This window comes from Magnolia sinica, chromosome 1 (assembly GCF_029962835.1).
Source record: "Magnolia sinica isolate HGM2019 chromosome 1, MsV1, whole genome shotgun sequence".
Classification (NCBI taxonomy): Eukaryota; Viridiplantae; Streptophyta; class Magnoliopsida; order Magnoliales; family Magnoliaceae; genus Magnolia; species Magnolia sinica.
In genome coordinates this window covers 50956104-51028192 of record NC_080573.1, presented here as the reverse complement: position 1 = coordinate 51028192, position 72089 = coordinate 50956104, and the positions used below count along the sequence as shown (strand labels likewise).

At 39.3% G+C, this 72089-nt stretch overlaps 1 protein-coding gene across 1 annotated transcript; it reads right to left on the bottom strand.

The window, feature by feature from the left end:
- Positions 1–59210: 59210 nt before the first annotated feature.
- On the bottom strand, positions 59211–63372 carry LOC131249123 (patellin-4). Its single transcript, XM_058249695.1, has 4 exons — positions 61982–63372; positions 60994–61118; positions 60738–60882; positions 59211–59833 (listed from the first exon to the last, which is right to left on the bottom strand). Exons 1-4 carry the CDS (start codon positions 63200–63202, stop codon positions 59579–59581), a joined length of 1746 nt encoding a protein of 581 aa, XP_058105678.1. The 5' UTR covers positions 63203–63372; the 3' UTR covers positions 59211–59578.
- Between the last annotated feature and the right edge of the window lie 8717 nt (positions 63373–72089).

The window sequence follows — 72089 nt, the reverse complement described above, 5'->3', positions numbered from 1 at the left end:
CATGGAGAATGGCCCCATCATGGAACGATCATGATGATCCAAGTGGGCCATTGGCCACACCTTAGGGTCCAAAGTGAGATCCAAACCATTGATCGGTTGGCCTCACTTGGCCCATCTTAAAAACATTAAAATCTACCCTATAAAAACACCCACCGCTTGATCTTCTTGCTCCCTTGGCTTCCTTAGCTCCTTGTGCTCCTCTTTGATGGAGGAAGATGAAAAATGGATGGTTGAGATGAGAGATGAAGGGGTGGGAAAGGTGGGCCTCACAAATGCAATTTTCTCACCATGGGAGGACCATACGTATGAATTTTGCTATGGGAGAGTTTGAATGAGAGAGAGACTTGTAAGGGAGAGAGAGAGAGAGAATGATGGGTGATGGAGTGATGGATGGGAGAGAGGGATGTGGGTGTAAGAACTTTATGACTTTTTGGCAAAATGTGTAAGAGGAGTTATGGGTTGTAAGAAATTTTTTTGACTTTGGGGCTTGCTTGGGAAAGGGTGAAAGTTGATGTGTACTTGACATGATGGGATTGATGGGATTGATTGATTGATGTGACACCTTGTAGAGATTCCCTCGGAATTTGCACGCGCGGCGTTTCCTCGCACCGAATGCTGGCCCACAACTCCCGACCAGAGCATCGCATCAGCGCGCGAGTCACGGCATCGGAACCGCGGCGATGATGCGGTCGCTATGGTATAAGCCCTGGGTTGAGTCGACTCGGGTTGACGGCACGAGAATCCGAGTCACGCGCAAATACCGGTTAAGGGTCGAAGGTTGCCGGAATTCGACTGGAAAGACCGCGGAAGCCTATGGAACGGTACTGTCTAGGATACGGGGCTTACATACTGGGATCCTTGTATTTTTGTGGTACATCTTGCTTGAGGATAACATTCACTTTTTCTATCAAAAAGATTTTCTTTTGTATGTTTTGACGTCTTTTGGTAGTACATAGATCTTTCAGAAATTTGGTATATGAAGGGATTTGTTTAACGATATCCAGTAGAGGGATGTTGACCTTCACTTGCTTAAGCACCTCTAGAATATCCTCTGAGTTAGGTAGAGGTTTTGGTGCGATCAACTGCTGAGGGAATGACACAATTGGCTTAAACACTTTTTCTGGTTCTTCCTCTTGTGGAGCAATGCTAGGTCTATTGTTCTCATCTTCTTACAAGTCCTTAGGCTTTTCAGCCCTTACCGGAATAGATTTTTCAATTGTCTTACCACTCCTAAGAGTGGTGATAGACTTGGCTTGCTCCATTTGATTTAAAGAGCTTGGGTCACTAATATCACATTGTGGTTTTGGATTGGGGAGCGGTTGGGCTGGAAGCATCCCTTTTTCCCTGCTCGCTAAGTGCGACTCAATCCTTTGAATTGACGATGGAAACATTCCCATTGTTGTTTTGAGATCTTGGAATGTTTGCACCGTATTTTGGTTGAATAGCTCTTAGTTTTGCATGAATTTTTGAATCGTATCCTCTTGAGGTCTCTTTTGATTTAAGAATTGGGTAAGGGCCTCTTGTGGGTTAGCCTTTGTCCTTTTCTCCAACTAAAATTTGGATAGTTCCTCCAGTTAGAGTTGTATGTATTTGAGGTGGGTCCTCTGAAAGGTCTTTGGTAGTTGTTTACGGCATTTGATTGCTCATTCAATATCTCTTGAAAAGTAGGAATAATAGGATAATTTTCAGTTGTATGTATGTTACAAGCACAAATACAATAAATAACTTTCGCAGCTTTATCGGGTTTGATAGTTTTTGCCTTCTTAAGTTCCATGGCCTCGACTTTCCTTGTGAGATTGGCCACTCTTACACTCATATCATCTTTCTCCTTTAAAAAATAAATTCCTCCCCTTTCCTTTAATTGAGTAGGCTCAGAAGTGGTGGGTCTTCGGGAGGTATCCCATGATTGCATGTTTTCTGCCAATTGATCAAGGTAATCCCACGCATCATCGACCTCCTTGCTCATGAATTCACCGTTACACATCAACTCTAAGAACTGGCCCATTGGTGAAGTTAATCCATTATAGAAAAAGCTTATTATTTACCTTATTTTGTAGCCATGGTGTAATAGGAATTGGTGAGATCCTTGAACCTTTCTCAGTATTGGAAGAAGGTCTCTTCCTCTTTCTGGGCGAAGTTCATGATTGCCTTCCTTCAAGTGTTAGTTTTATGAAATGGAAAAAACTTTTGGAGAAATTCCCGAGTCATCTCGACCCATGTGCCAATGGATCGTGGTCTTAAGGAATGTAACCATGACTCAGCCTTTTCTTTCAAAGAGAAAGGAAACAATTTCAGTCTCTTGCTGTGTCCTCAGACACGTTTGGAAAGTTTAATGTAGATATGATCTCATCAAACTCTTTCATATAGAAGTATGAACTTTCACATTCTAGTCCATGAAAATTAGGAAGGAGTTGATCACCCCTGGTTTAACATACATAGTTCCTGCATTCAATAGGAATATCAGATAGGAAGGTATACTCACCCCCGCTGGTTGTAAATAATCTCGTAGTGTACGAGGCAGGGGTGCATGATGCATCTCATTCTCATCCTGGGCTTCCTCAACTAGGTGTTGAGGTTGATGTGCAGCCATCACTTCTACTAACTCAGAGGATCTCAAGTGGTGTCTAATCCGGTGATGGATAGGCAACCCTTTAACTAATCCTCTTTCACTCAAGAGACATAGAGTGTTATTACGGACCCACTTGGGCATGAAACACTCACAACCTTCAAACAACTAAACAAAACTAAACTTAAAAAAAAAAGAAAACTAAATAAAGCAAATAAGAAATCTAGAAAAGATAGAGAGAATTGGAAAGATGTTATCAGATTAGAGTTGCTATGTTAAGATCCTACACAAAATAAAAAACAATGTTAATTTCTTAAAACAGAAAATCGTAACCTAAAAACAAAGCAGAAAAATTACCCTAATCTTAACCTACTTCCAAAACAAATTAATCTCAGAAAAACACAGCCGTAGTCCTTGACAACAGTGCCAAAAACTTGTTCACAACCCCAAGTGTAGGGTCACGATGTAGTAATAACTCGGTGAGACCGAGGTCGAATCTATAGGGATTAAACTTGTACGTATTCTGAAAATAGTTAGAATTAGAACTATAAGAAGATCTAAACTTAAATCTGGAATAAAAGAGAGTAATTGTGAATGATGTTGATTAAAACTATCAATTGAAAGGTGAGAACTAGGGTGCCAAGGATCCACTTGTAACTATCAAGATGCTACCTTACTTAATTCAAGAAACATAATTGGAATTGGAGTCCTATCCTATCCAATTGGAAGATAAAGCAATTAAATCAAATATTTGAACTTTTCATTAATCTAGTCCTTAATAAAGGAGTATTGTGATGATTGGAAGGGATTCCATCATCCTACCATGTCTATGAGACAATAGTGAACAACTAGATTTACCAATCTCACAATTTCAAAACAGGAAAGAAGATATTCAAAGCTATCACAACATCTATTGTAATTTGAGTCACAATAAATCATAAAAAACTGAAAATATTTCTTAAATATCAAACTAGAAGTCAATGAGGTTCAACAAGAACAATAATTAAAGCAAGAAAGTTATCCCAATATGCTATAAGCTTCACCTCTTAGCCCTAGCTAAGGGGTTTAGCCAACCATACACATGATTAGATCTAAAACCCTAAAAGCACTAAAAATAAATAAAGAATGAAGAAAAACTCTTGGGAGGTTGCTCCACCCTTTGGCTCTTCTCCTTAAAACCTAATCATGTTTAGAAGTCCTTGGAAAACTCATATTTATAGCCTTTTTCATCTAATTTTGAAAAATCACCTCAAATTTACGTACTTCGTGTAACTTTGCGTAATGCCTTCGATATCATTGAACAACCTTCGATGTCATCGAACGTAACTTGAATCCGGAAGTCGCACCTTTTCGTACAACATAATGCCTTTTACACTGCTAACTTCTCATGTCATTGAACTGCCTTCGATGTCATTGAACTACCTTCGATGTCGTTGAACTGCCTTCGAGTAATCGAGAATGTGTCCAGAGTGTTCTAGCGAGTTGCTCCAGAAATCTCCAAAAATCATGACGTCATCGAACTATCTTCGATGTCATCGAGAAGGTCTTTGAGCAATCGAATATGACTTCGATGTCATCGAGAATTGAATCTAATTTGTCTAGCGACCAAACTCGATTTTTATGTAATTCTTCGATGTCATCTACCCTTGTTCGATGTCATTAAACGGTGGTTGATGACATGGACAGTTAAGTTCAGATTCTATGAATTTTCGCACTTTGTACTTCCAACTTCCTTCCTTCTCCACTTAGTTTCCTTGAATCTTGGTGTCTTGAAATCTTCAATCTTGGTCTCCTAAGATCCATCCCTTACTTTAGTGACTCTTGAGCATCAAATCCATGCTTTTAACATTCTTTTCAATCCAAGCACTCAGATTTACCTTGTAATACAAATATGTATAAAATATACCCATTAAGCATTATCATCTTCATAAAACTACGATATAAATAAGGGGAAATATGCAATATTTGACACTCAACAGTGTTCAAATTGTGGGTTTACGCCTGGGTGATGAGTCTCCTCGTAGTAATCATTGAGCAATGATGAAAGCATAAGTTGCACATACTATCAACTCAAACATTAATCCTAACTTGCACATACTATCATGTGTGATTGATTGGGGTGATGAACCCAAAAACCGATAAAGGGACATGAGTGACTAGTCGTTACGCCTCTATGAGCCTCATGATCCAGATGAGACCTATTATATAATGGTGGTACCCTATCTTCCCCAATATAGTGAATAAATAAGACCTAATTATACATGGCTAATCATGTATATCATTCACACTTATTAGTAAAGTTGGTGACAACCTGCATTACACTAGGATATGTAGTTGTGAATGGAGTCAAAGTCGCGTGATGAGAGAATGTTGACATTTGCGATATAGATATTGAAGTCACTTATTAAGGGAGTACTGGATTGTAAGACTCATGCATTATTTCATTATAACATTCATGCACTTAACAAGATTAGATAGGATGTGTTTGTTTACTTGTTCTATCATTATCTACGTTGTTTGAGTTGATAGTATGTGCAACTTAGGATTAATGAAACCACTGAGTTGATCACTCACTCCCACTCTGGAACGGTATTCTAAAACACCAACCAGACATTGTTGTAGATGCAGGGGTTATTGAGGCGGACACATTGGAGTACAAGTACATGGATCCAAAGGAGTTCTCCTACTTCCAGCTTTTTAATGGGCAGTTGTAGCTAGCTTGCCTCGAGGTTGGACTTGGTGGATATTTTTTGGTTGGATAGATTATAGTTATGACACATTTTATGTTTATTTTGAAATTGTATATTCGGCCCCAACTGTGGATAGGAGTGTACATCGAGTCGAACAGAGTCGAGCTGGCCTCAACTTGGCTCGACTCGGTCACCAAGCACACCCATCTTGAACTTGGCTTGGCTCGGTGACCGAGCCAACATCTCCAGCTCAACTTGGCTTGGTCAACAATCGGACCAGTTCGAGCCGAGTTTGAGCTCAAGCTTTCGAGTCGAGTTAGAGTTTGATTTTTCGAACCGAGTTTGAGTTTGAGTTTAATTTTCTAGTTTAGCTTTCGAATTTTTGAGTTTTCAAATTTGAGTCTGATTTTAGTTTTTTAGATAAGATTAAGTATACGATGTCAGAACTAGGAAGTCGAAAGTATCAAGTTAAAATTATAATTTTACTACATATATTTAATAACACAATAAAGTAGAAAATAAAATATCAAATGCAAACTGAAGGCTAATTACTATTGTAGAGGAGATTTGTTTGCCGGGCTCGAGTTGCTATCAAAATTTTCATATACATACTCGTTCATCTCTCCCGAATCAGCAGGTGGAGATAGCTTTTTATCATCCTTTTGTATAATTTGAATTAGATTTATATGTAGTTCCCAATGTCCTATAAAATGCACTAAGACTGGAAAGAAACTTAGATGAATTCTTACTCTTCTACTTTTTAGTTGTGCAACTTGAACCTGATTTGACATCATGTTGTCTTGGAGGACATCGCTGATGTGTAAAAGCCTTTTCCATACTGTGTTTTAAGGCAAGTTAGAATTGTTCTTCTTCTAATGCTAATAATTTAGCTTTCTCCTCTACCTTAGAAAGTTTGGATGAGGGAGCGGAATGTTTTTTATTCGAATCATAAGTGTTTGGAAAATAAGTTGGACTTCCTTTAAGGCTTTAGGACACGACTTTGCATCTCCACCTTGACATGATAAGTGTAACTGAGTCGATTAGTTTTATTAACAAACTTGGTTCCACACAAATGACACAAAATCTTTAACTTTCTAGACTTTGGAGAATGGACTAAGAAACCATAGTCCCAAACGTCGGTCGATGGTTCACTTGAAGACACATCTACATATTGTGTTGGAAAAATTAGTATTTTAGCAATAATGAAATACGACATAAAAAAAAGCAATTTATGGATGGAAAAAAAAACTATTAATGCATTACACGTGTAGCATCCGTCAACATAATATAAAAATAAAAATAAAAGAGTACGCATTACATCATTTTTAAGTTTTAATAAATTAACAAGAAATGTTAACCTAACTCCATTCATGTTGCTGTTGATTTTTGTGTAGCAACTTGAAACATATTCCCCTCCTCTTCCTCATCTATATTAGAACTATTACCTCCTCAACTCGGATGCAACCAATCTTATGTACAAATTAATACTTCCACTGTATCTGATGCAAGGGAGCTCTGAGTCTTGCTCACGACCCTACTCCCTGTGCTAAAAGTAAATTCTGATGCCACCATTGAAATATGAATTGACAATATATCCCGTACCATCGCCGATAGTGTAAGGTATTTTCCTTCATTAACTCTCATTTTTTACCACTCCAAAACATCGAAGTCTGAATCCTGCTGCATTACGACTTACTCTTTGAGATACAAGTCTAAATTTAATTCTTTCGTTTCAGTGTTTGTATTTTCTTTTACTAAGAAAGACATATATTCATTGTCGAGCATAGTGTCAGAGCTTGTAGCAACATGCGATCTAACTTCGTTAACACTTGGTATGGATCCTATGGTTGTGTACGTATTGTGCAATGTTTTGATTGCATCACGAACCTTCAAGGCTTCAGTTACTGCCTTTTCATCAGAATAGATCTTCATAAATATAAACTTAACATAGCTCATCGTGTACCGGGGATCAGGAACAACTGTTAAGGACATTAACAAATGGCATTCATCCCAGTACCTATCGAACTTCATTTATATAACACCTGTCATAAGTTACACAAAATCTAGACCTTCATTGGCACATTTCCTTAGGGCTTCCTTAATCTTCCACATAGCTGGAAGAAATATATTTTTTATAGAAAACGTATTGCCAGAAAATATCTTTATATAGTCATAAAATACTTTTAAAAATTTGTGAACTTCTTTTGCTTTGCTCTAATCTTCTTCAGTAGGCAACCAAGCATACATTCTATCACGCGCTGCATATTTTAAAAATGCAAGTTCCAATTCCACCGCCGAATCCAACATCTCAAAAGTTGAATTCCAACATGTGCATGCATCTAGTTTCAACATTTTTGGAGACTTCATATTCAAACCTTGGAATATGTCATTCTATATATTAAATCTTGAAGGTAAGCCCCTTATGTACTTTATTCCCTCCCTCACATTCTCCATAGTTTGGTCAATTGTTTTCAACCTTCTTGTATAACTAGGTTCAATATGTGTGCACAACACCAAACTTGAAATATTTTTTCCTCTAAAAATAAATTATTGGTTGCCTTGAACTGTTTACGTTAGAATGATATTATATTATCATTTATTGAAGCATTATCTAAAATTAATGAAGAGACTTTATTTTCAATGCCCAATCTTGTAAACAGTTGTAAATGCAATATGAAATAACCAAAATAGTATGAGGAGGTGGAAGGTGCAGAAAGTTCAATATTCTCTTATAAAGTTTCTAATTTTCATCGATATAGTGTGTAGTTAATGAAATGTATCCCTTTCTTTGATTAGATGCCATCCACATATCAGAAGTCAAATTTATCCTTGAAACCGATGCCAAAACTGCTTTCAACTTCATTTTCTTACTTACGTACATCTTCATGCACTTCCTCTTCATAGTAACATAGGAAACATTCTCAACATGAGGATTAAAGAATTTACTGTATCCCATGAACACTTTACTCTCTATCATTTTAAATGGTTGCTCATCAACGATCATAACTTTTACATATCATTCCTTCAATTTCTCTTTTTCAAACTTATGAGTGGTAAGTTTACCTTCAGAAGTATCTCCTTCAGACTTTGTAAACGACATCAATTGTTGGCCTAAAAGTGGAATTCTAGGTCTCCTTGAACAACTCTGCCTGTGTCTGTTTAAATGAGAAGTTGACCCCCCGATATTTTTGTTATACAGAGCTTTCTAGTGCAACATCTGATCTTAGCGACATTATTAACTAATATTTCTTCAAAATCATCTTACACTGCTGACCGTTTCTTTCTTTTACTTGCAGCTGAAGACCACTCTCCCTCAACAATAAGAGGAGATGTGGCTGACGCACCAGCACCAGGGGTAGTTGGGACTTCATCCTTACTAGCCATCTTTAAATGATTAAATATAAAAATATGAAATAATTTCCTCTAACATTTCAAGAATTTTCTAAGTGGTGTGTCATGTGTGTATAAATGTCCTTTAAAATTTCAACAATTTTCTAAGTGTTTAAATTAGTCACTCATTCAATGTTTAATAGATTATAATACTTTCATTATTCAATTTAAATGACACTCCAAAATTTCGGTAGCATCTCCCCTTATGTCTCTAAAATATATTAATCTTGTATTTGATTCACATGTCAACTATCCACATAAAGAGTTAATATTTGATAAGGAAATAAATGTAAGAAATATATCCAGAGAGAATTAGGAGAGACGAACCGAAATCAATATGTGCATTTAAATTAGAATAAATGAAACCATTATTATCTAACCAATATTAAACTGTCCAAAAAGGGACAATTTGAGAATTTCTATGTAAGACCCCTGTCTTAGTCCGTACCGTTCCGTTGGCTTCCGCGGTCCTTCCGGTCAAATTTCGGCAACCTTCGCAATATATCCGACGTTTGCGTGCGATCCTCAGCCAGGTCCCGCACACCGACGTCGGCTCAATCCGAAACCTATGTCTTGGCGACCGCGTCGTCGCCGCAGTTCCAACGCCGTAACTTGCGCACCGAACCAATACCCAGGCTAGAAGATGTCGATCTGCGTTTATTCTGAAGAAACGCCGCGCGTTGCGAATCTCGAGGGAATCTCTACGATATGTCCAATCAATCAATCAATCAATCAATCAATGTCAAGTACAAGTCAAGTCACACCTTACCCAAGTACAACAACCCATCCCTCTTTCTCCACAAAGTCAACTCTCTCTCTCTTCACCCATCCCTCTTTTACTCATTTTTCAAACCAACCCATGCTTCATTAATTACACCCATCACTCCATCACCTCATATCACCCATCACTTCTCTCTCTCCCTCATTTCTCCCAAGCAACTCAAGCCTCACACGTCCAAGCTTCCCTCTCCCTCCCAAGTGTGGTCCACCTTCTCATCTTCCATCTACACCCTCTCATCTCTCATCCACACCATTAATCTCCCATCATCCACCGTTCAAGGCAAAGGCAAGGAGCATTTGAGGCCAAGGGAGCAAGGAGGAGGCTTAAAGGTGGGTGATCCATCATTGAAATCTTGATCTTTAGGGCCCACTTGTTGTGGTACCCATTTTGATGTATGTGTTGTATCAATGGAGGGCCCATAGTGGCAGGGTCCCTCCTCTCTATCTCACCGTATATTTCTCTCTCTCTCTCTCTCTCTCTCTTTCGTTGTGATGGTGTGGATCCCACCAATATGTGTTATATCTACCCCGTCCATCTACATCAGACGGTGTGGCCCACCCTATTGCAGGTGATGATCCACACCATCCACTGTTTGGATGGGCCCAATGCATTTTTTTTGTATATATATATATATTATATGTATATATGTTGGTGGGCCACATTTACGTGGGACCCACCACAATAACGTGTTTATGTATGCCGTCCAACGTCCCTGGACACTGGACGTTTGCAAACGGTGAAGTGTTAACTGACATGAGAGTGTACTACAAAGCTAGCCAAAGAGAAGGGAGAGGTGGCCACTCATGTAGGCCCCACCTTGATGTTTTTATGCAATCTAAGCCGACCATCCTATTTCACAGATCATTTTAGGCGTTGAGTCGAAAAATGATCTCAATCTGAACTTATGGTGGGCCATAGCATAGCGAACAAGTTTCCTACCTTTGATTTACTCCCTGATGCTCCTGTATATCTGAAACAGCCCAATATTGGACTCTATGGGTTTGTATCGAGCCACAGGGACTAATGGCTAGTGTGGATCTTACTGAAGCGGGCCCCGCCTGGGAAAAATCGCAGAAAAATAACTTTTCAAAAAAAATAAAAATAAAGAAGGCAGCAGCAGCAACCGCTGCCACTGACAGAAGGCGCAGGCAGCGCCTGCGCTGGGCTGCCTGACGGACGGACCGAGCAGGGCCCTCACGGCTCAACTGTGGGCCTCACCTTGATGTGTTTCGTCCATCAGCACCGTGCATTTGATGGGTCCCCACGGACCAACCGTCCACCCCAAAAATCAGCCGTAAAAGGAACTCAGACGGGCCACACCATCTAAAAACGTGAGAAGACATGCCTAAAACACATAAAATCCTTTGTTGGGGCCTACTTGAGTTTTGGATGTTTCTGAAATTTGGTCTGGACCGTTAGTCCAGTGGGACACACATAATGGGTGGGCTGGATCAGTGGATCACATCACAGTGGGCCCCCAAACCATGACCCTATGAACGGTTTAGATGGCAAATGAACATCCCAGCGTGGATGTAAATAAACATTATGGTTGACCCTGGTCCACGTGACCTTATAAACAGATGAATGGCAAATAAACATCACCGTGGGCCCATGGTCCACGTGAACCCTGTCCGTTTGGGTGGCAACAAACATCACTGTGGGCCTTACCCTCCTATGGTCCACGTGACCTTATGAATAGATTGAATTGCAAATGAATATTACAGTGGGCCCTAGCTTGGTCCACGTGGCTTTATGAACAGTTGGGTGGAAAATAAACATTTTGTTGGGCCCTAAGTTGGGTGGAAAATAAACATTATATTGGGCCCTAGGCTGGTGGAAAATAAGCATTAGGGTGGGCCTCACTTATGTATGTATTGTAAACCACACCCTCCATTAGTGTGGGCTCCATCATGATGTATGTGTTTCATCCAACTGTCCAATCATTTTGGAGATAATTTAAGGCCCATTGTGGAGGCCCATCTTCATGTATTAGTGGTCCTTGTTGAGGCCCACCTTGATTTGTATTAGGCCCATATTATGAGGCCCATTTGATGTACTGGAAGCCCATGGGTCAAGGCCCAATAGGAGGTACACAAGGCCCATTGTAGTGTAATTCCACCATGATATATATATTGATTTTATAATGGGCTATACCTTGGGAGCAATGATGGTTTGAGGTCCACATTGTGAGGATGATGTTGGTTAAATGTCCGCATTGTCTCTCTCTCTCCCTAGGGCCCATTAATAGGCCCATACCTGTAGCATATAGTCCGTCTAGGCCCATATTTATTTTGATCAGAGCACATCACCACATAACATGCTTAGTATAGATTCATGATTCATGATCATACGCATCATATGTATGCCTGATGTAAGGATTGATTGATCATTGCACATGCCTTCGGGTAGATGGTTTATGGGCTCCCTGATAGGCGGAGTTGCCCCATATAAGTACATGGTACACGCAGGACTGTTGCATGACTGATAGTGTGACTCATGCACTTGCATTTGTGTGATTGTAGTTACTGTATCCCCTAGCGACATCAGGGCCATAGCCTCCACAGACACATCGTGGATGACAAGATTGGATACCGAAAATATCTGGTTTTAGCATACAGGCGCCATAGACGTCCCTGGGTGAAAATCCCTAAACCCGATGGTACCAGAGGATGACTCCAACGTCGAGACCGAGTGGATATATGAGCGCACGAGGGCCGAATACCAGGAGGCCGCGTCTCCCACTGTGTCGTGGTCGGTTGGAAAGGAGTGTGGCCTTACTCGCCCAAGGGTAGGGGGCAATACTAGGCTGAGTTTGACCAGCTTACGAATGGGTCCGCTATCGACGTGCCGGATAGGTATTGGCAGACTATTGGCCAGGCGGATAGTGAGGTTTATTACGCTCACTTGGACTGTGCGGTTAGGAGAGTGACAGTGTCATTTGGAGTGTATTGAACCCCGGTGATTATCCAGAATGAGAACTGTACTGATATATGATGAGGATTGGCATACTTGAGTTGCATCTCGCATCGCATGGCCGTGTTATGGCCGATGATATTCATATCTTGCACCGCATAACCTTGGTACGGCTGATTGCATTCATGTACTCATCACCATGATTCCGCATTACTCTGACCTTGTGTCCTAAGCACGCTTATATTATGCACACACTTACACCACCCTCTAAGCTTCCTGTAAGCTTATGCACGATTGATGCGTGCAGGTGACGCCAGGACGCAGCTGTAGCCTTGTCAGAGTTGGAGCGTGCAGTCGAGCTTTGGAGTTTCTATCTTTTGCATTATCTTGTATTTTTCCCTTTCAGACGCATTGTACTCAAAAGTTTTTGATCATAGTGGATTTTATGGTGGTGTTCTTGTGGTTATTGTTCATGGGTTATGCTTTTGGTTATACTCATTATGAATCAGACTGATGATTATAAATCCTCCTTGTAGTATCCCAGGATCGGAACCTGGTGAATGGGTGCCGGAATCCGAGAATGGGGTTCTATGGAGGCTGTCAGCGCCGGATTCGGCGATTGGGAATTCTGTGAGCCCGGTTTCCGAGTTCGGGGCGTGACATTCTATGTATCCAAAAACATACTTAATCTATGTCTGACAACATAAAAATCCTCAAATGGGCAACTGATTATCTTATACTAAAATAATGAAACATTTACAACACTAAAAATTTAGTAATGATAATTAACAATTAAAGAAATGATGTTAACAAATAAACAATTACCAATAAAATAAGCCATAAGTCATGGATGCTAACTAAAATAATGAAACATTTATAATACTAAGACAATTAGCAATAACAATCAACAATTAAAGAAATGATGCTATCAAATTAACAATTACCAATAAAAATAAGCCTTAAGTCATGAATGCTAACTAAAACAATGAAACATTTATAACACTAAAACAATTAACAATTAAAGAAATGATGTAAATACTCAATGAAATAATTATTACCCATTTACAGGGGATTTACCAATGCATCGAAAAATCAAATAAGCCTTAATTCATACGATTACCTATTTAACATTAATTAAATACATATAATAATATTGATATATTATAATATATTTATTATACATTATTCAACCATCCAACTAAACCAATCATCCATCCATCTAAACATCTAACCAATCATCCATCTATCAGCCCATCCATCCATCCATTGTCACGCCCCAGACTCGGTAACCGGACTCACAAGGAACCTGATGGCCGGTTCTGGCCGCAACAGCCTCCGTAGTACCCCATTCTCGGCTCCTAAGGTAGGTTCCAATCCTGGGATCCTACAAGGAGGATTTTCATAACAGTATAATCATTTTCAATACGAGCATACCCAAGATCACAGTAAGTACATCTGAGAATAACGAAGGCACACATCGCAAAATCCACTAAAAATTTGAACTTTTACATCATCCATAAGGTCCAAAAGGACATACATGAGAATAAAAGGAAAAGAGAGAGAAATTAGCAATACTGGAGTCCTCACTGCTCAACTCTACTCCCCGCTCTGCTGTTACGGCGCCTCCCTAAAATCTCCTGCACGCATCAATCATGCATAAGCTTATAGAAGTTTAGAGGGTGGTGTAAGTGTGTGACAATGGTGCACAGAAGAATAGTAGGACGTATAAGGAGAGAAGCATGATCAATGTGCATATCACTAGCCTTACCAATGCTTACCATGAACGCGATGCAATGAGTAATGGGTGCCATACCAAGGCAATGCATGGAGGGGCTTGTACAGTCAATGCTAATGCGGTGCAAGTAATGTCAGTGCTCATATCCAAACCATAAGTCAAGTACATTCCAATCATAAGGAAATCATCGGGGTCTATTACACTGCTGAATGACTGCCGCTCTGCAGACCCCGCATAGTCAAATGAGCGTAAGAGACCTCACTACCTGCCTGTGGACAACCAATCACCAACAAGGCCTGACGGTAGCGGACCCATTTACGAGCTGATCAGACTCAGCCTAGCAATGCCTCCTCACACCAGGCAGGTAAGGCCCACCCCTATCCAATCGACTATACGACAGTGGGAGCCGCGGCCTAACGGTATAAGGCCCTCGTGCGCTCATATATTCCACCTGGTCACGGCGTTGGAGCAGATCCTTGGTACCATGGAAGTTTTGAAAATTTTACCCATGGGCATCCTATGCACCCAGCATGCTCCACTAATATTTTCGGTGCCCACACACACGGCCATTCACAAATACCCCTGTGGAGGCAAGGCCCTGATGAAGTAAGGGCGGATATCCACAAGCTATGCAATGCCAAATGCATGAATCACACAATCACCCATGCATCAATTCCAAGCATCCATCTCTCGGGGAGATACCAACATGTCCTACACAATGACACAGCCATGGCCAATCATACCTCAACCAAGCATGCATATGATGTGTATGAGAGTGGGTCATGAAGATGAATAGGGGTGCTGATGAGGTGAAGATGAACTCTCTACCTAACCATGAAGGGTTTAGGTACTTAACCAATTCCTCATAAGGAATACAACCTCTAGTGGGGGCCTATATACCTGGGGTAGCCCACGAGACTAAGGAGAACAATGGTATAGGCCTATATAGATGAAACGGGCCTAAAAAGGGTCTATAGTGGGCCTTTAACCACCTATAGAAGCCCATGAGCCTACCTTAGGGCCACCAATGTGGACATCCAACCACAATTGTTCCCCAAGAGGTAGCCCATCTCTAATTGATCATGGATCAAGGCCCAAGGCCCACGCAACATAAAAAATAAGAAACAGGCAGCCATAATCATATCACAAATACTCATGTTGGGCTTTAGAAAGGTGGCCCAAGGCCTATCTAAAACATGGGTCCAAGGGAAACACACATAGCCCAACCCATATATACCACTATGGGCCTATAGGGGAAAGGTTAGGGCCCAACATAAAGGCCACTAATCCCATATATTGTGGTGGCCTAGTGGGCAGCCCATTGCTCAAACCATATGGGTAAATGTCGTGCTCTTAGTCAAGTAAGTTGGGCCTACAACTCGGCCCAAGTATTAAAGTTGATTTGGTGGGCAACCAAGGGCCCATCTACTTGTGTAATCCAGCCCACTAACCTAACACAATAGTGTGGTAAAAATGGCCCAAGAGTTCAATGGGCCTATCTGGAAAGTTCTAGCCCAATTGGGCCTAAAGAGTTCAACAACCAGCTACATTCATGGACCCGATTAAATTCAACTGTGGTGGGCCTCAAAAGTGCATTTATCAAGCCCAACATTTAAGGAAGCAAAGGTATAAATTATTCTCTCTAAGATCTTTACAATGTGGTGGGCCCCACTCCTCAAAATTTCAGCCCAAAGGCCAATCATAATTATAACATGTTGCTGGATTTTTAACCCAACAGGTTTATGGGCTTATTAAAGTTTAGTAATTGTTTCATTTGATTAGGACATCAGCCCAAGTAGTCCAACTATCAAGTCAGAGGGCCCCACCACATAGGGTTACATCATATGACACAAGGGAGTAGGTGGGCCACACTGCTAGACCAAAGTCCAGCAGGTAGCCCACATGGGGCGTCCCATATGGGCCTGGGTATTTGGCCCAAACTGACCCAAATTTGCAGGTCGCGCCACAGTCAACTCGAATGTCCTTTGGGCCTAAAATTTTACAGAGTGATACTTCTATAGGTGGGTCACACCCCCACAAAATTTTAGAATTTTTAGACACTTAAAATTATTTTAATTTATTTAAATGAAACAGATTGTCTAGAAAATTGGACTGATCTGGACACCATATTGTAATGGGCCGGTCCAGCCACCACCGTGGTATGTACAGGTGTCCATTGGCCCTAAAATATTTTGTAGGTGGGTCCTACCATGGGTGAACCACCTCTCTATAAAATTTTATAATTTTTGGATACTCATAAATATTTTAATTAAATTAGGAATTTCAATCTGTCCAGGAAGAGATGTTGCTATCCATGCATTGTTTACCCAATAAGGTGGGCCCAACCTTCATCTAAGAGGGAGAAATTGAAGGTTTAGTATTTTCTTCATAAAATAAAGTAAGGTGGGGTCCATAAATGTGGCCCATCCCTTAGAGAAACCAAGCTGAAGTGTATGTTTTCCCTCCATACATGTGGGCTGGACAGCCCAACAAGGTGGACCGCCCACCCCTATGGGCCTCCTTTTTGGGTACCATTTCATGGGCCATCTGAGGTATGACCCATCACACCTCACGGTGGGGTCCACACCTTCTTATTACACCCCATAATTATAAAGAAAATAATGGCAATCATGATCCAAAAATCCATGCCAAAGATTGAACATGACAGTCCAGGTTTTTGGACAACAATACATGACTGGACACATTAGCCTATATCTCAACAGCCATAAAAAGGGTGTGTGGCCTTCCTCAGTGGGCCCCACATAAGTCCAGATCACATACTAGGACTAGGACACTTGCATGCATTGATTAAGGTGTCCAATGATCATGGAGTTGGGTGGTAAGGGCATCCCACCTTGCTGGATTTTTATTTTTATTTATTTTGGGACATCCAAGGCCCACTAAATGGGCCACACACACATTATCTCCATACATCAGAGAAAAGAGAGTAATCCGGCTATGGGGGTAGGCCCCCGCCACTAATGGGCCCTCCCAAGAGTGAATCATACCCATACAAGTACATTGATTGTACATGCAACATAAAATCACTACATGCATGATTTATAATTGCTATGGATGGTTGGGATGTTATCCCAACATGATCCTTAGGGTCTAGATGACCTTAATATGGAGTGGATCATTAAATACATCATGATGGGGTCCATGGAGAATGGCTCCATCGTGGTTCATGACATGCATGTAGGATGGGCCAAAGGGCCACATCCTTGGGATCAAATGGGATCCCCACCATGGATTGGTGGGTCCCATATGATCCATCTAGGAAGAAAAATAAGATCAAAGGGTAGAAAAGAAGATCAGAAATTATAATCACCCACCTTAATGGATCCCACTCCAAGCTTACATCAATCTTCTCTTCATGCTCCAAGGGACATGTTTCAATGGGTGAGATGGATTGTTGAAGGTTAGATGGGATGAGATTTGAGGGAGAAGGGGCTGGAGAAGAGAGGAAGATGGAAGGGAAGTTGCTAGGGAAGAAGAGAAGAGAGAGAGAGAGAAATGAGAGGGAAAGAGAGAGAGAGAGAGACTTTTAAGACCTGTAATGATGAGCTCTCTCTCTCCTAGGCAATGATGGTGGCCTATGGTGATATTAACAAGGCTTAGGGTCATAGCCTTTCTAGAAATCTTAGCCTAGGGTGAAATGATGGCATGGGAAAATGTGCAACCCATGGTGGGGTCCACCAATCATGCAATCAATGGCCCATATCGATCAATGATCATAACTTGAGATGTACATATCGGATTAACGCACGGGATGCGGCGTTGTAATCGCAGCGACGAGATAGACGCAATGGCATAGGTCTCAGGTCAACCCAAGTCGGGTTTACATGACCGAACTCAAGGGTAACCACAAACACTATCCGAAGGTTGCGGGTCACCGAAATTTGACCGGTAGGACCGCGAGACCAAAATGAACGAAATGCATACTCACACACACACATGCACACAAGCGAACTCGGGTCGGGTCTTACATCCATTCATCCATTCACATATTTATATGTAATATATAAATATAATATTATAATATAATCTATATAGTATATAAAAATGGGGTTCAATTTGAGTGCTTACCAATGGGCAGGGCAGGGCAGGCGACATCCCGACTGTCCAGTGGTGGTGGGAGGAGGGCAAGCAGTAAGCTGCAGATAGCAGAGCAGGCGAGTCGCTAGTTGAGTAGAGGGCCTCTGCTTTTAGGGTGGGTTGCTGCTGATCGGGCGACGGCGGATGAGTAGAGAGAGGTGGAGGGCCTTTGCTGGTTGAGCAGTGAGACGAGGCAGAGAGAGAGACGTGTAATTGGGTTGCTGGTCGGGCGGGACGAGTAGAGGGAGCTGCTGCGGGGCGGTGGGACGAGTAGAGGGAGTCAGGGAGCTGCTGCGGGATGGTAGGATGAGCAGAGGGAGTCAGGGAGCTGCTGCACTGTGGTGGGACTAGCAGAAGGAAGGAGCAGGGAGGTAGAGCCGCTACTGCTGGCTTGCTGTTGTTGAAACTCGCTGCCAGGAGGGGCGACAGGACGAGAAGTGGGAGGCAGGGAGCTGCTAAGGGAGTAGGGAGGTAGAGGGAGGGGACAGGCTGGTGATTTTTTAAACTAAAGGGAAAGGGGGGTAGATTTAAGGTTTTTAACTTTTTATACCTACCTAACCGAGTCGATCCTAGTCGAGCCAGGTTCGAGCTACATATCGAACCGAGTCGAGTCGAGCTGGGGCCAGCTTGAACTCATTTTCGAGCTCTAAAAACTAGCTCGACTTGGATCGAACTCAACTTCGAACCGAGCCGAGTTGAGCTTTTTCGAGCCAAGTCAAGTGAGTTGACTGAGAGGGCTCGGTTCGTGTACACCCTTAGCTGTGGACCCCATATTCTGGATGGATGTACATTGTATGTTTTGGATTATTGTTTTCTTTAATGCATTAATTTCAAAGTATATTTCACTGTTTAACTTAGTTTAAGGTTAAAAGTAAAGTTAATTCATGCTTCTGCAAAGCATAAGTGACACTTGAAATATCGGGGATCAAGTTCATGCTCAATCCGTGAAATTTGGGACATTACATATCCTGTGCTATAACCTATATGTATCCATATCCCAAGGGTGTATACAATATGCAACAAAGATATAAAAAAAATATTGAGAGCAATGATTCTTTCTCTCTTTGCCTCTTTAATGATTTGAAAATAGCTAGAAATGGCTACTGGAATTAAGAGAAGACCATCACAAATTTAAAGCAATTTTATGTTTAAAAAGCTCATTAAAAACATAATATTTGAGAATATATATATATATATATATATATAAATATGACCATGGCCTAGTTTGATGCACATGCATGTGTAAAAAGTATCACGTGAAATATACACCTTTATACAACTCAAAATATAATATCTAAAAGGGACTCAAATTCCTATGTGAGAAAGTTAAGGGTTAAACTTCTCTTCTCTAACCAATTGTAATGCTCGAAGATTTTAGCTCTCATGGATAATATGATAGACTGAATTCCCAGTTGTTAACTTGAATATGTCAAGGATATTATCTTGCGTATTCCTTTCATTTACATCAATTTACATTCTCATATCTTTCATAACATAATCGACAAAAATTAAAATATTATTCTATTAATGTTTCTAATGTAGACATCAATATAAAATTAATAATTAATCAAATATAAGTCCAATATTTGTCCTTTTATTGAGGGCATTATTACATCTTTAACAAAACAAAATCAAATTAAACCTAGAAAATACGAAAATAAACAACGGTCTCTCTCAAGCCGCTTCAGCTTCATCAGCCACTATCTATTGCCATGAGCCTTTATAGCCTCATCTGGAGGTTCACTATCTTTTACTAGATCGTCACATGTGTCACCTAGAATTATTTTTTCAACAAGAGGTATGAATTTCCTAGGTTCAGCTTAGTGAAGGCATCCCTACAAGATTAACACAATAATAGCACAATCATGATAATAATAATTCAAAAAAAAAACATTCATGAGGAAAATTTTATTTAATGCAATGCATGTATGCATGCTTTTGTTAAGGTACTCTAACTAAATGATGTGGAAAGCCTAAGTTAGGACACCCCATACATACCAACTAACCACTAGTCATTAGAGTTCATTGTGAAACGAGCTCATGATAAAGACCCACCTAGAAGAAGCGGGATCCCACATACACTTCCAACTAGCTAGTGTAGAACAAGAAGCGAGAAGCCACATATGTGAACACCCCATACACCACTGTCATGACACACAAGGGGCTGACCCACCAATTTAGGTCGTAGTGAATGCATGATTAGTTTCACCATTAATTAGGACAGTTTAGCATCCAGGCACTTTATCATTCTCCACCATCAATTATTACTCTTTACCCCATCTCATGGTCCACCATACCCTAGAATCCACCATACCCTAGAATAGTTGTTTCTCTCCAACGATGGCCAATTGTGAAGAGGCATACACATCCCAGTTATGATATTACTCATGAATCATTCCCATATCAATTATTTATGAATCCACCAAAGGTAAACACATCCAACACTTGGATCTTCACGGCAATTCACAAAAACCATACACTAGGAATTGCCAACAATGTATAACATAACCCTTATGGGTTCCATCATTTCCAAAACATGATTTCATCACATATGGTGCAAAGGGCTTCCATTAACGTAGCATCTACATACATAATCATGTATCCAACCATACATGACACAATAGATCCATTATGAGCACATGTTATTCATAAAACTAAGCATAGATTCCATATAGGTATGTCCACATACATAATTTCATATCCAAACATCTAATTACACCTCATGATGAATATCCACAAAACATCCACCAATAAAACACCATAATAAATTTATGTAAAACACACTTTCAACATGTACAAACTTCATACACGAAACTCTAAACTAAAACTATGTTGTATAAGGTCCATACACATCGCCCCAGTGGCGCACCATGCTAGAGTTAGCGGGTTAGCTCGGTTTGACAAGTTAACTTGCCGATCTAGATGATTCATGGATTCCCACACCATGAGATATACTTAGGGTGTTCATAGGTTCACATGCCTAGTATAGGTTGGCACAACAACATAGATTTCACATAGTTTGTGCACCCAATACCACATACCCTAGGTTTAGGTATAATTTTGATTCAAAACTTCATCAATTCAAAACCCTGACATGAATTCCTTAATCCACATTAAAAATTATAGCAACAATTCAAGGAAAATAAAAAATAAAATAAAATTCTAAAATCTATAACAAACAATAATCAAACCTAGGTTTCTACACACAATTTCATGAAATCTAGAGCTATAATTGAAACTAAGCTCTAAGGGATCCTCGCCTTCACCTAAACATGAAACCCTACATGTAGAACATTAAGGATGATGGCATCTTCATGAAACACAAATTGCATGAGGTATGAGGATGGCCCACACAATGGATGGCTAGAAAGAAAGATGTGGACGGCTAGATGGGAGGGTCTCTCTCTCTCTCTCTCTCTCTCTCTCTCTCTCTCTCTCTCTTTAAGGGGCATGAGGCATGCATAGGTTTGGGTAGAGAAGGGGTGCACACTCCCTTTTGAAAGAGGGGTGACCCATGGGGTTTGTTTTCCATCCCACTTTGATTGGTTTTCTCATAATCTCCTTTTTTTTTGGTCATCTTTCTTCAAATCCAACTCATTCATAGTGTTTAAGTCATCGAGTAGTACTGTAATACATAATTTTTCTTTTGGTGATCCAAAATATAGATTGGCCGATATTAAAAAATGGCCTACTGGGTGCCATAATGGACTCGATCTCGATTAACGGTCCATGCTTGATGATCGGGATCCAAAATTGGAAAAAAAGGTGTAGTCATGATAGGTAAATAATTGGGTAAATTTTGGTAGTTGATCGATGGTGAGAATAGTCTAAATCTAAAATCTCACTTACTGTATCAAAATGAAGGATCTGACTTTAAAGGTGATCATCATTTAACGGTGTTGGATCATAGGTTAATTTTAAAATTTTACATGATCTTGTAGTCATATGAGACTAAGGTATGATCCAAATTTAAGTTGCGATTGACGGTGGAAACTAGGTAATTTAGGAGGTCCAGATTTGGAAAGAGTTTGTAAAACTTAAAATAAATAACTTAGCGCTTAAGGAAAAACTTATCAAGGTGAGGTTCTAACATGATATATTCAGTCCATATGATGGAAAATTTAAGTCGTTCACATCAAGAAAATTATTTGACTACTACCCACGAACTTTCCTCACTCGATGGACACCAAAATTAATGGTTAAGTGGCTGATTTGTCAATTGAGATACTTTTACTATGATTTAAGAGCTGAAATTTGATGTGTATTATTAATTTTTGATAGATAAGTATGAGATAAAATTTCACATTAATAAGATTACGAGAACGATAAGATCTCAAATCGATGGTCTAAGTTAAGGGCATTCATGTAAAAATTTATTATCCAAGAGTTTTACAAAATCCAACACTTCCGCATGACTCTAAGCATGTTTCTAAGAAATTCTTACAAAAGAAATTGTATCAAATTCATCATAGATAAAGAGTTATTCATCAACCAAGTTTAAATTAGCATTAATTAAGAGAATACACACATAATAAGATATGGGCAGAACTTTGGGTAAACTAGTAACATTCGGGATGTTACACCAATATACGACAAAATGAAAGACCTGTTAAAATACACTTGTTTATTTTAAAATCTCTATAAACACAACAAACTCCCAATTTTTAAATAAAAAAGAATATATAAAATTGAATAATCAAGAAAAAAAATGTTAATAGATATAAGTATTTATGATTTGAACTTTTACCTAGTGACTTAATTTGATTATTATGAGAATATTAGTCAACTAAGTCTTGAATTGATATTCTTTAACTATAAACATAATAGTCAATTCACTTACATTTTCTAATCACCATATTTTGATGAAAATATATATTTTATGGCCATGTGTGAATATATTATTTTATGAGCACTCTAGAAATCTTTCTTTTTATCTTATAGAAATTGCCCCCACTTCTTATAGGTGAGTCCATCAAAGATATTCTTTTGCTCATATTCTACTATAATAACTATGGACTTATCAAAAAAGTTAATCTAACCTTCTCCACATTATAGAAATAGCACAACTATGTTGTTATAACTGATGTCTTAAATTTGTTTGTGTTGCTTGACCAGTCGAGGGACTGTTTCGACTAGTCGAAGGTCCCTTCGATTGGTCGAAGCTTGTTTGACTTGAAGTCTAGCAATAACATATTTAGGATTTTCGAGATGCTCGACCAGTCCAGAGACAAGCTTGACCAGTCGAAGGTTACGCAGATTGCGCACAGACTGCGAAATTTGAGGCGGTTTCCAGACTTTTCCAAAGTCGGTGCGTAAGTAGAGTTTCCTAAACTATAAATAGGGGTCCCTAGGGCCTTTCTAATGGATTCTAAGGCTTCCTAAAGGTATTCCAAGGGTTTCTAAAAGGGTTCTAAGGTTATCAAAGGGTGTAATAAGGGTAAGATTCGAGGTTATTCGAATCAGGTAAGTCCTCTCTCTTTGTAATTTCTATTTTCATAGTGAAGATTTGTCGCTTTGTGCCGTGGTTTTTTCATACAAGGGTTTTCCACATTAAATTTGTGTTTTCTTGTGTGTGCTTGGTGCCATTGGATTGCTATCCTAGATTAAAATCTGTATGATTCTACAGACCAAATCCCAACAAACTACACCTTAAGAATAGAACTTACGTGATTATGAATTTCTCTTTTTAAATTGGTACTCACAATCTTCTAATTTAAATTGGTACTCTTTGAAACTTAATGTTCTATGATCTTTGTTCACAAGGTTGGGATCTTTGATTTGAGATTTATTTTAAAAGCTTCAGTCACATTTCCCTTGTGTATTTTTTAATTTTTCTCGAACAAGATCTTTTGTTAAAAAGTAAACCAAATTCTTACAAGAGCTGACAAAATTAATGGTAATCACCTCATAGTCTAGTAACTGTCTTAAATAGTTGTACTTAATTTAGTTAGTCTTGCCTAGATTTCATATCCTATGTTTGGTTTTGAGCTCTATTTATAGCTAGATTACCATCATAATATAAAACAATAAGAGGAATGAGTTTTACCATCAAAGCACGTTGTTTATCAAAGCGATCACTTTGCCTCTTCCCCAATTATGCTAAGGCAATAGTTTCATGATCCATTGTGAATGAGATACACTGGATTTTTCTTATTTTCATGAAATTACACCTCCACCTAATGTGAAAATATATGTACTTGTGAATATAGAATCAATAATTATCAAAATTCTAGTCTACATCTTAGATATCTTAATACTTTGGACATTTCATTCCAGTATTCTCTACTAGGTTATGTGAATATCTACTTAATTTGCTAACTGCAAATGCTATATCAAGCCTTATGTTGTTCATAAACTACATCAGATTATCTATCTCACTTGCATACTCATGTGGTGATATACCAAAACCTTATTTCTAGTTAGTTTTATATGAGGGTCATATAGAGTGCTTACAAGTTATGTAATAAAAATGTTATATTTTTTAATGAATTTCTCAATATAGAGAGACCAAGATAAAATAATTATTTTTCAATTTTAATAATTTTCATTCCCAATGTTAATATACACAATACGGGTCGAACAACTGTATAGGCCATCTTGACAGTGGACCGAGTCTAACAAATTTTTTTTTTATGTCATTTCTTAGGATTTTAGATTGATTCAATATTTATGTTTAATTACGATTTATATTTAGAAAATAGTTAGAATATTTTCTTTTGTTACTAGAGGTATTTTGTCTTTTAAACTTTGTAATTTATTAATGTAAATTTGGGTGGGGCAGTCTTGATCATGATCCATCTTCTTTTGATTCATTTTCTTCCATCCTCATCTTTTTTTAATATGTTAATATAAATAGCGGGATGAAGTCTTGATCACGATCTATCTTCTCCTTTTCTTCCATCGTCTCCTTTTTAATATATTAATATATATTAATATAAATAGAGAGATGAAGTCTTAATCATGTTCCATTTTCTATTTTTCTTCCATCTTTTCATTTTTTTAATATATTAAGATAAATATAGGGCGACAATCTTGATCATGATCCATCTTCTCTTGATTCATTTTCTTCCATCCTCTCCTTATTTTAAAATAAATTAATATATATTAATATAAATATAGGAATATAGTCTTGATTGTGATCTATCTTCTCTTGATTCATTTTTTTCCATCCACTACTTAAAAATAAATAAAATAAAATAAAATAAAATAAAAAATAAAAAACTTTTCATAAATCTATGCTAAAATTACCTTAAGAAACCTAGGATTTCTTCATGTGTAATGGCTTGTGCATAAGAGGTGTTTGAGATTTATGTGATCACCACCCCTCATGTGGTGTGGAGACGTGTAAGTTAATTTCTCTAAGATGTGGTGTTCACTCCATAGGAAACGTGCAAGTGTTTTAACTCATTATACGTTAGACAATATTTTCATAAGAATTGTGGTACTCATTTCTAGTCTAATATATTAAAATGTTGTTATCATTGTTTAATATATCTTTCCATTCTTCTTAATAAGAGTGATAAGTGATTTGAGATCTAGATTCTTAAATCAATTTAAAATTTAGGGAGTTAAATAGCCTTTATTAAATTGAATTCAACAAATTATCTTCAGTGGTCTAAGTTAATTCAAGTATTTTTAAAAGCCAAAGAAAAATTAGATTATTTGATCATGAAGAAACTAAATAAGAGTGCTAGTACATATATTCAATGAATCCAAGATGATGCTCAAATTATGATTTGGTTATTGAATAGCATGGAATCATCAATAGGTGTAAATATAATATTTCTAGATACAATAAAAGAAATATGGAATACATTACAAGAGATGTACTCATCTAATAAAAACATCCCTCATGCATTCCAACTATACGAAGAGATATTTAAGATTCAATAGGGGAATAAAACCCTAAGTAAATATTACTCAAAACTTAATGGATATGGGAGAAACTGGAAGTCTATCAACCTCTCACTATGGATATGGATAAGCAATATCAGTAACATGAAGAGTTTTTGTAACGCCCTGAAATTCGGGGGTCGAGCATAACTCAGCTCCCGAGTTCCAAAACATCACTTATGCAACATATTTAATGATGAATGTATGTTGACTGTATTAGTGCATAAAACATGGAATAGATTAAGCCAAAACACAGATATGATTCAGGGATAAGTGAATAAAGCAAGCGGAAGACTTATAGTAAAATATGTGTACAAGTGTAAATCCCTGAATTACATATACAACCAGATCGTGTAAAAGTGTTATTTAACAAAATTATAAGTATCAAATTACATCATTTCAGTCCCAAAATAATCCCAGAATCCCGCGCAACAGACGGAGGCTCGCTAGAACCCGTCGAAACTGCATATAAGAGAAGGCGGCCTCGTCGTCATCCGGCTCCGCTCTGCCTCGGGCGTCGCATCCATATCTGCAACATCGGGGCCTAAGACAGTCCGGTGGGTGTGTAACACCGCCCAAGAAACGTGGGAGTGAGTGATCAACTCGGTGGAACAATAAGGCACTAAGGTTAACATGTTATCGATTCAATCAAACAGTAATGATAAAGCAGGATAAGTAATTAAATCCTAAGTACTCTTGTTAATGCAAGGATGAATGCAATATGATGCGTGCCCTCACGCGTACACCCTCAACGTCTTCATCTTACGTTACGCATGACATCGCCTCAAAGTGCGCCACATCTACAAAGCACATGCAAATGCGGTGCATGGATATGATTACCAAGTTGTTATTAGTCCATTTCACACAACAGGATTGGGAAGCTAAGATACCTTCCTCATATCACCATCCAAACAGTGATCCATACTAGGGTCGTCAATCCTAGATATCTCATACGATCATATAGTTGAGGTTGTAGCAAAGGGCTCGTCACCAATCAATGCACGCCTTTCATGCCCTTACTACCACAGATCTGCTCGTCACCTCCTTGCGGTACCCAGGTATGCTCGAGGTCACTACAAAGGGCTCGTCACCAATCAATGTAGGCCGACAGCACGAATATAGTATCCCATACCACCATAATCGGCTCACGAGTTTAGTTGCTCACTGGTCACTACGGGGAGGCTCGTCACCCCAGCGTAGGCCGACAGCTCGACCACGGTGTCCCATACCACCATGTCCGGCTCATGAGTCTTAGCGGATCAGGTACCATGGTTATTAGGATTTCACTGGTAAGTTCGGTACCCTAGATTCAAGCAGTAGCGTCCATACATGGTTAACATACATCGGACAATCAGGTTACTTGACGAACTCGACTAGCACGAGCGCACGTTGAATTGAACGACATAGAGTGCGCAAACACTCCGCGTGGCCAAACCACTGCCGCCAACTCTAATACGGCTCGGGTTCGTCTAATACGTTTTACGTGGCGAAAGCAATCTCAACCACGATTCAAAGGGTCAATTACCGATTTCCTGGACTAAGGCATAGTCCCAAATATCCTACACTACTACAGATATTCATATGGAATGTAAAACAGTAATAGAACAATAACTCAAATCATGGCACAAACGCATCTGAAGAATATCAACTTAATATAAATGTAAGCATAGGAGATGCTTGAATTTAAATAACTTGGAATGTATCTGCATAAAGGAAAACATGCGCATCCAAAGGAGTATTGAGAATCACTTCTCAACGCTCGCATTTAGTGTAATCAGTTACACTTTAGATCATTCATGCATTTCTACAAACACTTAGCATACGTGGAGCAACATACATGACGCATGTTGAAATACATACACTTAAACAATTCCTTTTATCAAGGAGTTGTCATACATGCATCTAGCATACATACACGACAATTAATCATGGCAAGCATAAGTGCATATTTTATACGTATACGGTACTTTATAAATACACATAGAATACACAAATCTCAATATAGCACATGCATATCAGAAAAGCAATGTAAACACGACATTTGGCATGTGAAATCTCATCCATAACAAGAATAAATCACATGGGATTGAAAGCCTTGAAAACCATAACCTATACACTTAAAGTCCGCACCTTAAGCGAAGAAAGAACCGCCGAGCTGATTTAGACGAGTTGTCTTCGTCAACGGCGCTAGAATACCCTAAAATAAGGACAGAAATGAGATACAACAACACCAAGTCTAGTCTAAGCTCTAACACAGGTTAGGGTTAGGTTAACTTACCCCAAAAGAACTCAGAATCGTCAGAAAAACGATTCAAAGTGAAGGTTCGAAGATGAAGAAGAACAAGAAAGAAATCAAGATGATTCACCAACTTATCTCTCTCACTACTCTCTCTTTTCCACTCTCTTTCCAAGCTAGGGTTAGAGAAAATCGTATGGAAATGAGAGCTAGGGTTTAAGGACTATATATAGGCCTTAAAATGATGGAAATAACCCCAGGGTCAAGGTATACTTAGGTTATAACCAAAGTAAGCCTTTCTCGATCCAACGAAGCACTTCTGGTGGGCCTATAACCACGAAAGGTCGGACTTAAGCTCATTGACCATGGATCTAGGTCAAACTGAGATTTCATACCGACCGGCTCTTCAGATCAGCCGTGGCGGACCACACTCAATTCAACGGTCACGGAAACTCGATCAGGTCCACAAGCACTAGGATATGCCTGGGCCAATCATCCTGATCAGAGGGTGAAATTGGGTCAGAATCCAACGGTCAGAATGCTTAAAATCGTCGCGCAAGCGACACGACTCAGATTTCAATAAAAGCTTAATAAATTCCAACCGTTCTCACACTCTTCACTCGAGCTCAATCAAATCGACCCGAACATCGGATCGACTTGATTTTCGAGGTGAAGATCAAGCTCAACTCGGTGACCGCAACAGCCTAAGATCATCGCTATCGGACTTTCGACGCGCGGTCCAGATCCGATCCAGATCTTCCAAAAATTCTCCAGAACAACTGGATTTAGCGATGGATCCCAGATTTCAGAGTAACGTAGCGCTCACTAATCTACACGTTAGAGCCATGCAGATACAATTTAAAGTGATTGATGCGGATTTCACAAGCAATCGAGTAAAGCGCTAATTACCCCAAAACAACTACTTAAGGAAAGATAAGCACAAAAATTCCAAGGTCGTTACAGTTTTGGATAGCTGAATTTTTATCCGAGTTAAAACATGATTATAAACTAGTTCGTGTACGGATCTTAGTTGGTAAGGAGGTGTTATCCCTGTATGATGTATATGCATGTCCTCAATGTGTATCTTTAGGGTCTTCAAGCGGAACCAGTGACTCCATTCTTGCATCTTTATCTGGACGAGGTAGAGGTGGTGGTCGTAATGATAGAGGTAATCAACGAGGCTTTGGTGAAGTGATAGGAGATCACGGACCTCAGAAGCACACATATTATGGTCTTACGAACCATTTAATTGGAAAATGTTGGAATCTTTATGGAAAGCTAATATGGGCAAATCATGCATATAATATTGTAGACAATGGGTGTCAACCAACTAGTTCTACTTCTATAGTGAAACTGCCACGTACATTTAGAAAGATTGTTACTCTTATATAAGAAGAGTATTCATAGTGTAAAAACCTACAGAAGTAGTATACTCATACAACTTTTGTTGTGACTTCTGCCGCGGTAGTCACACCCATGACCTCAAGTATGGCTTACTTATTATCCAAGGGTTATTCTTCCTAGGTCATTGACATTGAAGCATTAGACCATATAATAGGTGACTATAGTGTTTTTTCTTCCATTAATATAATGTTAACTGATTCATCTGTCACATTGACAAATGATACCCAATTCAAAGTGTATGGAATGGGTATTGTTCATTCGAACTCCTCTCTCATTATCATCTTCTTTTATGTCTTTAAATTTTCTATCAGTTAGCAAACTCACCAAATCCTTTAACTTGACTTTCTATCTTTCACATTGTATTTTCAAAATTTTAAAATGGAGGAAAAAATGGTGGAGAGTAGAAATAAGACGAGTTGTACTATCTAGACAATGAAGTTATTAGTGCTACCTCATAGAAGGACATCTCTCTCTCTCTCTCTCTCTCTCTCTCTCTCTCTCTCTCTCTCTCTATCAGTGGCATTGTTGTCTTGGTTATTCATCCTTGAAAGTTCTTAAATTTATTATTCCTAATTATTTATGTAAGTTTTAGAGTGTGAAGTATGTGAGTTTAGTAAACATTATTGTATTACCTTTCCATCACGTTAGGAAACTGTACTCTAGTTACTTTTTTCTCTAGTATGTGTAAATGTTTAGGAACTAGTTAAAATTCCTAATAGGATAGGGTATAAGTATTTTATTACATTCAATGATATTTTTTCATGCATGACTTGAATTTATTTTATAATAGAACAATCTAAATTATTGCCTATTTTTAAGACCTTTCATATAAAGGTACAAAATCAATTTAATTTAAAGGTTCCTATGTTTCATTCTAATAATGCCAGGGAATACATATCATATTACTTTCTTTAGTATTTCTCCTAAAAAAGTATATTACACTAAATTTGACTCACATGTGTCTTACAATAAAATGGTGTAGCAAAACTGAAATTGCGGCTTAACCACTGCAAGCGAATCTTGAAGATATATATAATTGTCCTAGTAGGGGGGGGGGGGTGGATGGGGGTGACTTGCTACTAAACAACAAAGTACATAATTCCAAAAGAGAAGAACTGCATTAGCTAAGTTAAAATAGTAACATACATCATTTATGTATATTGACAAACTTGTTGAGTGCAGAAAATTAATAAAGTGTAGAGTTCAGTCATTCAACACAAATCATAAATTAAAGCATTCAACCCATTGCACAATGATGTATAGTCGTTCGGCTATGTGCCTACTCCACTCTTGATTGACCTACTCTCTCCTAGAGTGTGCCGGATTTCATTACTCAATGATTTTAAATGAGGTTCACCATAAACCTTCACAACCTACACAAGGCCATAACAAGTCTTACCCAAGAACTTGAGATGTCCTACACAAAGACACAACACGTATTCTCCCATCGGAGGCCTATGCAAAGACTTAGCGAGTTTGAGAATACAAAATCTAAAAACTAATCCTACACAAGGAATGGTTTTCAGATAAAAATGGACTCTTGTACTTACCTACAAGTGAGTGAGCCCCATTAAGAACATTTGATGAAGATCTTCAAGGTTGTTGAAGAATCTCCAGCTCCCTTGTACCACAACCATGTGATGATGCCCTAATGTTGATGCCAAGGTTGTTGGGTAAAGGGTTTTGGGTAAATCCTATTTATGTATTATTGGGTCTTTAAGAGTTAAAAGGAATTCCCAAAGCTAAGCATTCAATGCATCCAACATATATATTTTCCATTAAAGAGAGTTACTAGAATATCAATGAATGCCAGAGTTCATAGTTCAATCCAAGCTGTGAATGTCACAATAATTACCTTTAAAACAAGGATTGAATGATGAACTCCATAAGGAAAGAGGACTTGAGAAGATAAGCATTTAATCTTACAATTAACACTATCAAAACTCTCTTCAATACTCACCAAATTTTGAAGAAACAACTCATTTTGATATATAGAATGAAATCCCAATGGTCAAAAAATGGACAGAAAATGTCAGGTTTCGATGTCATTGAATGGTCTTCGATGCCATCGAACCTTTTTCAATTCCATCGAACAATAGCAATAAGATTCTTAAATAATTATTGGATAGTTTTTGTCGATGTCATTGAGAGTCCTTCGATGCCATGGAATGGGACCTTCGATGCTATCGAAGGATGACTCAATGCCATCGAAATTTTTTGAATATATGACCTGAGTTTGTTGGACAATTTGGGTCCATTTACAATACCATTAAACAGACATTTGATGTCATCGAAGGGTCTTTCGATGCCATCGAGTGTGGTTTGATGCCATCGCTAAAATACTAATTTTCTAAGAAAACTCACTAGACTATTTGGGCACTACTTCGATGTCATCAAAGATAAGTTTGATGCCATTGAAGTTTGAATTTCGATGTCATCGAACAGGCTTCGATCCTATCAAATTTATTCAAAATTTCCATGAAAGCTTCCTGGACTAAAATGTGCCTTTTTCGATGTCATCCAACCTAAGTTCAATGTTATCGAAACTTAAGTTTGATGTCATTGAGGATATATTGATTTTCCTTGAAAGGTTGTTGGAGTATTTCAAGCCTATTTTTCAATGTCATAGAACTGGGTTCAATGTCATTGGAAGCTTAAGTTTGATGTCATTCAACTTAATTCGATGTCATTGGCAATTTTCAGAATTTTTGAGTTTGGTTGCTAGATAGATTTGGTTCAATACTCAATGTCATCGAGTTGCCATCGAACATGACTATTCTTTAGATATATCTTTCAACTTAAACATCCAACTACTTAGCCATTTAACATACTTAACAAGGGTTTTTCCTAGATGTTTTTGGTCAAGTATAAGTTATATTTTGAGGGTTTTAAGTGTAGGGTTTGGCTAGGTTTGTGAGGCTAGCTTACCTTATCTTGTACTTGAAGCTTCCAACCCTTTAAGTCTTCAGTCTTGATTCTTCTTTAGGGCTCACTTGACTCTAACGCTCAGACTTCTCACTAATTGACAAACAATGACACTTTCAATTTTTACGTGACAAAAACCTAACAAACCCTAGTGATCAACGTGAGGTTACTGTACATCGAATTCTAAGATACCTTAAAAGGGCACCAGGTTAAGGAATTTTGTGTAGATGAAACAATCATCTTCATGTCATGGGATACTTCAATGCAAATTATGTTAGATCCTCAGAAGACATGCGATTTACTATTGAATATTATACGCTTGCGAGAGAAAATCTAATCACATTGAAGAGTAAGAAGCAGAGTATTGTGGCTAGATCAAGTGTCAAAGCATAATACAGAGTGTTGGCTACTACCTATGGGTTGGTGTGGATCAAGAAATACATTTGAGGTAAATATACCAATGTAGTTGTTTTGCATTAATAAAGTTACTTTCCATATTGCAAATAATCTAGTCTATCATGAAAGAAATAAATATATTGAGATACATTACCACTTTATACATGATAAGGTCTCGAGTGATGAAATCTATACACCTATGTCCAATCATAAGATCAACTTGCAAATATATTCATAAAGGCTCTTCTTTATAGTTGGTCTATATATATATATATATATATATATATATATTGAAAGCTTGACATTGACAATATCTATGCATTAACTTAAATGTAACTATTAATATACACAATATAGGTCATACAACTTTACAACCCATATAAGGATGTGTGGATATGGGTTATATAACTGTACAACTCCTAGGTGGATCTGGGCCTAGGCCTTCTTTTATATCAGTATTTAGGGTTTAAATTAATTAAAAAAATCAACAACTCATCCACATACAACAAAATGATAACTAATGAGCTATTAAAACATTTTAAGTAAATATTTATATTCTTTATTAATTTTAAATCTTTTAGACAGGATCTTGTATTCGAATTTCTCATGCCATTTTAAGTACTTGTGTCCATATAACGACTTTAGTAACTTGCATACTTTATTTCCTTTCTCAGGTACCACAAAACTTTTACATTTTTTGTATAGATTTCTCATTTAGATCATCATTTAATAATGTAATTTTTACATCCATTTGCTGAATCTTCATCTTATCACTACCAGAAAATTGGGAAAAGGCTATAGATAAAAGTCGTAGCTAAAGACCTATGGTTACGGTTAGAGTCCGTAGAACGACCGTAGCCATTGGTACCGTAGCCATAAGTCTTAAAGCTATGGCTATGGATTTTATCCGTAGCCTTAGAAACCATAGCTACGGATTAAATCCGTAGCCATACTTTCCATAGCTCTAAACTATATACAGCTGTGGATTATTGTCACACCCCAGACTTGGTAACCAGACTCACAAGGAACCCAACGGCCGGTTCTGGCTGCAACAGCCTCCGTAGTACCCCATTCTCGGCTCCTAAGGTAGGTTCCGATCCTGGGATCCTACAAGGAGGATTTTCATAACAGTATAATTATTTCCAATACGAGCATACCCAAGATCACAGCAAGTACATCTGAGAATAACGAAGGCACACATCGCAAAATCCACTAAAAATTTGAACTTTTACATCATCCATAAGGTCCAAAAGGACATACATGAGAATAAAAGGAAAAGAGAGAGAAATTAGCAACACTGGAGTCCTTACTGCTCAACTTTACTCCTCGCTCTACTGCTACGGCGCCTCCCTAGAATCTCCTGCACGCATCAATCGTGCATAGGTTTATAGAAGCTTAGAGGGTGGTGTAAGTGTGTGACAATGGTGCACAGAAGAATAGTAGGAGGTATAAGGAGAGAAGCATGATCAATGTGCATATCACTAGTCTTACCAAGGCTTACCATGAACGCAATGCAATGAGTAATGGGTGTCATACCAAGGTAATGCATGGAGGGGCTTGTACAGCTAATGCTAATGTGGTGCAAGTAATGTCAGTGCTCATATCCAAACCATAAGTCAAGTATATTTCTAATCATAAGGAAATCACCGGGGTCCATTACACTGTTGAATAACTGCCGCTCTACAGACTTCGCACAGTCAAACGAGCATAAGAGACCTCACTACCCGCCTGTGGACAGCCAATCACCAACAAGGCCTGACGGTAGCGGACCCATTTACGAGCTAATCAGACTCAGCCTAGCAATGCCTCCTCACACCAGGCAGGTAAGGCCACACCCCTATCCAACCGACTACACGACAGTGGGAGCCGCGGCCTAACTGTATAGGCCCTCGTGCGCTCATATATTCCACTCGGTCACGGCGTTGGAGCAGATCTTTGGTACCATGAAAGTTTTAGGAATTTCACCCATGGGCATCATATGCGCCCGGTTGCTCAAATAATATTTCCGGTGTCCACACATACGGCCATCCATGAATACCCCTATGGAGGCAAGGCCCTGATGAAGTAAGGGCAGATATCCACGAGCTATGCAATGTCAGATGCATGAATCACACAATCACCCATGCATCAATCCCAAGCATCCATCTCTCGGGGAGATACTAACATGTCCTATACAATGACATAGCCATGGCCAATCATACCTCAACTAAGCATGCATATGATGCGTATGGGAGTGGGCCATGAAGATGAATAGGGGTGCCAATGAGGTGAAGATGAACTCTCTACCTAACCATGAAGGGTTTAGGTACTTAACCAATTCCTCATAAGGAATACAACCTCTAGTGGGGGCCCATATACCTGGGGTAGCCCACGAGACTAAGGAGAACAATGGTATAGGCCTAAATAGATGAAACGAGCCTAGCAAGGGTCTAAGGTGGGCCTTTAACCACCTATAGAAGCCCATGGGCCTACCTTAGGGCCACCAATGTGGACATCCAACCACAATTGGTCCCCAAGAGGTAGCCCATCTCTAATTGATCATGGATCAAGGCCCAAGGCCCACGCAACATCAGAAATAAGAAACGGGCAGCCATAATCATACCACAAATACTCATGTTGGGCTTCAGAAAGGTGGCCCAAGGCCTATCTAAAACATGGGTCCAAGGGAAACACACATAGCCCAACCCATATATACCACTATGGGCCCATAGGGGAAAGGTTAGGGCCCAACATAAAGGCTACTAATCCCATATATTGTGGTGGCCTAGTGGGCAACCCATTGCTCAAACCACATGGGCAAATGTCATGCTCTTAGTCAAGTAAGTTGGGCCTACAACCTGGCCCAAGTATTAAAGTTGATTTGGTGGGCAACCAAGGGCCCATCTACTTGTATAATCTGGCCCACTAACCTAACACAATAGCATGGTAAAAATGGCCCAAGAGTTTAATGAGCCTATCTGGAAAGTTCCAGCCCAATTGGGCCTAAAGAGTTCAACAACCAGGTACATTTATGGACCTGATTAAATTCAACTGTGGTGGGCCTCAAAAGTGCATTTATCAAGCCCAACATTTAAGGAAGCAAAGTTGTAATTATTCTCTCTAAGATCTTCACAATGTGGTGGGCCCCACTCCTTAAAATTTCAGCCCAAAGGCCAATCATAATTATAACAAGTTGCTGGATTTTTAACCCCAACAGGTTTATGGGCTTATTGGAGTCCAGTAATTATTTCATTTGATTAGGACATCAGCCCAAGTGGTCCAGCTATCAAGTCAGAGGGCCCCACCACATAGGGTTACATCATATGACACAAGGGAGTAGGTGGGCCACACTACTAGACCAAAGTCCAGCAGGTAGCCCACATGGGGCGTCCCATATGGGCCTGGGTATTTGGCCCAAACTGACCCAAATTTGCAGGCCGCACCACAGTTAGCTCGAATGTCCGTTGGGCCTAAAATTTGCAGAGTAACACTTCTATAGGTGGGTCATACTCCCACAAAATTTCAAAATTTTTAGACACTTAAAAATATTTTAATTTATTTAAATGAAACAAACTGTCTAGAAAATCGGACTGATCTGGACACCCTATTGTAATGGGCCGGTCCAGCCACCACCATGGTGTGTAGAGGTGTCCATTGGCCCCCAAATTTTGTAGGTGGTCCTACCATGAGTGGAAAACCTCTCTGCAAAATTTTATGATTTTTGAATACTCATAAATAATTTGATTAAATTAGGAATTTCAATCTGTCCAGTAAGAGATGTTGCTGTCCATGCATTGTTTACCCAATAAGGTGGGCCCAACCTTCATCCAAGAGGGGGGAAATGGAGGTTTAGTATTTTCTTCATAAAATAAAGTAAGGTGGGGTCCGTAAAATTGGCCCATCCCTCAGAGAAACCAAGCTGAAGTGTATGTTTTCCCTCCATACATGTGGGCTGGACAGCCCAACAAGGTGGACCGCCCACCCCTATTGGCCTCCTTTTTGGGTACCATATCATGGGCCATCTGAGGTATGACCCATCACACCTCACGGTGGGGTCCACACCTTCTCATTACACCCCATACTTATAAAGAAAATAATGGCAATCATGATCCAAAAATCCATGCCAAAGATTGAACATGACAATCCATGCAACAGTCCAGGTTTTTGGACAGCAATACATGGCTGGACACATCAGCCTATATCTCAATAATCTCAGCCATAAAAAGGGTGTGTGGCCTTCCTTAGTGGGCCCCACATAAGTCCAGATCACATCCTAGGACTAGGACACTTGCATGCAATGATTAAGGTGTCCAATGATCATGGAGTTGGGTGGTAAGGGCATCCCACCTTGCTGGATTTTTATTTTTATTTATTTTGGGACATCCAAGGCCCACTAAATGGGCCACACACACATTATCATCCATACATTAGAGAAAAGAGAAGAAGAAAAGAGAGTAATCCGGCCATGGGGGTAGGGCCCCGCCACTAATGGGCCCTCCCAAGAGTGAATCATACCCATACAACTACATTAATTGAACATGCAACATAAAATCACTATATGCATGATCTATAATTGCTATGGATGGTTGGAATGTCATCCCAACATGATCCTTAGGGTCTAGATGACCTTAAGATGGAGTGGATCATTAAATACATCATGATGGGGTCCATGGAGAATGGCCCCATCATGGGTCATGACATGCATGTAGGATGGGCCAAAGGGCCACATCCATGGGATCAAATGGGATCTCCACCATGGATTGGTGGGTTCCATATGATCCATCTAGGAAGAAAAATAAGATCAAAGGGTAGAAAAGAAGATCAGCAATTATAATCACCCACCTTAATGGATCCCACTCCAAGCTTACATCAATCTTCTCTTCATGCTCCAAGGGACATGTTTCAATGGGTGAGATGGATTGTTGAAGGTTAGATGGAAGGGGATTTGAGGGAGAAGGGGCTGGAGAAGAGAGGAAGATGGAAGAGAAGTTGCTAGGGAAGAAGAGAAGGAGAAATGAGAGGGAAAGAGAGAGAGAGAGAGACTTTTAAGGCTTGTAATGATGAGCTCTCTCTCTCCTAGGCAATGATGGTGGCCTATGGTGATATAAACAAGGCTTAGGGTTATAGCCTTTCTAGAAATCTCAGCCTAGGGTGAAATGATGGCATGAAAAAATGTGCAACCCATGGTGGGATCCACCAATCATGCAATCAATGGCCCATATCGATCAATGATCATAACTTGAGATGTACATATCGGATTAACCACGGGACATGGCGTTGGAATCGCGGCGACGAGACGGACGTAATGGCATAGGTCTCGGGTCAACTCGAGTCGGGTTTATATGACGGAACTCAAGGGTAACTGTAAACACTATCCAAAGGTCGTGGGTCACTAAAATTTGACCGGTAGGACCGTGGGACCAAAAAGAACGAAATGCATACTCACACACACACACACAAGCGAACTCGGGTCGGGTCTCACAATTATATCTGTAGCTAAAAGTAGAGCAAGAACCGTAGCAATAGGCTGAAATTAGCAATAGCTATGGTTTGTGGATTAAGGCTACGGTTAAAAGTCGTAGCTACTCCCTATTTTTTTAATTTTTTTAAATTATAGAAAATCTAATAATGGCATCTCTTACCATTGTAGTACATGCCCGGATAGATCAACTCATATAAGCTAATACAAATAAATACTTCATGGTTAAATCATTCATTCATTCAATCAAGGACAATCATTCATTTTAATCCTACAAGTATAACATTGTTAAGGAAATTTTTTTTTTTTTTGTAATGTATTGTTGCAAAATTGGTTAACTGTTTTAGCACAATAATAAAAAGGAAACAACACAAATTGTTGACTGCTTACAAAAATTCAAAAAAGGAAATTGTACTTACGTTATAGGGGTTCTCATCTTTGCAGCTAAATACGGAGAGAACTGCCTCACAGCTAAAGGGCACAAAAGACCTTATTAGCCTCTAAGGTAAAGATCATTTGAAGGTTCACATGCATCATAAAAAATGTAATTTTCTTGTTCTTTTGCTTCTGTTTTTTTTTTTTGGTCAGCCATAGTGCACAATTTCCCAATCATATGTAATGGTGTGTGTTTAGATGTGCTATAAAATTGTATTTCCTTGTAAAATTCTTTAAATTCAGAAAGAAGTTTGAAATCCATGATTTATGTATTTGGTCTTCCAAAGCTGGATTCAGAAAATGGAAATGCTAGAGCTGTGAATTATGAATTCAGAAACTGTTCTGTCAAACCTGCAACGGGCATGCTCAAACATATGTGTGAGCTCCAAAAATGCCAGGGGAGTATGTGACTGGGTGGTTCATGGAGTGAGTGAGGTTACGAGGAATGAGATGAACAAACCGCTATAAAAAAGATAAGTAGTAGACCTTGCTTTTGAGCCAGGGTTTAGGGCAACCACATTTTAAAGGGTGGCCTGGATCTTGCTAGCTGGAATTGCCTCTTTAATCTCTTAAATCAATCTGTTTTTTTTTTCTAAGCATTTCTCTATTTGGGTATTGTACAACCATCCCAACCACCATTTTTTCAACTCCCTCACAAATACAGTCACCAGCCATCTCAACCTCTTTAGCATGCACAATACTCATGAATAAATGAAGGGCAAATCCTCCCTTTGATTATAAACAAAGCAAATATTGAAACCAAAGACTGTGATATTGACCTGAGGGCAAAATAAAGCATACCTTGATGCTGAGGAGTTCAGATAGCCCAGGCACGAGAGGCTTCAAGCTGTACTGGACAAGCAATTATCTGCAATGATTACATCACTTAGAAAGTAGAGAATTTATAGTTTCATTCATACAACCCATACCACACAATGTTCCTAATATCCAAGCTCCATTCCAAATAAAATCTTTAAAACAATCAATGCAATGCTATAAAGAATAAACAAAATTTATAATAGAAGCAAAGGAAATAAGCACTACAAAAGAAAGGAGCAAAGGTTATAACTGGCCAACTAAAATTCATGTACCATAGAGAAAGAAGGATCCACACAATTCAGGAGCTCTATACCATCTTGTTGCAACATAATCCTGTAAGTAAGAGAAATGGAAAACCATGAATATGCATGTTACTATATGGGCCACTGTCTCTAAATTATCATAATACACAAATTATCAGCAGAAATTTAAACTATTTCTTTATTATAAAAATGAAAATCTCGCTTAGGGTAGCAAACTGAAACCCTTACCAGGTGCCCATGAGAAACATTAATACATATTTGATCTGCTGCATCTCCTCCACGAATGATTCCCAATGCTAGATCAATGGACTATAAATGAGTAGTTAGGCAAGAAACACAACAAATGTCTGAAATAACAGTCATAGGTGGGATGAATAGAATCATCTAATCTGTAAGAAAATTTAGGCCATATTACATCAATGCCGGGGCACATCATGTCCTTGGTGCGAATCAATGAAACATGGGGACCTCTAGTACAAAAATAGATGCATCAGAATAGTACTCACCCTCATGAACTAATCTGCTTCAACTTTCTAATTATGATAGCTACCAGTGATAGCGAAGCCGCTAACTCAGCTGTTGTCTCTGTAAGAACACCCTGCCAATACAATTCATATAAGAATTCAATCAATTTCTGTGTCAAGAAAACCAAAAAATCCTGACAGATGGCTCACAGCTGATCTCTACTGCCGCCTGAAGCATGCAAAAAGAAAAAAGAAAAAGAAGATGAATATGTTAAACGGGTAGTAGTCGAAATCGCCATTTAGTTACATTTAGGTGGGAAGCAGGCCCTTAATTTCATTCAAATTCAAAAAAGCATTCGCTTTGACAAAAAATGAGTAATAAGCACACTGCTAGAGGGAAAAAGGCCGAAACTGCAAATTCAGATGATTTTGAGTCTGAATTAAAATACATGATATGCAATGGCAACCTCATTCAAATTAGAATAATCATACTTGATTCAATATTTTTTTTTTCCATTGTTCTTTGTTTCCTTTAGTTCAATTCAACTGAGCATGCCTTGCATCCAAACACGCCTTACGTTTAATATAACAACCTCACCAAAATTTGTGGCCCATAAGACATCTGCATTGAGATCCATAAATTGAGTTTGGCAGCTTGGATTTGAATCCTGTCAGATCCATAAATTGAGTTTGGCAAACTAGATTATGACATTAGAATTATTCAAAAGAGCTTTTCTTTTCCAAACAAACACAAACTCATGTAACTTAAGTACATAATCAAGTAATAAGTAGAAAATATGGGAAAAGAAACTGAAAAGCACCACAAACATATCAAAAGGAATGCTTAAAGCACCACAAACACACACTGCTCAGAAACTGAAAAGCCAATTACCTTCCATGGTTCTCCTCAATATAAACGAAAAGACATATGATCTGCAAAATGGAGTGCCACATTCATCCAGAGTTATTAAGCAAGTCTAATCAACCATGTTTAGAAAACCAATGACTAGGCACTGAACATGCCCCACAAGTGTTATATGATTTTTAAATTGTTAGGGAAATGATAGTTGGGTCACTTGGCAAGATATCACTGTTCTCACCTTTTGCACTCCATCCCTAGTCTCAAAGTTGAAATAGAGTCTGTATCTGCTTCATTTGAATAGTTAAGGGTGTAAACAGGCCATCATCTAAAAGCTGGGCTTAGCAAATTAAAATTTTGAATAGTAATGGCCTAACAAGCCAGCCCCAAACAGTTCAAAATCCAGTCCCAAATCCTACATGTGGTGCTTGTAAGGATAAACAAACGAAGTGATCAATAAAGCATTAGATTGAAGCTTGAAGGCAAGAAGAATGAAGCATGTATCGATCTATAAATATTGTTAATTACTTGAGAAGAAAAGGTACAATTAAAACATACCATTCAGAAACATCATTGCAAGTGTTGCTAAAATGGATATTGTTGCACCTGATAATGATGCCTCTGTCAAATCTAAGAATTTTCATGTGAATGCATGTGTACACACACACACACACACAGATGAAAGATATATATACAATCAGGGTAACCACTAAACAATGAAATACATAAAGATTACATGTCAGTAAAGAAACTTACTTGGGGTGCGTTGGAATGCACTACTGCAATGAATCACAATTATAATCTAATACACATTTTGGAGGATTCTGATTATACTAGAAAGGTTCCATCATTCTCTAGACCAGCCATTATGTGAGTCTCGGCCTTGATCATCAATTGTTTCCAAAAATCTGCTGTGTTTCAATTTAATTAAGAAATGGTAAGTAATGTAATGAAAGCACCACTTGATGTTAGCATTGGGATTTAATTAAGAAATGGTCAGAAATGGTAATCTTTTTCCTTTTATTTTTGGGACAGACTAGTCAATTTGCATTCAGAGATACCTTTATACTCAATTTGGGATGTTTTCAAACTCAAAACCCTCTATCCTATGCTGGCCATTGTTTTTCTTTCTCCCCAACTACTGCTTATAACCATAAATTGAAACACATTGCCTTTCGGTGTCCCATGTAATGAACTTCTGGTTAAAGTCTATGGTTGGCAAAACAATCAGACCCGGAATGTCAAATGAATTGTACAGCACAATTGCACATGTAACAGATGGAATATGTGAAGGTATCTATATCAGCACGACTAATATTATTTTGCTTTTATATTTGAGCTACCGTTTTGTGCATGAATCTAAGGCTCTTATAAATTCTAGATATGCATTGACTTCTCTGCAGGAATTGCAATTGGGGGTGACGTGTTTCTGGGCTCAACTCTATCTGATCATGTCCTACGGTTTGACAACATTCCATAGGTAATTTCTTGTTCATGTAATTTTCTCTCTCTTGGTAGTTTCTTTAGACAAGTAGCAACCCATATATCTAATTGCTTCTCCATTCTTAGTGAAGAAGATTTTGTTTACGTTTTCTGAACTTGCTAAAATTTAGTCTTAAAATCACACCTTGTTAGCAAAAATGTATATATATATATATATATATTCTTATCAAATTTAAGCCCTGTAGGTTGTTCTCAAAGAGATGTATGTGTACTTCTAAATGCTTGACATCAATCAGTCATTATAACTTGATTACAATTCCAATCCCTCAAATTTCCTTCAAGTGTTCAATCCTAATCCTGAGTCAAAATCTAACATTGCAGCTTGAACTTGAGGATACAAATCTTACTTAGTTTTCATCTAAATTTAACATTGGACCAAGATCTGTGAAATTCTACTCATGGCAACTTGGTTACTGAGTAGTTGAGTACCCAACTATCATACTCATATCCTTAAGTATTCAGGTAACAGTAAGGGTGATGGATAGCCCTTCCTCAGGGCTTGCGATATAGGTCTATAAGAATTTTGAACTCTAGAGTTGTTAGTTATTTAGAATAGTTGTACTAAGTGGGCAACAAGGAAATTTGTGAGATTGTTAGGGAGGTATTTTCACATGATTTTAGGTATCAATAGAAACTAGTAACTGGCCCTTACAGTACCCGTGTCCTGAGGATTGGCAATCTTTTTCGCACTCAATACCCACATGCCTACTCAAAAACACCAAGCCTAAAATAGAGAGGAAAGTATGCATGTCCTAGCTCTAAAATTCAGCAACTCCATAAGATATCTAACCACCACAAAAACACCAAGCCTCACCTATCATATACTCTGCCATACAACTAAAGATAGGAAAAGGAAAAAAAAAACTACAGGGTAGAGTAAGAAGACCCAATACGATCCGGGCCACCACATCCAGCCAACACACTCTCAACCAGATAAGCCAAACTGAGAACAATAGGAGGATTTCAAATCCAGTGGTTTCAAATCCATGGCCCAAAGCATTATGAGTAAACTCTGTGGACATACATCTGTTTCAACCATTTAATTGACCTCTAAGAAGCTTTTAATGGTGAGGCAATTTATCTAAAACACATACATAGGGATTGAATATGATCCAATAGGGGATTGAACTCCCCCAACCGAACATTCATAGGGGCCACAGAAACCCTAAGAAGGTTTCAGTGGTTGCCATTCCCATCTCGACTGTACCTCGGGGCGTGGCCAGATTCATGCTCAATACCGTAAGCATCAGCACAAACCCCAAATTTTTGAACCCCCTCAAATCCCCAATCAATCTAATCAATACCCCCTCAAACCCCAAATCCAATTCCAACAAAAAAAGAAAAGACAAATATGAATATTCAAATGAGAAAGAAGAAGATAATCGGTCTTGCATACCTAAAATGGACGCGGGTTATGGCGTGAGAGAGGGGAGTCTTCGTGAGATCGAGAGAGAGGGGATGGTTAGGGAGAGAAGAGGGGTTTGTGAGAGGGGAGTATTCGAAAGAGAGGGTTCGGGAGATCGAGAGAGAGCAAATGGATGCACAGGAGATCAAGAGAGAGAGTGGCACAGATTTGGTTTTTTTTTTTTTTCGGAGTGGAGGGAGAGATGAAATTTTAGAAAGTTCGTGAGAGGGGGAAGGAGAAAAAGGGCAGCGTGGGCTGAGTTTTCGCATTTTTTCTGCTATGGTTTTAGACTGTAGCTAAAATCCTTATAGCCGTAGCCATTATGCCATCCTTCACTGCCCCTCCGCATTCGCACAAGTCTGACGGGTTCTGGACGGGTGGTCCTATCGAGGGCTTTGTGGGGTCCATCGTGATGCATTTGATATATCCACTCTGTCCATTAATTTTGTAATTTTTTAAAATATAAAATGGCCCCAAAATCTAGGCAAATCGAAGGTCTAATTGAACCACACCATCAATCAATGGTATGTATATAATCTCCAGTGTTTCCTACCATGTGGTCCACTTGAGCCTTCGATCTACTTCCTTTTGTAGGCTCTTGCCTAAAATAATCTTTGAAAACAGATAGGTATTAGATGGAGCACACATTTTAATGGGCCTCATAGAGTCCCTTATGGGGCTGGCACATGTTATAGGTACATGTGTTGGCATTGGCTTTTAGCTACGGTTTTCTCACTTTTAGCTACGGTTTTAAGCTGTAGTAATAGGGCTACGGTGTATATCTGTAGCTAAAAATTTGCATGATCCGTAGCATACGATCTTTTTTTGGTAGTGTATGGATTACAAGTATGGTTATAAGCATTTGAATTGATGTTAATCAAGAGACAAGTAAATGTGTCAAAAACATCTACTCCTTCCTTCTATATCCTTTAACGACTAAACTAGCTTTATACTTCTCTATATAGTTGTTTGATCTACATTTCTTTTTAAAGATTCATTTAGATTGCAAGATCTTTGTACCTAGATGTAAATTGACCAGAACCATGTATCATTAAAAACAATTGAGTCAATTTTATCATTAATGATTTCCTTCCAACATGAAGTATTGAATGAAGTCATAGTTTCATTATAAGTTTCAAGATCTCCTTTTAAATTGTAAACCTCATAGTCCAAAGTTGGTTGCGGTCCTAACTCTTTTACTTCTTCTAGGACAAACTTTTGTGTTGTTTAGTGACAACTCATTTGGATTCTAAGTCTATGAATTTGTATGAACTGTTGTTTGGTTATCCTATACACATACATTTTCAAGTCATGTATTCAAACCTATATCTTTTTTTTTGTTCGTCATTTTGACATACGCTAGACACCCCAATGCTTAGAGGTGTTGGAAATAAAGGGTATTGCCCTTCCATACGTTGTATAGCGTTTTATTAATTTTTAGATAGGGAATTCTATTAAGTATGTAAAACACATGCAAGAAAGCTTTTCTGATCACATATATATTATTGCGAAGCCCTGAAATAATCAACACAACTTTTACCATTCCATTAGGGTCTTTTCCCCTCCCTTTTAGCAACTCCATTTTGTTGGGGAGAGTAATGTGTTTTTACTTGTCTAATTATACCATTGTATTTAAAAGTCAAAGAAGATTTGAGAGGTGCATTTAACACCTTTGTCGCTTCTAAGGATTTTTATCTTATATCTAATTCATTTATTATTATTATTATTTTACTTTGGACTTGTAAACCTTAAATTTCTCCTAATTGACCAGAGAGTGTAGTTGAGTTACAAACGGTTGGAAGATTGTAGAGCCGAGCATGACTAGATGACTATCTTTGGGGCTAGGTCCACCTCACACAAGTACAATGGTTGTGGCAAAAAAAGACCTCTTAGGATCAATCGACCCATCACATAAGTGTAGCTCAGACTCGGATTGTACCACTAGATCAGACCCAACAATTTATGGTGAACACTAGTTGCACAAGAATTTCTCTTAATTGACCAGAGGATGTATGGGCTTGTTGAGTTACAAATGGATGGAAACATGTAGATCCGAGCATGATCGGGTCACTATCTTTGGGGCTAGGTCCACCTCATACAAGTACAATGGTTGAGGTAGAAAGTCCTTAGGATCAATCGACCCATCACATTAAGTGCAGCTCAAACTCCGATTGCACTGCCAGATCATACCCAACAATCTATGGTGGATACTAGTTGCACAAGAATTTAGAAAGATTGGAGAGAGAGAGAGAGAGAGAGAGAGAGAGAGAGAGAGAGAGAGGATACAAAGATTATTTTTGCATCTTTGGTTTACCCTTGCTTAGGTTAATAAAGGGAGCAAGGACTCCCTCTCTATCTCTGTAACAATTAGAAAACAACTAGAAATGATTAAAGGAATTAAGAAAAAAAATTACAAATTTAAAGTATTTTAATGTTTAAAAAACTCATTAAAAACTTAAAGCTTACACTGAACCTGGACTTCAACCCATCTCACATAATGTGCATGTGTGTGAAAAATGGTATATGCTGCACACACCCTATGTGCCTCGAAGCATAACGTCACGCCCCAGACTCTGTGATCGGATTTACAAGGAACCTGATAGCCGGTTCTGGCCATAACAGCCTCCGTAGCACCCCATTCTCGGCTCCTGAGGCAAGATTCTGATCATGGGTTCCATAAGGAGGATTACCATATCACAATTCCAATCTAATAGAGCATACCCAAGATCATAACAAGCAAAATTTGAAAATAAACCAATGAACACACTACAAAATCCACTAAGAATTTAAACTTTTATAGTTACATAAGGTTCAAAAGGACATACATATGATCAGAAAGAGAAAATTCTATAACTGGTTCTCATCATGCTCCAATTTAATGCCCCGACCGCTACTGCACTGACCTAAAATCACCTGCATGCATCAATCATGCATAAGCTTATAGAAAGCTTAGAGGGCGGTGAAGGTGTGTGATAATGGTGCTCAGAAGAAGATAGGGGAGAATGCAGAAGGAAACAAGAATGATACCAATGCCACTTGCTATACCGAGGCTAAGCTATGAATGCGGTAAGTTGTACCAAGGCTATGCAATGTAATACATGAGTAGTGAAAGCTATGTCAAGGCGATGCAACATGAGGCTTATAGAGCCAATGCCAATGCAATGTGAAGTAATGTCGGTCCTCATATTCAATCCACATATTAAGTACAGCTCCATAATAAGGAATCCACTGGGGTCAAATACATTGCAGGACGACTGCCGCTTTACAGACCCGCACAGTCAAACGAGTGTAGGAGACCTCACTATCCGCCTGTGGACAACCAATCATTAGCGAGGCTCGAAAGTAGCGAACCCACTCACGAGCTGGTCAAATTCAGCTTAGAAATGCCCACTCACTCAAGCACATAAGGCCACATCCCATCTCAACTGACTACACAATAATGGGAGACGCAGCCTAACGGTGTAAGGCACTCGGGCACTAATAATGTCCACTCGGTTAAGGCGTTGAGGTGTGTTCTAGGTACCTTAAAGGTTTAGGAGCTTTCACCTAGAGATATCCTATGCACCCCAAATGCTCAAATAATATATTTTCGGTGTCCACATACAATCCACGAAAATACTTGTGGAGGCAAAGCCCTAGTGAAGCAAGGGCGATAATGCCCATGAGATGCGATGCCAGATGCATGAATCACGTATACCAATCATGCACTAGCTCCAAGCACTCAAAGTGCACAAGAGGGGAAAACTCCATCCCTCTATCATACCAACCCAATGACCCCACACTAATGTAATCCAACTACGCAATGATGCATATGGGTCATAAGGGTGAAATAGGTGGGCCATACGGTGATGATGACATAGAATACACTCCTCCTTCCCAAGGAGGGATCAAGACTAAGCACTTAGATAGATCCTCTAAGGGAACATCCTCTAGTGGGGGCCCAATAGTTTGGGTTAGCCCACAAAGCTAAGGAGAACAAGACACAAGCCTGAAAGGATAAACGGTCCTAGCAAGGGTCTATGGTGGACCTTTAACCACCTATAGAGAACCCATGAGCCTACCTTAGGATCACCAAGGAGGACATCCAACCTCAACTGGTTCCAAGAGGTAACTCGCCTAAAATCAAATGCGAATCAAGGCCTAAGGCCTATATCAATACATGGGCCTAGTGGACAATCATACAAAGCCTAACTCATAATCAATATTGTGGGCCCATAAGCAAGGTTGGGACCAAACATAGGGGTCACAAACCCACATATTGTGGTGGGCCTAATGGGTAGCCTGTTATTCCAACCATATGGTTAAATCCTTAAGCTTAAATCAAGTGAATCGGGCCTTACAACTTAACCTAAGTACAAGGTTAATTTAGTGGGCAATCAAAGGCCCAACAACTTGTGTAATTTGGCCCACAAACCCATCATAATAATATAGTAAATATAGGCCCAAAGGTCCAATGGGCCTATTAAGAAAGTTCCAGCCCAATAAGGCCTAAAAAGTCAAACAATTAGCTAAAAATATGGACCCAATAAAACCTAATTGGGGTGGGCCTCAAATGTGCACTAATTAAGCCCAAAGCATGATACGAAATAGGGCAAGATGTGTGTGCAAACATCCCCAAATCTGGTGGGCCATGATACCCCAAAACTTACAATTATGGGAACAACTTTGGGCATATTGCTGAAATTCTTGCCCATCCACTTTCTGGGCCTACTGGAATCTAGCAATAATTTAATTATATAAATATTTTGTTCCCTACTAACCCACACATGATATAGTGGGTCCCACTAGATAGGAGGGGTGCATATAACACATATATCAGGTGGGCCAGCTGCTGGACTAGGTGTCCAATAGCAGCCCAATAGGGTTGGGCATCCCAGCTTGGACGGTTGCCCTTAAAATCATCAAAGTGGGCCTCACATACATCAAGGTGGGCCATTTGGGGTTGGGACAGCTAGCCATGGCTGGACGCCATCCTAGTTGGAACGTCCAGCTATGGCTGCCAGTCCAGCAACAAAACCCCAAAATTTGGATGGAAAGATGGTAGCCCACACCCCAAAGATGGGTCCCAACATGATGGGCCACAAGGTGGGCTAAGAAGGAAGCCACAAACCCAAGCAAAACATAAAACAAACACATGGACAACAAGGTTGGAAGATAAAATTTGTTGCATAACAATGTTGTTGTCCACTCCAATGTACACCCATTAGGGTGGGCCTTGACTTGCCTAGAAGGGAAGGAATGAGTGGCCAACATTTTCCCTGAAAAATACAGCAAAGTAGGGTCCACAAAAGGGACCCACCACTCAACCAGCATGGCTGGACGGTCCAACAAGGTGGACCGTCCACTCCTATGGGCTTGCACTTTTGGGTGCATTTAGATGGACAAATGGAGGTGGGGTTCTACATACTCCAAGGTGGGGTCCACTCCTCCAAAAGACACCCCACATCAGGGAGAAAAGGGATCAAATACATGGTTAAATCCCATGCCAAAAATCAGTAATATCAGTCCAAGAAAAACAGTCCAGAATTTCTGGACAGCCATATATGGTTGGACATATCAACCCATATCTGGACATATGCATCAAATCAAGGGTGGTGTGACCTTCCTTAGTGGGCCCCATAAATGTCCAGATCAAGGCCTCAAGCCAAAACACTTTGCATGCATCAAATATGCAGCAAATAAGACACCCCAAATCAAGAAATGGGTGGTAGGGGCCTCCCACCATTATTGGATTTTCTGGATGTCCCAGGCCTACCAAGTGGGCCACACATATCATTATCAAAAATAAGAGAGAGAGGGAGAGAGAAGAAGAACATTTCAGCCATAGGGAAAGGGCTCTGCCACTATTGAGCCCTCCCAAGAACAATCACACCACACATCAACATTGATATGCAATTTACATCATGGACCTAGCACATGTATGACTAAAGATCAAGATGAATGGTTGGGATGCCATCCCCACCATGATTCTAAGGTCTAGATGACCCATCATGCTATGAAATCAAAGGATACTACCATGATGGGGTCCATAAAAGAGAAAACCCATGCATGGATCATGCATGCATAAGATAGGCCATTTAATCACATCCAAGGGATTGTGTAGGATCTCCACCATTGGTTGGTGAGCCCTACACCTCGGTCATAGAGAAATGAGAAGATCTAGACTATTGAAATCAGAATTGTACATCTAGAGGAACGCTCACCTCTTGATCTCCACCAAAACTCTAACTCTAGGCTTCTAATGCTCCAAGGATGCAAGATTAATGGTTAAGATGGGATTGGGATGGATGGATTGAGGGGAAATGGAGGAGAAGGGGGCTGAAATATGAGAGGATGGTGGGGACGTCCCACCCTCTTGCTAGGGAGAGAATGAAAAGAGAGAAGGGAGAAATGAGAGGGAGAGAAGAGAGAGAGGGGTGTTGTAGAAAATCCATCATTACAAATGGCTAGAAAAGAGTAACCATGATGGTTTCTCTCTAGGGAATGGTGGCTTGGGTAGAGAGCTCATCATGAGCTAGTAAAAGAAGACCTAAATGGTCGCTATAGACTAGGGATGGGTAGTGTTAAGGATGTGGGTAGTGTGGAGATGAAATCTTAGGTGGTGTGGGTAGTGTGTATTGGAATTTGAGTAAATGGGTAGGCCATCTTGGGAAAACGTGCATATCTCTTTAGGTGGGCCACATGATCATGATCAAAGGGCTAGAAATAAAATTTCCACAACTTATGATCTACACATCGGATAGACGCACGGGACGCGACATCAAAACCGCAATGATGATGCGAACAAGATGGTGTTAGTTTCAGGTCAATCCGGGTCGGGTCAACATGACCGGACTTGAAGATGACCGCAAACACTATCCGAGGGCCGCGGGTGACCAGTTTTCGACCGGTAGGACCGTGGGACTAAGAGAAAAGAAATGCACACACACACATGCACTTGGGTCATGTCTTACACATAATCTCTAGAAGGGGCTCAAGCCCTATGAGAGAAGTTTTTCATATAAAAGGGAAGTTTAGTCCATGCAAGTGGATCACTCTTCTCATCGCCATCCAATTTTGATGGGATCTTGATAAGGCTCACCAACACCAAAGTTTCCAACATTGGTGTTGGAGGCATCCAAAGATTGGATGCATTTTCCTTTTGCATAATGTACTTCATTCAAAGAGAATATAAGTTTGTATTTCCTTTCAATTGTTGTGAGCATATTTTTTATTTTTCTCTTTAATGCATTTTGATCAGATGGATTTCAAATCCTAGGCATGGTATTGATACATTTTGTGACAAGCACTTTCAGACCATAAAGAATTTTCAACACCCTTAAGTGTAGCCTACTGTGTCATAACTCAATTTTAGAGTGTCTCTGGTGCAAGGCCGGAACCATAACAACTACTTCTATCTTAGAAAGATTTATAACTATTCATTCCAACTTAGTATGAAGATACCAAAAAATCTACAAGTGGACTCAGCAGCATTGACTCAGTTTTGGCAATTTGGATAGGATGAATTTGAGTTTTTTCTTATTATATGCCTCACTTTTAAGCCACTATCCTTTCTCTGCCCCTACAAACTTACTTTACCAAACTATTACCCTTATGTATAGGCGCATTTTTATCAGACCAAAATGCCCCTGCTTTATAATTTGCATTCCTTTCACTCACACCTAAAAAAAGTCAGAACTCATCTGTATCAAAATATTCCTTCTTTTTACCCATTTTCTTCATTAAATCTCCAATGAATCTCCATATACTATCATTATACATTTACCATCTTCCATCCTACTCAAGGTTACGTTCATTCCCTCAAACTAGATGCATCCATAAACATGGAATCTTAAAGGCTTTTCTCCATAAATTGTGTTTCACTTCAATGCACTCTTCTTCTTCTTCTTCAACATGGATTTCACTGATACGACGACTGTGTGAGGTAAGGATGTTTATAATCAAAAGAATTTACCTAGATCTCGGGCAATTCCAACCGAGAAGTCGGTGAAATACTTGCTCAAATTCACCGGAACTCGAGCAACTCATGAATTTCTCAGTCAAATTGTCCAAGTTCTTAGCCAATTTAATGAATTTCTCATTCATTTTCATGAAGTTCTCGGTCAATTTCACTTAGTTAAATTGATCGCGAACTGAGTTAAATTGACCGTGAACATCGTGAAATTGACCGAGGACTAAGTGAAATTGACCGACGACTGCTTGAAATTAACATCTTGACCGAGAACTCTGCGAAATTAACAGAGAACTGAGTCAAATTGACCGATAACTACTTGAAATTGACATCGTGTTAACTGAGAACTTGCGAAAATTGATCGACAACTTCATGAGCGAGTTCTCGGTCAATTTCACTCACTTATCGGTCAATTTCACTCAGTTTGTGATTAATTTAACTCAGTTCATGGACAATTTAACTTAGTTCGTGATAAATTTCACTCAGTTGTCAGTTAATTTCACCAACATAAGCAAGTTCTCGGTCAATTTCACTCAGTCATTAGTTGGTTTCACTCACTTCATGGTCAATTTCACTGATTTCACAATCAATTTCACGATGTTCGCGGTTAATTTAACTGAGGCCTCTGTCAATTTCACGATGTTCGTGGTCAATTTAACTCAGTTGAAGAAGTCAAATTCAAGTAGTTATCGGTCAATTTCACTTAATCCTCGATCAATTTCACTTAGTCCTTGGTCAATTTCACTTCGTCGTTGGTCAATTTCATAATATTCGTAGTCAATTTCAGTAAGTTTGTGGTCAATTTCAATCAGTTCACGATCAATCTTACTTAGTTCGTGGCCAATTTCACTCAGTTTACGGTCAATTTTGTGATGTTCTTGGCCAAATATGCAACATATAACTCGGGAAATTGACCAAGAACTAACTGAAACAGGCTACAAACTTGTTAAAATTCACCTGTAAGTCAAGAATTTTGATTTGGAATTCACCTATCATTGCAACTTATCAATGCTGGGTGTACCCATTCTTTCATTTCTTTAATGATATCTTATTTTGTTAAACATGGACAGGCATACGTACCGGTGAACCATGACAACAGTCATTGATACTTGATGGTCATCCACCCTCAAGAACGAGAGATTGTTATTCTCGATAGTTTATATTCGAGGGTAGTTAGTCGATACAGGGAACATATCGAGCTAATGAAGGAGGGATTGCCTATTATATTCCATGCCACAGGAGATACGTTTGCGCTGGGCAGGAAGGATTGGATCATCAAAGAAGAGATTTTCTTACCGAAGTAGACGAACGGATATGATTGCGGCATATTTGTCATGAAATATATTGACAGTTTGTGCAACGGTCGAATTTTGTTTGGAACAGACTTGCAAAATTTCACTCTCATTTTTAGGAATTCAATAGCCTATGATTGCTTGAGTGTCCACGATAGATGATATTTGTCTTAGGCATAAGAGGAATGGCAAAATTTTATGAAATGATATAATTTGTTGTAAATGATATCTTGTATAAAATTCAGGGAGAATGAGGACCTGCTTGTGAATTGCTAATTAATTTATTTGTTAATAGTGATTTCATTATGAATGGTGATTTATTTGTGAATTGGTATCGGTCAATTTCACTAACTTTATGGTCAATTTCTCTCACTTCGTGGTCAAGTTCCATCACTTCACAGTGAATTTCACTCACTTCACGGTGAATTTCACTCACTTCGCGGTCAAGTTCAGTCACTTCGCATGAATTTCACTCACTTCGTGGTTAAGTTCACTCACTTCGCGGTCAAGTTCACTCACTTCGTGATCAATTTCGCTCACTTCGCCATCAATTTCACTCACTTCATGGTCAATTTCACTCACTTCATGGTGAATTTCACTCTCTTCATGATCAATTTCACTCACTTCGCGGTCAATTTCACTCACTTTGCAGTCAATTTCACTCACTTCGTGGTGAATTTCACTCACTCCGCGGTCAAGTTCACTCACTTTGTGATGAACTTCACTCACTTTGCGGTAAATTTTAATCACTTCGCGGTCAATTTCAGTCACTTTGCGGTCAATTTCAGTCACTTCGCAGTCAATTTCACTCACTTCGTGGTGAATTTCACTCACTTCTTGGTCAAGTTCACTCACTTTGCGATCAATTTCGCTCACTTCACCATCAATTTCACTCACTTCGTGGTCAATTTCACTCACTTCGTGGTGAATTTCACTCACTTCACGGTCAATTTCACTCACTTTGCAGTTAAGTTCACTCACTTCGCGGTCAATTTCACTCACTTCGTGGTCAAGTTCACTCACTTCGCAATGAACTTCACTCACTTCACGGTCAATTTCAGTCACTTCGTGGTGAATTTCAATCCTTGGTCAAGTTCACTCACTCGTGGTGAATTTCACTCACTTCTCGATTAAGTTCACTCGCTTCAGAGTTAATTTCACTCACTTCTCGGTCAAGTTTACTCACTTCACGGTCAATTTCACTCACTTTGAGGTCAAGTTCATTCACATCGCGGTGAACTTCACTCACTTTGTGGTGAATTTCAATCACTTCGCGGTGAATTTCAGTCATTTCGTGGTCAAGTTCACTCCATTCGCGGTGAATTTCACTCACTTCTTGGTCAAGTTCACTCACTTCATAGTCAATTTCACTCACTTTGCCGTTAATTTCAACAAGCCTAATGTGAAATTCAACAAGCCTAACATGAAATTTAATGAGCCAAACATGAAATTCAACTAGCCTAACATGAAATTCAACTAGCCTAATGTGAAATTCATAATATTAACATCTTTTATAGTGATTAACTACATGGGTTTAAACTTTTCAAGTTTGAGTTGAGAAGAATGTGGGGGCAGCCTAATTGAACTAAAACTTAATATTTATAGTAAAAACGAGAATAAAATGGACTTTCGCCATCGAACTGATGGAATCTCTCAAATATGCTCGATTAGTTGGTTAAATCAGCTTCTCCTACCACAAAATCTTATATGATATGTCGAAAAACTCATTTCGCGAAGTGAGTGAAATTAACCACGAAGTGAGTGAACTTGACCGAGAAGTGAATGAAATTCACGGCGAATTGAGTGAACTTAACCGAGGAGTAAATTCATCACGAAGTGAGTGAACTTGACCGTGAAGTGATTGAAATTCACTGCGTAGTGATTGAAATTCACCGCGAAGTGAAAGTTCACTAAGAAGTGAGTGAAATTGACCGCGAAGTGAGTGAACTTGACTGCGAAGTGAGTGAACTTAACTGCGAAGTGAGTGAACTTAAGTGAGAAGTAGATGAAATTGACCGCGAATTGAGTGGAGTTCACCGCGAGTGAGCGAACTTGACCGTGAAGTGAGTGAAATTGATCGCGAAGTAAGTGAAATTGACCGTGAAGTTAATGAAATTGATCGCGAAGTGAAATTGACCGCGAAGTGAGTGAAATTCACCGTGAAGTGAGTGAAGTTCACCGCGAAGTGAGTGAACTTTGACTGCGAAGTGAATGAAATTCACCGCGAAGTGAGTGAACTTGACCGCACAGTGAGTAAAATTCATCGCGAAGTGAGTGAACTTGACCGCGAAGTGAGTTAAATTGACTGTGAAGTGAGTGAAATTGACCACGAAGTGAGAGAAATTGACCAGGAAGTTAGTGAAATTGACTAATACCAATTCACAAACAAATCACCATTCATAATAAATCATTATTCATAAATAAATTAATTAACAATTCATAAGTAGGTCCTCATTCTCCCTGAATTTTATACAAGACACCATTTACAATAAATTACAACATTTCATAAAATTTCTTCATTCCTCTCATGCCTAAGACAAATATCATTTATCGTAGACACTCAAGCAATCATATGATATAAAATTCCTAAAAATGGGAGTGAATTTTTGCAAGTCTGTTCCCAACAAAATTCGACTGCTGCCCAAAATGTCATTATATTTCATGACAAATATGCCGCAATCATATCCATTTGTCTGCTTCGGTAGGTAAATCTCTTCTCTGATGGTCCAATCCTTCTCGTCCAGCGCAAACGTATCTCCTGTGGCATGGAATATAATAGGCAATCCCTCCTTCACAGTATCAAACCACCACATTAATGAACATATGCAAGACAGGTTTGGGACTCCAGCATCAAATCCCTTACGCAAAGACTTTCCAACTACATGGATGGATTAGAAAATATATCAACAATAAAGTTCAATATTTAATAAAGTATAGTGTGAAAGTTGACTTATTGTGGTGAAAAATCATAAAGTTAGTACACACCCTCCATGTTAGCCACTCACGTGACACATGATTTTTCCAACAAGTCAACTTTCTCACTATTGACACATGATTCAAGAGTGTGAAAGTTGACTTGTTGTGGTGAAAAATCATAAAGTATAATGTCAGTTTCTCCAGTTGGTGGTTAATTTTGGCAAATTCCAAGTTAAAATGCCTGACTTATAGGTGAATTTCAACAAGTTTGCAGTTTGTTTCCTTTAGTTCTCGGTCAATTTCACGATTTATATGTTGCATATTTGCCCGAGAACATTGTGAAATTGACCATGAACTGAGTGAGATTGGCCGCGAGCTGAGTGAGATTAACCGCGACCTAACTGAAATTGACTGCGAACTAAGTGAAATTGATTGCGAATTGAGTGAAATTGACCAACGATGAAGTAAAATTGACTGACTAGGTGAAGTTGATCGAGGACTAAGTGAAATTGACCATTAACTGCTTAAAATTGACATCTTGAATTGAGTTGGATTGACCACGAACATCGTGAAATTGATCGACTCGGTTAAATTGACCACAAACATCGTGAAATTGACCGCGAACTTAGTGAAATTGACCACAAAGTGAGTGAAATTGACCGAGAACTCGCTTAAGTTAGTGAAATTGACTGCAAATTTCATGAAATTGATCGATAACTGACTAAAATTGACCACGAACTGAGTGAAATTGACCGAGAACTCACTTAAGCAGTTATCGGTCAATTTTCGAAAGGTCTCAGTTAACACAATGTCAATTTCAAGTAATTATTGGTCAATTTGACTCAGTTCTCAGTCAATTTCACACAGTTCTCGGTCAAGATGTCAATTTCAAGCAGTCCTCAGTCAAATTCATTTAGTATTTGGTCAATTTTACTTAGTTCGCAGTCAATTTAACTCAATTCGCAGTCAATTTAACTTAGTTCGTGGTCAATTTAACTCAGATCGTGGTCAATTTAACTCAGTTCACGGTCATTTTAACTTAGTTCATGGTTAATCTAACTCAGTTTGCGGTCAATTTCAGTCAGTCCTTGGTTTATGTCACTCAATCTTCGTTCTTTAATATATATATTTAAAAAAAGCCTCAATATGGACCATTTGAGCATTGAATTTGCATAATTTTTTGAGTCATGCCCTAAAATGTTTAAATAAAATAATTGGATTGTGAATGGTGCAGATATATCATATAAAATACGGTGAGGTCCACATAATGAAGTCAAGACTTTGAAATATACCTGTCATTCGTAGCTTCTTTGATGGGGGTACCATTTTCGTCCTATCTTAGATTGACAAAACTCGAAAATGACGTATGTGACAAGTGTATTCTCGACCAAAAGAAGAGATAGAAAGAAAATGAGAGTTTTACTGCTAGAGTGGACAATCACAAAGAGGAGAGAAGAAACTAGAAAATGGGAGTTTTATTATTAGGGTAGACAATCACAAAGAGGAGAGAAGAAATCAATAAATGAGGGTTTTACTGCTTGGGTTAAACCGTGTGAGGAGAATAGCAACTTTCAGAAAATACGTTTATGATAAAGCAAAGGCATTTTGGTTAGGTAAAAATGTGCCCGTATAGCAGGGTAATAGTTTGGTAAAGTAACGTTGGAGTGGCAGATAAAGTACAGTGGCTTAAAAGTGAGGATATGGTCGGAAAAAACTCAATGAATTTTCATAAATTCATTTGTCGATACAGCATGTAGTAAGAAATGAATTTATTACGGAGTGAAGAAATGAATTTCTTTATACGACCGATGAAAGGTCGGATACACACAACAAACGAAAGTGATCTCTACCTGCAAGTAGCAAGTGCCACACTAGCCTAGATGACATGCTGGGGTTGATTAAGCTGATTTAGCAGAGGAATAGTTTGAATATGCATAGCATAAGTAGATTTAAATTTCTGGCAAAGTGGGGCCCATGGTTTGGTAATCCAGACCATTGGTCTATGGAGTCCTATTGGATGGCGAATGCCCCAAAAATATCTTGGATTGGAATATTCAAAACATATCCTAGATTATACAGCCTTTTCAGTTTATAAAATATCCTAAAATTAGAGCCTTTTCAGTTTATTGTGGATGGTTGTCATATTTCTCTCCTTTCTGATCCATGCCTCAAGAATTGAAAGTTTTGAAGTATCAAGGAGATTCATGTTTCATACTACCAGAACAATGGTCTAGATTACCAATAAATGATAAAACTTCATCAACCTAGTAAAAGGTTCATTTCCTGCCTAACCAAAAGGTACCAGATGACACAAAACATAAACCACAAGGGGAAACTATATATATATATATATAAAAGAAAAGAAGAAGAAGGTGAAATGCATTCCACATGTTCTGCAAGATTTGGGCCATTCGTCAATCTAGTAAAAGGTTCATTTCCTTCCTAACCAAAAGGTCTAGATGACACAAAACATAAACCACAAGGCGGAAAAAAAAATAAAATAAATAAAATAAAATAAAAAAAATGTGAAATGCATTCCACATATTCTGCAAGATTTGGGCCATTCGTTTGGTGGGTCAAACTTCATAAGGCCCCTTCACCCAAAAGTCAGGCTGGCCCGGTCATCGGGTGTATGAGGACACATCTAAACAAACAGTAGGAATTCATCAACATGAGGACTAAACAAACAGTAGGAATCATCATACATGAGTTAAGGTGGATTAAACAAACAGTAGGAATCATCATACATGAGTAAAGGTGGACTTAAAAAACAGTATGAATCATCAACATGAGTAAAGGAGGCAATAAGCAGCAGGGCTCAAAAGAAAAGGTCCAAAAACCATTCGATAGCAACCCAATTGATCTTAACCAGAAATTGATTACAAGGAAAAAAAAGAGTCTCACACAACTGAAATTCATCAGCAGAATCTGCAAACCAAGATTCCAATTCACAGGACAGCATTTACCTTGCTTAAAAATAAAAGAATCAAGTTTCTTTTCTTCACACTACCACACTCTCAACCCAACCTAAAAAAGAATGAATGAACAAATCTATAATCCCCTCTTCCTATAATATTCTCTCTTTTATCTTTATATCACTCCATGAATAAATATGTTATTGTAGAGGGAATATAATGAACTGAATTATATATTCAATGACCAGATATTTCATCACCGTCGTTCTTCTCAAGAGGAGCACTTTGTCTCCTTGTGTCGGTACAGGACCTTCTTCTTCCTGTACGTGCTGTTCTCGATCGTCAGGACGACCTTCCCAGGCTCATTGTTCTTGAATGAGTTGCGGATTGGCTCCTCACATGGGCCTATTTTCTTTCCTTTTTGGATGATGAGAGTGTATGATCCCTCGTCAGTTGGGGTGAACTCTTCCTTGTAGTTGACATCCCAACCAAGCACAGTCAGGTCCCAAAGGAGAGTGGTTCCAGCCTGTTTAAATTTGAAATACAACAGTTTCTTGGTAAGTAAATAATTTGGATTAGTAGTAGTAGAACCAACAGGTGAAGAGCATTTGTAAAATGGAGGGAATTCACAAGTAGAGCTGCTAATTCTTGCATGTGCTAATGTGGCATGTATGATGATCAGGTGATGTGAGTGGAATATTGCATAGGAATTGCCTGTAATGCCCTAACATGGACCAATTAAAAAAGCATCATATGCGCCTGTCAAAGATGCAAGTGGAATATTGCATAGGAATTGCCTGTAACACCCTAACATGGACCAATTAAAAAAGCACCATATGCGCATGTCAAAGATGGGCGTCCTCACTGTAAAAATTCTTCCGAGTGAAATGACATTTTTGTCATTTTTCTTGTAGGCCCCTCCTTTGACATACGCACATGTTGCTTTGTAACTGGGCCATATCAGGGTTACATAAGATTCTTATAACCCCCCTATATTACATGCAATTTGATCCCCAAAAATCAGCTTGGATTTACCAGCCCATTTCAAATGTAGACCATTGGTCAAGCCTTTCTAGCCATCCATCAATTTGTACATGAGCCTGTCAAGCCCATCTGATGATCCAAGATCCATGTCATCAGCTGATCTACACAATGTGCAAAGAATTCAGACCCATCGGTCACTCCTTTTAAGCTATCCATTCTTACAAAAACATGCAGCCCATCCGATGATCATACCAGCCTATTTTTTGGGACACAGCAAGGCCCACCTGTTGAACAGTGTGGATCTCAAACATGTGCTGCATAGGGAGAATATGATTGGAAATCCTTCCCTCACAAGTAGCCTTTACATTCTCAAAGAAGAACAAATAGACAGCGAATACCAAATACTGATACTGATGGTACAACTACAAATCATAAGAAGGATTTACCTCCGGTGCAGGAATTTCAATGACTTCAGTCGCACCTGCTTTGACAAGGTGCTCGGAAACACCACTATTCTCAGTGGTGAACTCGGTGTCATTCTCCCGTTTTAGACCACCATAGCATATAGGAATATCTTCAGCAGGAATGTATCTATCACAACCAGACCATTTTTCTTTAGATACATCAATTGGCACTAGGAGGAAAAACCCATTTATGATGCTTCAGGAACAAAGCCAAGAACAAAAAAGAATAATTACTTACTTGAGAAGAGTCTCGGTCACCTTAGATGGGCGGGCAAAGACAAACTTGCTCTTTGTTCTTTGAGTCAAGAAGGGAGATAGAAGAGCATTGAATGCATAGTACCAGAAAGGAACATTGACGAAGATCTACAACCATAAAAATGAAATTCAGAACCTCCAATCAAAATGGTATTCCCCATTTTTAAATTTTAAGTTATGATAATGAAAATCATCTTATACATTTAGTAATTGTTGATCTTAGGGTCAAGAAACCTTGAGAAGAATCCCCTTTAATTTGTTTTTATTGAACTTCAACATATATCCCAATCCAATCTAATGAGACAGTTGGCCCAGCAAAAAATATACATTTTTGATCATCGAACAAGATAACGCCATGAAAATCTCTTTAGCAAAATAATATTTGAAGACACTGACATGAACTTTTTAATTTAGTTTCAAGCATTTTTCAGAATTTGTAATATAGTCATATAAGCATGAAAAGAAAATTAAAATTTGTGCATTCAAACAATACCCACATGAATCTTGATGTTTATTATTATTATTATTATTATTATTATTATTATTTATTTGCATTAAGAGAATCAAAGCTTTCAATTGTTGGTATAAATATAACAGGATGCCTTATTCGACGAGATGGCTCCCACCTATCGGTGATTTGGAGAACTCATCCCTTGGTCCCCATTATTGATGCTTGAGGAATCTCATCCACCAATCGATTGGAAATATATGATTTATGATCGTGTGATCTTTGAGTGGACAAACCACGAGGAAATAATACATCCATCCTGTGGTAAGATTTTCCAAGGAAGGAGATTATTGGGGCATGATCTACTGGATCCCCACCAAATAAATTGGATCATGGAAAGGTGGGCCCAACGATGGTTGCTGGCCAAATAAAAATGCTATTTATCCAAGCAAGAACAATTTAATTTTTGTTTCACAACAAATGACAAACCAAAAATAAGGAATTATTAAGCGGGGATCCTTACATTTCTTGCAACGAACTCTGGATAGTTGTCCTGAAGCAGCCCCACAGTCAGTTTCATTGCGAGTCTGAGCTCCTTTTTCGACGGCCCAGGCGAGTTCTTCAGATCATTGATCTGGAGAATGGAACAGATGCCCCCGGGCTCGAAGTTCAGCTTCTGAATGCCCTTCTCCATCACCTGAACTCTCCACCTCAGGAACTGCTCGCGCTTCTCCTCCGTCCCAAACGTCTTCTGGTAAAGCTCAGTGTCCTCAAACACCCCATAGATGTTGTAACAGACGGGATGTCCCTCACGATCGATGCCGTTCATGTAAGAAACCAAGTTCAGAGCGGACTCGAATTCTTCGTCCAAGATCATATCCATCTTGAACTCCTTCCTCCATTGGAGGGTGTTCTTCAGCATCACAAAGGCCTCATTGACCTTGAATTCCCGGGCCCGCAAGAACTTTAAGAGGAGAACATTGGTGCTGTCCAAGCCCTTGCTTGGCAGAAGTGGAACACCCCAAAGCGATATGTCCTTGTCAACTTCTGCCGCCTTTTCTTCACCAACCACATTTGTTTTCTCCTTCTCTCCACATTCTTCTGTGGATTTCTCCTTTGCTTCTGCTACGCTATCTTCCGCGGGCTTAACTTCCTCTTTCTGTCCAGGCTTTTCTTCTTCTTTGGCAGATCTTACTTCTTTTTCTAATTTTTCTTCTGCTTGTTCTGATTTTTCTTCTTCCACCGATTTTGCTTCCACCTTTTCTTCTGATTTGCCTTCTTCTGCCGATTTCGCTTCCACCTTTTCTTCTGATTTGCATTCTTCTGTCGATTTCTCTTTCTGTTCTGATTTCTCTTCTTCGGCAGATGTCTCCTTCACCTTTTCTTCTACTTTTTCCTCTTCCTTACGGAAGAGCGTGTTTCCAAGGATCGCTTCTTCAACCTTTGCTTTCAGATCGCACAAGGCCTTCTTCTCATGTTCCTTCAGATCGGAATGGAAATTGCTCTCCTCCTTGAATGAGGAACACTTCCCGACAATAGGAACTCCGGTTTCTGCATTCGTCTCCTCATCTCCCTTCTTCGGCTCCGTCTCAGCAACTTCTGCCACAGCCTTTGTAGTTTCAACCGCTCTATCGACGGTCTCAACTGCCTTAACCTCAGCCACGTCGGCCTTGGTAGGCTTTTCTTTTTGAGATTCGATGACTTCCGCCACCTGGGTCTCTTCAGATTTCACTTCGACAGTCATGGTTGATAGTTTTTGGATTGAATCAGAGCTTTTCCAGCTGAAAATTGGAGAAATGAGAAGCAGGAAAAGCTCTGATTGAAGAGAAGATAGAGGAAAAAGAAAAAGCACGAGAAAGAGTCCTCTGTTTTTCCTTCTCCTCTGTTTCTGATCGGGGGAATGAAGAATGAGGAAGGGCAGTAACGGTTATATTTGTGTGGTGAGGTGTTGAGGTTTGAAATTTTCAAAAGGAGACAGCAACGGTCGATTATCTGGCGACACCTCAAATGAGCCCGTTGGGATTCCTTTCCTAGTGTTTTGCAAGGCTGGAAGGACAGGAGAGAGTCAATGGGGCCCACATCTATTTTAGGACTTTCCTTTGCCTACCAACCGCTGGATTGTTTTTTTTTTTATTTAAATTTCAGCGGCTCGGAATCACCGAGGTATTATACCATCCTCCCTGGCCTAGATATAGTATAGTACGTTCCCTCTTTCATATTGTACAAGTGGGGCCCATTATTCTGTAATCCAAAACGTTGATACGATAGGACTCTGTGTGATAGCCCATATATAAAAAATTTCTGCAGATTGAAGGATCCTGATTTAGAACATGTCGGCCATTGATTGGTTGAAGGTGAACATGTCTCCCCTGTTGAAAGGCTTACCCATGTCGAAGATTTTTGGTGTCTCACGTTCGAAGGATGGCCATAAAATCAACGGTTCGGATGACTTAAAAATAAGCCCCAATTGTACAAACTGGAAATCGGAAGGGTAGTATACAATCTGAAAATCGTCCCACATGTAGCACACGTACCTACCTGGCAAGTGTGGGGGATATCTGTGGGCACATTATTAGGTGGCCCCCAGTTTGAAAGTGACATCAAAATCAGGTTGGCGCAAACGCCATTTGGGCAACATCTATCGGAAAAGACTGGACGGGTTAGACACTACATAATCCAACGGTCCAGATTCAACGTCTACGTTATCGGTCAGATGATGATGAGTAAACCCCCGCCTTATTCACCGCTCAGATGTGCCACAGCTCGTTACGTTGGCACGTGTGCCGGCGTTTAATGTTAGTTTGGGGCTAGGCAGCGTACCTCTAGAATCGCTTTAAAGAAAAAACCTTTCTCGGCAATTTCTCGTGGGACGTATCGTATTCGTTTTTACTCGTGGAGAGATGTACGGCAGAGCCGGAAACACGGAAATAGGAAGCGACTTGACTGTAGCCAGCTCTGTGGGGTCTACCGTGATGTTTGTACTATATCCACTCTGTCCATCCGTTTCATCAGATCATTTTAGGAGATGAACCGAAACAAAAAGGAGATCAAAAACTCAAGTGGGCTACACTAGTGAGATTTTAATGCTCACCGATGAAAACTTAATGGTGTCACATAAATTTTTCATCAAAGTTAGATTTGTGTGAGAATCACCTTATCAACGGGTTGGATGGCATCTAAACATTACAATGGGCCCGATTGGTGCTGGAGACATTACTCCATCGGAGGTTTGACCCAGCTGGAGTTACAGGAAAGTAGTATCTTCCGTAAAACAAGTGAGCTCTATCTCTCCACGGGTTGAGTCCGCCCATTTCTACCGCATGTGGGCCTGTATAGGAGGAAGCGCACTATGATTTATGGGCTATATTTACTCTGTCCATCGGTTTCGCAGCCTCATTTTAGGGGCCAATCATGAAGTAGAATCAAAGGTTAAGTGGGCCACAGCATAGAAAATAGTGTAGATTGAATTCCCACCATTGAAAACTTCTTGGACCGTGGAACTTTTGAATCAAGTTTATATTTGTGTTTTTCCCTTCATCTAAGCTTGGGATGCAATCACCTTATGAACCGGTTGGATGGCATCTAAACTTAAGATGGGTGCCAAGAAGGTTTTAATCGTTTATACTCATTTTTAGTGCCCTATTGTATACTAATGAAAAGCTGGCATGTGTTGACTTTGGTACTCATAGAAATTCTATTCACACCCGAAGATATGTTCAATGAATCTTCCTTCGGTGATACACACTTTGTTATTAATGCAATGACAAATCATTACGCATGTCATGTGGCCACAATTAACGAGTCAATTAATACATCAACGTGCCTGACACATTTATAAAGACCTACCAAGGGATGATGAATTCTATCATAAATTTAGTTATGATTTACTCCGCAAGGCCATCTCTCACTGTCCTAAAATGAATTTTTTTTTCTAAAATGTTTGAAGAGTTTGTGAAGGTCATGAAGACCTTGAATATTCAAAAATCGAACTGATTCCAAGCAAATCCAGTTGTCGTTTGGACCCAACTCAAGAGAGGATATATAGAACAATGAGTCAGGACCTGTGGTTGTGCATTGATTGGAATCATTAAACAGAAGATTAGGATCAGGTGGATCTAGTCCATATAACCCATCTAACACTTCGATCAGAAGGGAGTGAGAGTTCAATGTAAATGCAGGAGGTGGTTTGATTAGGCTACTAAGATGCACGATCTTAATCAATTTGAGGTTCGGGATCGACGGTAGATGTTCCCCTTATTGATCTCAAACCTGATTAGTGGGCACTGAAGATTTCTCATAAAGTGATCAATTACGAGAAGAAGATTCGAGAAGCCATAAGTTTTGGATCTATCAGGAAATTTTTCTATTCGAAATGCATGCTAACAAAAACACGAAAGATCCATGATCAACAAGGAAACCTAGTAAGGGTTTTTCCCCATCGACAAGTTATTAAAGAATCACACAAAGAAGAGCCCGATGCCCCACACCAAATACATTTATCTACTTTTATAATTTATTTTTTGTCCATCTTCACTTTTATCTTAACATAACATATTGTAGCTCTAGTATATATTGCTAATGTCCAGCGGCCACTACTACAATATTGTAGAATTAGATTAAACATCTACAACCCTAAGTTGCTAGATTCCAATCAACTAAGTTCTTACTTATGCGATCATACCTATCTAGTCACATCCTACATATCATTTGCCTCGATCATCTATTCTTACAAACGGGTTAGGTATTTATCTCTCGTTTGTTTATTTCTCTAGGTTATTTTCGATATTTACTCAATTGTAATGACTCACATATTCAATGTCAACATCTTTCAACCTTTCTTTTATTTATTTAATCATCTTCATTCTTTTAAGAAATTTATTGTTTTTACCAGTGAAAGAACATGTTCCTAGATATAAGTAGAGTTGGGCACAGGATGAGTCGACTTGATAGACTTGACTCATCTGATTCGTTTAGACACGACTTGACCTAAACTGAGTGGGTGAGTCAATTTGAACCGAGTAGACTTCACCCAATCTGAACTCTCAAGTCTGAGTCACCCAGTAACTCGACTTGAGCCAAAATTTGACTCGATACTGACTCAACTCGGGTTTGAATAGTGTGTGTGTGTGTGTGTGTGTACTTAAATTTAATTTAACCTACTTGCCGCACGCCTGCACTGGGCCCAACCTCCCTCCCTCCCAAGCTTGACAACCATCCCCCACCACTAGGCCACCTCTCTCTCTCTCTCTCTCTCTCTCTCTCTCTCTCTCTCTCTCTCTCTCGTAAATCACCTTATTGTTGATCACAACTGATGGTTGAAAGGATAATTGGATATAATGTCTAATCTCTAATCAGGCTGACTGAATATGGGGGCATCAACGTGTAAATCGCCTTATTGTTGATCACAACTGATGGTTGAAAGGATAGTTGGATACAACGTCTAATCTCTAATCAGGCTGATTGAATATGGGGGCATCAATGTGTAATCAAACATTGAGTCAAGTAAGACTTTCGCACGCCCGCGCTTCTTAACCAGACACAAAATTTAAATATAAGCCTTCAATCACACATGTGGCCTTGTATTTGATTGAATTGACCAATGTCAACCATGAGTCTTTATTGCACTCATTCTTTTGGTATGGTCTACTTGAGCTTTGGATAAGTCTCATGTTTGAGCTCACCTCTAAAAATATGTTAGCAAAGCAGATGAACAAACTCAATATAGCATACATATCAGTCAGCCATGGAGCTAAGGCCGCAGGAATCCCTCATAGCCCATGCTGCTATCAATTCCTATCCATTTCTACCTGCTAAATGGGAACTGCGTCGAGGGTGTGGCTTAGGTCAGTATTCCCTGATCATGGGGCCCACCTTGATGTCTGTGCTGTATATTTGCGCTGTTCAATCTATTTTGCCTGCTCATTTTAGGAATATGGCCCAAAAATAAAGCAGATCCAAATCTTAGGTGGACTATCATGCCAGAGAAAATAATGGTGATTGACTATTAAAAACTTTATGTGGGCCATAAAAGTTTTGGATCAAGTTGATATTTGTGTTTTCCCTTTATTCGGTCCATTGGATGGCAGATCAACATTAAGTAGACCCTAAGAAGTTTCTCAGGGTGTCATTTGATGACCATTGTTTCCTATTGTGTGGTTTACTTGAGATTTGTATCTGTTTGATTTTTTTATTTTTAATTTTTTTAATTTTTTACATCATGTCCTAAAATAAGCTGAAATATTAATGGATGGCGTGGACACATGCATCCAAGTGGGCCAATACCTAGGACTCACCCACTAGCTTTTACCCCCCGACTCATCTAATCTAGGGGTGCACATGGTTTGGTTCAGTCTAGTTCTAGGGTGAAATAGGAACTGAACTGCTCCTAATAATTCCAAGAAAACTAGAACCGGAACTGGACGGTTTGCACCCTAGAACCGAATGGAACTGGACCGTAAAAAACCAGTTTGGTTTTATGGTTCTGGGTTTTTTATAATCCAATCCAATTGCATGATTTATTTTTATAATCCAGACCAATTGTTCTACTGTCCAGTTTGGTTCTACGGAACTCCAAACCGAGAACCGAACCGAACTAACTGGTTCTTTGATTTTCAGAATTGAAACCGAACTGGTGTGCTTCAGAACCGGACCAAACCGTGTAGTCTGGTCAGTTCGGGTCCGATTTACCAGTTTCACTGGTTCCATGTGCACCTTTAATTTAATCTGCAACTCTGCTTGGAAGCCATGTTTACATGGTCCTCCTGTAGCCCATGTGATCCAAGGAAAAGGAACCATGGGCTCTCGCCAAAGCGGGTTCTGTACTAAAAACTAAAGATGCTCCTTGTATGAAAACGATGGAGCGTGGCTTAGGTGAGGTGGGTGACGCCCTGGCGGTAGGTCGACGTATTTATTGTATATCCATGCCATCCATCTATTTTGACAATTCATTTTAGGCACGGTCCAAAAATAAGTCATATACAAAATTAACGGTGACCACACCACATGAAAATATTGGTGATTTTATGTCCACCATTAAAAACTTCTCAGGGCCCACTGTAATGTTTATGCCATCCAACCTCTTGACGAAGGGAAAACACAGTTAGCAGCTTGATCCTAAACTTTTGAGGCCCTAAAAAGTTTTTAATGTGAGAATTTAATCCCTATTATATGGTTTACGGGAGATTTATATAGGCCTCAATGTCCTAAAATGATCTAGTAAAATAGATGGATGAGTAAACATACAATACATACATCGAAGTAGCCCCACAGTCAGTTTCTCACCCACTGAGCTGTTTCTCCCTGATTTGATCTTGCCCATGTAATAAAATCGCGTGGCTTTTTTACTTTTATATGTCAGTCAGGACCCTCTGTACAATTTATCCCATTTCACATTAGACTTTACCGTTAATAGTTTTGATTTTCCGCATAACATTAAACGCTACAACCTGATTGCCAGGGACACCGACCAGCTTCATCCATCCGAACCTAAGTGGGCCATTAAAATGTTTGTGAGAAATTCATCCTATCCATTTGTTTTGCCAAATCATAATGCATGTGTTAAAAAATGACTTAGATCCATTAGGAGATATTGATCTCACACGTTTTAAACATTTGTGGGGCGACAAAAGTTTTAGATCCAGCTAATACTCTTGAGTTTTCGGTTCATTTCAATGAGAACAATCTTATAAACGGTTTGGATGGTTTAAAAACATCATGGCGGACTATGAATTTTGGAATGGTAGGCATTTCCCTCACTTTTTCCAATTGCGTGGTTCACTAGAATTTTGGATGGAGTAAATTTCTCACAAACATCCTACTGAGACCAATCCACCGGCCATCTGCATCCAACGGACATACCAGATGAATAAAATTATCTATCTAAATAAACATTTTATAAGACATAAACCAGTCATGCTACGGATTTGCACAGGGACGGCCTGATTTTCAAGTCACCCTGCTATGTTTCCCATCAGGAGATGCATTGAGCTATAGAACAAGGGAGGTATGCCAAGGAGGTTAGGCACCGTATCTACCATACACGTGGCGCATGCCTGAGACAGTCCCAACCTCAATTTGGTGGCTATGAAGGATGCCCCAGAAACCAACGTGATTTGACAACACTAAACATTCGGTCATTGTATTCTTTTTTCCACTTGAATGTGGACCATCTACCTTTCTTTTTCTTTTTTCTTTTTTTCAAGATAAAGCCTTTTCACATACTGGAACTTTAGATCAATGGTTAAGATCTCTCTAATTGTGAACTACATGTGCGGCATTGTAAGCTTTGCTGACAGAACGGTGAACGTCCGCACCACTAAACATCAGAGGACGGGACGCGGATATCCTGCGAAAGGCTTTCGCAGGAAGTTCCTGCGCAAGGATGCTGGGTGGGGCCCACTGATATGTTTGTGAGAAATCCACCCCGTCCGTCCGTTTTGAGAGATCAATTTAGTATGTGTATCCAAAATTGAATGGATACAAACCTCAACTGGGTCACACGAACGGGAAATTTGGGGAAAGAAATTCCCACCGTTGAAATCTTCCTGAGCTCTACCTTGATGTTTATATGCTATCCAAACCGTTTGTAAGGTTATTCCCAATGGGATGAAGTGAAAATACCAAAAAGATAGCCTGATACGAAACTTTTATAGCCATAAGAATGCTTCAACGGTTCTCACTGAATTTCCACTGTTACCTCCCCTGTGTCCCATTTGAGTGTTGTATCCACCTCACTTTTGGATATACATCCTAAAATGAGCTCGAAAAACGGACGGACGGTGTGGATTTCTCACAAACATATCGGAGGGACCCACCCAGCATCCTTGCGTAGGATCTTCCTGCGAAAGGTTTTCGCAGGATATACGTCCTGAGGACGCTTATAGGACAGGTTTGATCCGTTTGACCAACTTATCTGTAGGTATGACCCATGGCCTACAAAGTTCTTTTGATTAGATGATCCCAATCGTTCGATCGGAAAGGGTATATTCATGACTAACCACATCCAACAACCAGAAAATAATGTCTTCGATGGTCAGGATAATCCGATTAGACTGAATATTATCCGGTCATCAGCAATCCAAGGTAAAGACCACCTATTTGATGAACGCGATTTACACCGTACAATATTGTAACACCGACGCACTATGGCATCCCCATCCAACGAGAGGGAATGATCGCATGCATTGGAAGCATGGTAATTCACGGACGCAGGTGTTGATGTCGAATTCCGTATGAGGTTTGCGGGCCCGCTAGATCTTACTGTATCTGATTCAAACCGTGACTACCGGTGCACATGTGAAGTTTGCTGTTGTGTCAGAATTTACTGTGTATTACCATCAACCCATGGAGGCAGCGGGGCTTGGTCATAGTTGGATCGTAAGTCTATCCAATCAGCTGTTGAGTGAACATAATATCAGGAGATTGGTGGAGATTAGGGCTCTCTTTTTAATGATTTTTTTTTTTTTCCTTTTGCCCTAAGAATCGAGGGCTTTTAAGGATATAATAATTGTGTGGTCGAGCAGAAGAAGAGATAGATGATGAATGTAGAAATGAGCGATGCTTACCATTATAACAGGATCACCAACCTAGTTAAGAGCAGCACAGCACTTCGTAAAGCGGTGTACTGATGAGTGAGGTTGAAGTAATGTTGGGTCCTTACTCTTGCTCCAGTGGTAGACTTCAAGGAGTTTCAACACCTGGTCAAAGGTTCGAGTACCCATAGGTTGTGAAATCCCACTATGGTGTGAGTGTGTGGGTGTGTGTGTATTAAAAAAAAAAAAGGAGTCGAAGTAATCTCAAGAATTACAACTATGCAAGACTGATCCAACGTAGGTGGACGATTCCTAAGACTACGATTTTCCTTCAAATCTAGTATGCAGGCACAGATGAAAGGAATTACAGCTATTGGTTACAGCTTGATGCAAGGATGAACGTGATGAGGTCGATGATCACCATCTTCATCAAGGATAACTACTCCGAATCCACAGAGTTTCTCTAGACTCCTAACAGAGACTTCTCGAATCCACGAAAAAAGAAAGCAAGAAAATAGAAATAAATTCTAATATATTTAAAATTTAATTGATTAATAAAATAAATGAGTTCACAACCATTTAAATAAGGATATCAAGCAATGAGAGAGAAATCAGAAGCAAACTATAACTTAAATTCCTTAAAATTCATAACTTACTATAATTAGTAAATTTATAGAAATCCTCACTAATTTCTTTCATTCAAAACCATGCATGAGACTTTCGTCTCGCATAGCTCCTAAGTGATAAAAGAAAGAAGAACTCATCTTCTTTCCTTTTTGATTACCTTCCTCGCGTATGTATAAGATCGAATCCATTTGATTTCTAAAAAGGATTACTAATCCTTAACTTTTCGAGGAATCCTTCATCAGTGGTTGTGAATGACTGACTTTTTCAATCTTTTCGACCTTGGTTCCGTAGGAGCAAGTCAGAAAGATTGAGAAATAGAACCATCTGATTTGATTCGTTCTCAATAGCCATGAGATGATCATCTTAGGGTGATCTTTTTGTTGACGGATGCTTCTATTACACTCCTAGTCTGTGAAGGACGAGAACCAACTATGTAGCATCTACATCGATAATTCAAGTATTGTATATGTTATT

What these genes read in the sequence shown, in the direction of transcription:
- LOC131249123 (XM_058249695.1), bottom strand. Translation starts at nt 63,202, where the DNA reads ATGACTGTCGAAGTGAAATCTGAAGAGACCCAGGTGGCGGAAGTCATC. An exon ending in CAGAGTTCGTTGCAAGAAAT is followed by an intron (nt 61,119 to 61,981) that starts GTAAGGATCCCC and finishes TTATGGTTGTAG; the next exon opens with ATCTTCGTCAATGTTCCTTT. An exon ending in TTGAAATTCCTGCACCGGAG is followed by an intron (nt 59,834 to 60,737) that starts GTAAATCCTTCT and finishes AAATTTAAACAG; the next exon opens with GCTGGAACCACTCTCCTTTG.